General features: G+C 48.7%; 2 protein-coding genes across 2 annotated transcripts in view; one reads left to right on the forward strand and one right to left on the reverse strand.

Annotated features, from left to right (window-relative positions):
- The window catches only part of LOC144943270 (sprouty-related, EVH1 domain-containing protein 2-like), a 51,341-nt gene extending 50,259 nt beyond the window's left edge, over positions 1-1,082 (forward strand). The window contains exons 6-7 of the mRNA XM_078870610.1: positions 1-128; positions 654-1,082. The exon at positions 1-128 is cut by the window's left edge and continues 157 nt beyond it. Of these exons, the coding sequence (XP_078726736.1) occupies positions 1-128; positions 654-1,076 (551 nt within the window). The 3' untranslated portion in view covers positions 1,077-1,082. The remainder of the gene's footprint in view (positions 129-653) is intronic.
- A 14,559-nt stretch (positions 1,083-15,641) lies between these two features.
- Positions 15,642-44,162, reverse strand: LOC144943271 (sister chromatid cohesion protein PDS5 homolog B-like). The gene is made up of 31 exons (XM_078870611.1): positions 44,049-44,162; positions 42,915-43,136; positions 40,372-40,458; positions 39,490-39,587; positions 38,988-39,111; positions 38,308-38,388; positions 37,479-37,619; positions 36,923-37,038; positions 36,718-36,812; positions 35,873-36,021; positions 35,503-35,639; positions 35,039-35,152; positions 34,001-34,082; positions 33,575-33,623; positions 33,217-33,356; positions 32,627-32,742; positions 31,953-32,061; positions 31,601-31,761; positions 31,081-31,204; positions 30,312-30,473; positions 22,598-22,666; positions 21,916-22,046; positions 21,275-21,398; positions 19,788-20,010; positions 19,537-19,651; positions 18,983-19,115; positions 18,767-18,886; positions 17,219-17,281; positions 16,666-16,742; positions 16,198-16,288; positions 15,642-15,976 (listed from the first exon to the last, which is right to left on the reverse strand). Exons 1-31 carry the CDS (start codon positions 44,160-44,162, stop codon positions 15,749-15,751), a joined length of 3,795 nt encoding a protein of 1,264 aa, XP_078726737.1. The 3' UTR covers positions 15,642-15,748.
- Positions 44,163-72,089: the final 27,927 nt, after the last annotated feature.

The following is a 72,089-nucleotide window of genomic DNA, read 5'->3' on the forward strand; positions in this document are numbered from 1 at the left end:
CCGCCGCCGCCGGCACCGCCGACTCGTACGTGCACTTTGACGACAAGGCCGAGTCCGGCAGCAAGAAGCACGACTACAGCTACCCCTACCTGGAGGGCGGCCCCTACAGCACGGCCAAGGACGGCCTGGTACGCACTGCGAATGGGGCACGGTGTGGGGGCGGCCGTTAAGATAGCGAGGTCGGGAATGAAATCGCCAGCTGGATGATAATAACAGTGGTATTATGTGGAAAAGCCAATAGGCTGAGAGAGAAAAAAAATATTTCCACTTACATTTGTGTTCAACGATTTGGTATGAGTCTGGGATGATAGTGTTTTGTCTCCGTAGCGTCCCGTTACACGCGCTGTCGACGTAAGCGGCGGCCCTCTGAAAATGAGCCGGGTGGCTCGGCGCTAGAGCGAGCGGCGAATTAAAATCCTACTTGGGGGTTGACTCAACCCTCCGGGGTCGATAAAGTGAGCACCACTTTGTGGGGGAGGTTAATTGTGGTTGTCCGCTATGAATAGACTTGCTGTCACTTGAGGAACGTGGGAATTTCCAACAATGGCTTTGGGCTGTAAGCAGAAGATGAGAAGGAGTCCGGGTTGGCCGGCGTGTCGGTGGCCGGCGTGTCGTGGACTGACGTGTCGGTGCTGTGGGTGTGCGTCATGTAGTCGGTGGTGGTGACCCAGCCATCGCCGGGTTCCAAGAAGCGTGGCGGCGGTGGCGGCAAGCCACCGCCCGAGGACGTGGAGCGCCAGCGCTGCGTCTACTGCCGCGAGATGTTCGCCGCGCGCGACAACGGCCGCGGGCGCTGCCCCGACGCGCCAGACCCGGTGCGCGGCTGCATCCACCGCGCCAGCTGCCTGTGGTGCGCCGAGAGCGTGCTCTACCACTGCATGTCGGACCCCGAGGGCGACTACACCGACCCCTGCTCGTGCGACCCCACGGACGATTCCTTCTGCTTGCGCTGGCTCGCGCTCTCGGGCCTGTCGCTGCTGGCGCCCTGCATGTGCTGCTACCCGCCGCTCATGCTGTGCCACCGCTGCGGAGAGCGGTGCGGCTGCTGCGGGGGCAAGCACAAGGCCATCAGCTGATGAGGACGTGGGGGGGGTGGGGTGGCGGGGGGACGAACGCGAGTGGAAACCGGCCCCCGGCGGCGGGCAGAGGGGGTGCGGGCGGCGGCAGTCGTGGCTATGCAAGGTGCAGAGACGCACGCGGTGGCGGCGCTGGCGACGACGAGTCTGCGGACGGTGCCCAAGCCCGCGTGGCTCGCGATGCTCGTAAGACTGCTCGTCGTAGAGCCGTTGCATTTGGAAACGTGCGTACGCTACGTGCGAAAGTGCGCGCGCGTGTGCAGAACCTAGTAACGCAAACCTTGAAACGCCAGGTCCAGAGCGCGGACCTGCGGCTTGCTCTTGCACATCTACATTCCTGACACCGGATCTCTTTAGTTTTGCGCATCCTGGCTTTCAGGCCGATTGTGTCACCGTGATCTCCGTGTCTGTTCACACTCGCGTCGCGTGCCCCTGCACCGGCCTTGAGGTTCCCAGTGGCACACGGGGGGCGTGGAGGGATGAGCTGCCATCGCGTTGAGTTGCGCAGGGAGCGGCGAGGGGGGGGGGCGTTGACATGTAACGTGGTCGGTCTTATCAAACAAAAGTTCATCCTGTGTTCATTTTCCAAACCGCGTGCATTTGACCCCTAGATTAATTTGTGGTGCGAAGGGGACGCGAACAATGCTCCTTCACGCAGTCGGCTCCACCTCGGCGCGTCCATCCCGAGCTAAACCTGCTGCTCGGGTCCCACGCGCAGTTGCCAGTTGGTCACGGTTTCCAGACCCTGGGCGTGATGCTGCGAGCCGGGCGTCCCTAGAGCGGCGCTGGTGTACCACACTGATTTGGGCTCATCGCGAAAGCGCGAGATCGTCAGCAGGGCGCCGGGTTGCTGGTAGGGGGCGATACGACACATCGGCTTCGAGCTCCCGCCCCTCCCGTCCCATCCTCCCGCCACCCCCTTGGCGCTGTGCTAAGACCACGGGGGAAGCGCAAAGCCGCGGGACGCCCAAATAGAGCGTGAGCAACAGACGCGCAGAAATATCTTCCTGGCTTCCACGTGTGCCAGGGGTGGGGCGGGGGTGGGGAAAGTGGTGCCAATCTGTCAGCTGGCTGAAACTGGCGGGCAGATGCGAGAGAGTCCGCAGTGCATTGCGTGGCATCGCGAGCTCAAAGTTAGCGCCCCCAGAGGAGGGAAGCCGCGGCGAGTTACGTTGAAGGGTGAACGATCGCGCCTCGCGATTCCTTGTCGATTTCCAGCTGCATAAATTATCTGGCCGGATTTGCATCGTTAAGGCCCTACGACGCTGCCGCTCGGGTGGAAATGTCACCGCGGTTACGCGAGTGTTTCGGTTCACGCCGTGACGGCGAAGAACAATTCTCAGAACGAAATTTTAGGGTTTAGGTACGCGACGATTCGTATCGAAACTAAAGGTCGAGCGTCGTCAGGACGAGATCCAGGATATCGGGCCCACGGCGCTTGCACGCCTGCAGCCATTCTCTCCACCCTGGTAATCGGCCCGACAGGTAGCAGCACAACATCGGTGTTCTCCGAGCCCCATTGTTTAATCGCTTCCTCTCTTAACCGGGCGAGCACCCATTGAGATTCAGTCTTTTTTGTTGTTGCAAGGAGTGTGTGGGGTGGGGGCTCGCGTGACTGGCTGTGTAGGAACGTTACTTTTTCATTGTGATGAAGCCGAGATCAAGTTAACGTGCGCACCTTGGGGTACGACACCGTGGTAACTCGACGGACTCTTTTTGTGAACGGTGGGTGTTAATAGTCACGTCACAGGGTAAGCGTGAATGGAGACCCTCTGCGTATTTCTCATAGAAATATCACTTGGGCAGCTGCCGCAATTTTAATTGCCGGCTCCGTGCAAACTGGCTCGGCGGCGAGTGTTGCCACAGCGGTCAGCTGCAGTTTGTCGTCCAGCAGGAAGCGACTTGGAACTACGCCTTGCCTGCAGATGGGCAACCCGGAGACGGTGTCTTTGGTCCTCGACGCCACAGGCCTAACAATGGCTGATCCGGTATCATCCAGGGTGGCCGATGCTCACGATGAATTCCTTGCAGCGTTGTTACCTCCTAGATCACACTGATGTACGACAGCAAGCTCGCTCGTTGGTGTTTATGAGACGTGTGTCATTATTAGGGTACTGTGGTAAATTTGATAGCAAAGTATCATTTTGAAAAAAAAAATCAAATGCAATGTGAAACATCTTCGGAATATAACAATAAATAGAACGTGTTGTATATAGAGCAGTCGGTATTTACGTTAAGCTTTCTGCACACGGGCGTGGATACTGCCCACGGTTTGACGCTGGTAGCATTCGTTACCCTCAGTGGTACTGATCGCAACCCCCTTGGCTCATGGGCCGCATATTCTTCATTTAACTGGGGGGGGGGGGGGGGGTTGTTGGTGGTGGTGCAGCCTCCCCGGGGCCGTGGTTAATTCGCCGTGGCGTGTCTGAGCGGTTTGCGTGTCACCGTGCCACAGGGGCCGGCGCCGGGCTGCTCCTGGCACGAGGTGGGGGGCCCTCCCAGGTCCTCCCGGAAGCTCTGTGTTACAGAGCCTGTGCCCCATTTTTACGCAGCTTAAAAATGTGGGGCCGGTGGGCGCACGGCGGAGGCAACGGAGTGACCTCAGGAGCGTTTCTCACCGCCGCTTCCCCCGTGCTGCTCCACCTGCTGCACCGCTCGCTCCGCCCAAACAGAACCCTCCGTCGTCACGGCTCCCAAATTTAAACACGGGAGTTAAACGGTTTCTAAATTGCGACACTAACTGCAACTCTAACCGCGCTGGCGACGACGCGCCGGTACACTTGTTTAAACGAGCGCTACCACAATGCTGCTTTCGGAGCAAGTCGTAAGCCAAAATAAGCAACGGCATCGCTTTTCTGTTAAATCTTTTTTTTCTTTTTAAACATCAATTTCCCCAAGAGCGTGGAGCTGACGGGGATGTCCCTTGGCGCGCCGTCCGCTCGTCTCTTTAATCTCCAAGCGGAGGGCGCGGGCACGGCCACAGGGGAGGGGGGGGGGCGGCCACGCGAGCGCGGGCACCACGCTCCTGCAGCAGCTGCAGTTCCCGCTGGGTCCAAACTCCGGCGAGGTGCTGCCGTGTCCCCCTTCTCGGCCTCCATGACCGATACCCTTACGGCTCCTCCGCTACTGCCCCCTAACTCCCCGGACCCTTCTTTGGTCTCTGGCACGTTACCCCCCCCCTGTCCCTCCCTCCATGCCCCACGCACGCCCCTCTTCATTCTTCGCCTCCTCACCGTCGTGTCGCAAGTCCAGGCGATCGCCTTGGCTCGTCGTCTGCAAAGTGCAGAAGTAAAAAAAACAACCTCCGTACCAATTCCAGCCTAACTGCCAAGTACGTTCTCTTGTTTTTAATCAAACTTTCTCTGTGTGTGTGTCCCTCTCGCAGTCGCTGTCTCTCCGCGTCTTTTCTCTTCGTCTCACTTTGTATTTGACGCTCTCCTTCCTCCCTCCACCACCACCACCCCCCCCCCTCGCCCGCGTGCACCCTCCACCACCTTGGTGCCAAGCGTGACGCCGTGTGGTGGGGACTGGCGGGGGGCGTCCGTGGCGGGCTCACGAGGAGGAGAGGGCCGCTTCGTTTGATGAGGGGTACCGCGTGCGTGCGTGCGTGTAGAAGCTGCTGCTGCTGCACAGATGTGTACAGGGGACAACCTTTTTTGTTTTGTATTTTTCTACATTTCAGATTTTCTATTTTAGCAGTGCGGAGTCGCCGGCTCTCGTACGTTTTTAATGAATAAACTCTTTGAGATGAACGCGCAAAGGTTTGAGGTAAATATCGCTGCACGAATTGCAGTATTTTTAAAATAAAAATAAAAAATAAAAAAATAAAAACACCCACACTGGGGATACCCATATTAAAATATTATATATAAAGACGACATCTAAATTGAGTTAAACATTGAAATAGTATTATTATTAAATGTTTCGTCATATGATTCTATATTTTTGACGTAATACAGATTTTATGTTATTTAATCGTGTGATATTTAGCCCGTTGGTTGTTGTTGTTTGTGGGTGTTGACCCTGCTGTGTGTGGTACTCGGAGGAGGGGGCAGTGGTACGTTCATTCGCGTGCGTCGTCACCATGGCGACAGGGGGGGGGGCAGCCCCTCGTGACCTGGAACTAAACGGACAAGGTTTATAATTCATGCACAGCACCACCCATCCTCGCTTCCATTGACACCTAACGATCCACACTACAACCATTTACGGTACACTTAGTTAATTGCGCACCCTTTATGTGACCATATTTTACCGAGCGAGATGTACGTGTGTTGCAACCGTATGTAGCCGTCCGTGCTAATCGGTATAGAGGGGGAAGGTCATCAAACTAAACACAAAAAGTCGTTCTAAAGAAATGAGTTTTCAATTTAGATTGGAAAGTGCATTGCTCCAGTGGCTTCCTAATATCGGAAGGAAGAGCGTTCCAGACTGCCGCAGAAGCGCATTTGGAAGCGCGCGATGCAGTGACCGTCATTGTCCGATGGTTAGCCAGCAACAAAAAATGTATTCTTCATTGCAAGAGAGATTTCAGGGGAGCTGGTTTAGACTTTTTAATTGTGAGTAATTTCAAAAGTTTGGCTATGGCCATGACGCTGTGGTGCAGGCATAACGCAAGTGATGTCACAGGGTCTTTAAAGAAGTCCCCCCCGTCTCGCAACAGAACGTGGTGCCTAATGCGGCGGGAACCCCCCCCCGGCCAGTCCGCCAGGGTACCCAGCCGCCGTGATGCGCGTCGATGCACGGCGCTCGCCACTCACGACCGTTGGCCGTGGAATTCTGGACTGTACTGTGATAGGCTACTGCCGTTACGGTGGGGTGCGTGAGGGTGCACGGTGCATATGTAAGGCAGGGACGATGCAGTGCGTGCGTCGTTGGAGGCGCGGTGGGGAGGAGGGTGCCAGAATCACACCGTGGTGTTTCCTGTCGATAGGTCTCTTGTCGTGGAGTTGTGTACTTGTGCTCTTATCGGTGTACAGACGCTGAGTGGTGGAAAAAACGTGGAGTGTTCTTGTTTGGGCATTACGGTTGACTTGGGTTTAAATTGCCTTCGTTGAAATTGTTGAAAACTTAACATAATTTTCCCCTTCAGGGGAACAAAATATCCAGTTGTATAATGCGCCGCAGAATGATCATCAGGGGTTCAGCAAAACATCTTAAGGTTTAAAATGTGTTACAGCCGAGAGCCACACTGCTCTATACCGAAAGCGTTTCCACATGCAGTCGCGTGGACTGTGCCATTACCCTCCGTGAGATGGACTTGAGTCCACACATGTGAGCTGCCACTCAGCTCATTCCAACTCCCCTCACCAGCTCTGGGCACTCATGAGATGGGTATCGCCGCCACGCTCTTTCACTCCGACAAGAACAATCAATCTGGAGTGTCGTCAAGCCATTCGCCTCCTTAGCGCGACGATTCTGATTGGTCTCCACTTCCTTTTCGACGTCGTATATTGGTGGTGGTGGTGATAATGAGGGTTTTTTTCCCCCAGAATAAATGCGACTTTTTATTGTTGTTGTTGTCCTCGTCGTTGCCGGCCGTAGCCAGGAGGAGGCACGCATGATGACAGACTGAGTTGCAAATGCCCCACCATGCTGGCCTCTGCGGCACTGCACCGGAGTCCGTGAAAGTCTCACGTGCTCGTCAAGAACCGTGGCACTCCTGGCACGACCAATCGGTGATGCATCACGGCGCTTGAGCCATTGGCCAAACAAATTCTCTTATCGGTACCATCCCGGGTGACACATGCTGATGTTCATTTTCTTGAACCAATTGAATCCTCTTAGATCACAGTTATTTCTAGCGAGGTCACAATGGTAACTGTGAACGAGAAAGAGATGGTTAACAGAAGGTACCGCTGCATCCGTGTGTGTGACAGCGAAGATCGTTTTTGGGGAGGGACAATTTTTTTTTAATTAAACGTCTCGAGAATATAAACGTGTAGAAAACACGGAGTGTTCGCTCTGCCAATAGGTGTCTAAGGAGTAGCATTTGCCAGCCCAGGTGGTACCGGTTAGAGTTGCTATTGGCGCTATGGGCCGGTGTTATTATTTCCAGAGATTTACACGCGAGTGTGGCGGGGGCGGGCGGCGGGGGTGCGCTGTGCCGCGCGGTGGGCAGCAGAGGGACGTGCAGCAACGCGCGCTGCTGCCCGACAGAGCGGCGGATTCGCGCTGCAAAACTTCAGCTCCCCCCACCCCGCACTAAACCAACCAGCGTGGCGAAGTACGGTCGAAATAAATCCCCACGGCGCACAAGGTGTGAGGAGGCCCTCGTGTAGCAGTGGATTGACACAAAAAAAGGCTGTAGCATGCACAGAAGTTTAAAAGGCCAGCGAGGGCAGCCACCTGTGGCGAGACGGTATCGTTCGTGTGGTGCAGCAGCAGCAGGGCTTTCTCAAGCCCCCATAACCCACGTCCCCACCCTGTTTCTACTGGAATGAGCATTGAGGCAATGCGTATCTCCTGTTTACAGCCCCTGAGCCAACGATGGGAATTCCATATTCCCATGGCAGGGCTGAGTCTATTCAGAGAATAACTGATGTGTTTGTATGTTGAACTTCTTTCGCACCGTATGTAGCCAACTACGCTAATTGGAGGTGTGGGGGAAGGACAACAAACTAAACACAAAAAGCAGTTCTAAAGAAGGAGGGATGAAAGGCTGAGTCGATCCTAAGCCACAATCTAATTCGCAACTTTTCCAATTGCGAGCCTGCTGGCTGTCCCGCTGAGCCACCTACCAATCATCAGATATCTTGACCGTCTCATTGATGCGCATTCAAATTGGTGTGAACAGGTGTAAAAGTGGACACGTGGTGAGGCATGAGCACTGGGGCGGAGGGGGGGGCGCGCTTGGGAAGTCCTCATGAGGGGAACCCATGTGATCAGCGGTGCGTTAAAACAACTAGTTGTGCTGTTGCCTACATGGGATCGTGTGTTGGGCAACGTGCAGGGGAAATTAACACGCAGAAGTAACGACATCGGCTAACGGCGCTCGTGTCTGCCGCATTCTCGACCAAGCAGAGGATCTGTGCGCGAGGGAGATTGTAGCGAGCCGGGCATTCTGGTTGTACCCTGCACACCATACGTTTGCTGGTGGACATTTCTGGGCAGTTGTGAAGTGAGGTTATTGTATCACCCATTGTAACGTTTGGACACAATGGAAGTGACCTCTTGTTGGGAAATGCTGGTCATGTGATTCGAGCCGGGTGTAGTCCATGAGCCCAGACCAGACATCCCATTTGTCCATACCACCTGAGATGGAATCATCTTCGTGATTCCAGTTTTTTTATGTGGCCAATAACTATGGTTTCTGCCTGACCCAATCCAATGAATTGACATCTGCGTTCTGGTGGCAAGAATGGAATTTTATCCAAGATCTGGTGGCATCGTGTCAAATTTTATTACGAAATCCTGCAGTTTTCATAGACATGGGTTGACCGATGAGTACATCTGGGTTTGGTCTATGGAAAAAGTGGCGACGGTACCATTGACACTGAATCGAGTGATAACCGTTTGAAATCCGTGCGTTATCAAACAGTTCACTCTTGTTAGCCGTAGTGAATTAACCGGTCGGAAAGTTTTGTCTACCTTGAACAGGACCGGCCTCTGCTCTGGCCCATGGACGAGAGCGTTGTGCGGCCCCGGGCTGAATGGGCTCACAGCCGCAAGTGCTGGGCGAGGGGACTCACGCTTTTGTACAGAAATTCTGGAGACATGTCTTGGCTAGAACCCATTACACCCCCCACCCTCTCCCCCACCACCTGTGCAGATTTGTTCTGTGTGTAAAACCATCAGTAATTGTTGTGGACAACCGCTGCTTTCCGACTCGCGAGCCTCCGTTTTCAATGGCCATTTTGGTTTTTCTCCAGCCCCACACTGAAAGCGGTGCACATATGGAGGAGTTTAACCAGGTACGCGCTCACATTGGTACACCGACTACTTGGACGCGGGCCGCCGTCTCCGAACGTGAAACTTAAATGGCTGGGTTTTTTTAAACGCATTTTCACGAAAATAAACGCACTTTAGAAGGAAGTAAACGTTCAGTCCGACACACAGCTCAACCGGAACTGTAACGACGTGAAGCTGCGTTGAGTAGATGCTTTGGGTGAAATATTTGACGAGGATCGAGGCAAGTTTTTTGTTGTTGTTCCGTGTAATTGTACCGGGCAATGTTTTTTGAGAGTTGAGATCCGACGAAATGTGTGTCTTTTAAATGTTGGCGCGTTGGCGGCGGCGTCGTTCGCAAGCCCGTTCCCCCGGGGCTGCTCGCTCCTTGCGTTTAGGGGTTTTGACCTGTCAGGGGCTGTTTCTCGGGTCCCTTATAACTTGATGGTAAATGTCGGGACTTTTCTACGCGTTGTATATTTTCTACACTTTCAAGGACGAGGAAGAGCGTCTGATCCACACACCGTGCATGTAGCACCGGCAGTGGAGCTCGTGTCGACCGAAAGGACTCTTACCATATGCAAAAGTTAAATAATGTACTATTTGTATTCAGACACAGGTAGGGTGTCGTGTCTGCTGTTTACACCGAGGCTTCTCAAAAGCTTCCTGTGTGCTCGTGAAGCCGTGAGGACATTGGGACTCGTGGGAAGCCGATGGGAGCAAGATGTGAGATGTCACTTTACAGAGGGCCTTGCCTAAACTCCTTCAGGTCGTGATCGACTTAATGTGGCACCACCAAGTTTGTGCGGGAGGGAACTAGGCTGCAGGGTTTGCGGTGGCAGTGAGAAAAGCGCCCAAGTCTCTGTGCTCAGTTGCCATCACACCGAAGGTTGTCTTACGTGGTTGCCAGAATTTGGACAGGAAGGAGAGAAGATATTTTCTTGAAGCTTCAAGCAATGTCGGCGTTCTCTCCAGTGATTTGGTTGTGATGAAGAGTTAAAGGCAGAGCTGTACAAAGGGTCCTGGAGCCATTTTATATTGGTAAGATGTCATCTATGAAGAAGACTGGGCATTGCTAAATTGTTATAATTCGTGCACTTGACGATTTTACGATAAAAAAATGTTTTAGTGAAATACGTTACCTAATTGCAGGGTTGCTATTTGACACAGTCATATTTGGATACTACAAGAAATGTCCGTACCACGCAATGATTGCACCATACCGCACTTTAAACGTGGTAAAACTAATCAAAATTGCAAGTAATTCTAAATCTTATAAATAGCAAATTGCTCTGATGTCACAGCAAAATATCTTCACTGAATTATCATTGGTTGGACAAGGAACCTTTTCGAACACCGTAACAATGTGATTTCGGCCCTTGAGTCAATTTCCTTTTTGTGACTTCGTTTTGGGTAGAGCGAATGTGGCGACGCAAGTCAAATCGAAATGCCGTGAAGTGAGGAGTTTCATTTGTTCAGGCCACAGGTACCTGGCGCCCCCTGCAAAGTGACGTGGACTGTGATGTGCCGTTTGCACAAAGTGGGGATTTTGGTCGGAGTGACTTGTTTTTCTTGGGCAGCACCAATTGTGAGACTTGTGGATGGCCACACCAGGGTAGCAAACTCAATGTGTTTTATTATTGGTGCTGGCTTCTTGATAAGCACCCACAAAAGCTTTGCTTCTTGTAGAAGGGATGAGCAGACGCTCTCCTGGCAGCACTTACGTGTTTCGCTGTATGAAAGCTGGGGGTAAGGTTCTGGGCGTATTGGCTTAGGCTGGGGGTCGGCAACCTGCGGCTCCCGGGGGCCGCATGCGGCTCTTTAAGGACTGCTTCGTGACGTTATTCACATGCATTGTGGCCCTTGAAATATTGATGATTTTTTGCTTTTACCGAATTCTAAAAGAAATGCTCTTGTTATTTTGGTTGCCGCCCCCTCCTTGGTCGAGGCTGACCAATATTCGTGGGGCGTGGTGCCTCCGTGCCGCCAACAACATCGCTCGATTTATACTAAGGAGGCCGCGTTCTGCAACATGATCTCTGTTCGGCATTACCCTGCACTCCACCTCCACAGAAACATTCTCTCGCTGGTTCACGTCACCCCTGTCCGCTGGTTGCTGGCCAATACGCCACCCCCCCCCGCTCTGTCAGTGGGAGGAGCACTGCCGAGATGTTTTTAATCTGCCTTTGTGTTTTTTGAAAGACACGGGACGTGTGTAGCACCAGAGCGAACGGTACCTTTTGAAACTGATAACACTTTTTTTTTTTAAGAGCATTGTTGTTAATAGCCTTTAAATTGTCTATTTTAAAAATGTTAATTTAAAATATATAATAGAAAAATTTGCAGTTGCAATCAGTTGTTTGTGTGTCCTGCATTAACATGATATTAACTAAAGGCGACACACTGGGGGTAATGTACATGCCGTTTTCGCGGTGGTGGGAGGCTGTGTTGTGGAAATACTTCTTCCACAACACACTGAGCTGCGGTTCACGTGTTCATCGCTGAGTGCTCAACCTAACATTCCCTGGCGTATACAGGTTACTCTCCGTGTCGTGCGAGCGGGCAGCAAAGAGCATTTAATTATCCACGTTTGCAGCGTCAGGTATTTTGTGGGAATGTCACCTTGTTTGTATATTTACCCGCCTATTGTCTTACACTAAGCTTACTAAAAGGTATTTGAAAGAACTAAATATTGAGAAGCAGGGGACTGACTAACTTAAATACACCTTTTCGGACATTATCTCAAGCACCAGTCTTGTCAGTGTATCTGAAGAGCTTTCAGACTATGATTTATCATTGCTCATGCCCATGGCTATCGCCATGTTGTGGTGACAGTTTCATCAAACTCCACGCCGTTTGTTTTGCGAGCTCGGCGTCCGTTCGTGTGTCCCAATTATTTTCGTATTGTGAGTTGAATAGCTCAATTGCAACGTTACACGGGAATTTAAAGCATTATAACATGGAAACAAATTTGATGTGTCCGCAAGATATGTAACTGAACATTCTTAAGTGTTATGCAGCCGTATCATAAGTCTTTATATTTTAGTTGTGCCTCTGTATGAGGGACTTGCGTATACCCCCATTGAAACCATGACAGTGTAAAGTCGGTGCAATTAACGTGTTGGGACTGTGACTTTTATTTGGTCAAATTCAGTGGCGAGGACTGTTCCAAAAAATTTGGAACAAACTCTACGATGGTAAATCTTATGGGATAGCCTAAATATATATAACAGTGGGAGACAATTGTGCTCAATGAACGTGATTATTGGTCATGATATACATATGCTGTATAATTATTAGGAAGTGATAGAAAGGCCACTTTACGAAATGTTGCACTATCTCTGCAATTCTTGGCTAAAATTCCACAGACATGTCATGAATTATTGGCCGATAATTCTCACCAGATTTCCATCACTGGCGGATACACTGTGTAAATCGGGCAGTAAAACAGATTTGGTAACAAGTGGCTAAAAAGGTCTCCAATGCTCCGATTAGCACGGTTAACTCGTACGTTGCGAAATAAGTTCAACATACATACATGTTTGAAGCCCCGTCTGGGTACCTATAATAACAAAGCCAGCCCCTTGGCTTCAAAGTAAAATAGCTGCGAGATTTGAATTTCGTATTCATTGTCTCAAAACATTTTGAACATCTCTTAATGGTCTGTGAATCTGCCCAACTTACACCAGTTCACAGGCCAGGGATCGTGCCCGTCTACGTTTCTCTCACAGAGCTTGTGAACACGGTCGATGGTCATGACTCCAGGTGCCCTAAACAATCGCTGCCCCCTGACCTTCAACCACACCAACTCTTGCACAAGCTCTCCCGGTCGTGTCACTTAAGCATAATGGCAACAACGAAAAAGTAAACCGTGGCAGCGAATACGAAAACTGTCGATTCACTTGAAGGACGCAAAGGGACAGGCAGAGCATTGTTGTTAGGGGAGAGCACTTTCTCATAATGTGTGGTACGAGATTGCAACTAAACTATGTTTCCTGCTTTAAAATGCATTTGTAATGGCTTGAGATTCAGAAATTCAAATTGAAAGTGTCCCCTACATTTCCCGCACAAAGTCAAATTTGACGCTTGATTTGCAGTAACCCCCAGATTCCCTCATTTTCTTGCGTCCTACACATCTAACAAAAGTGCCTCGGTAATTAAACCATATGGAATATTTTCATTTAATCCAATATTTTTGCTTTAATCGCATAGCATTTTTGTATTTTGTGAAGCATTTGACTGCTGTGTACAGGTACTAAGTGTATGATGTATATTTTATTTTGTAACTTTCATAAATACTGTTATAACCACGTTATCGAGTGTATAATGTACTGTAAATACGCAGATAATACCAAACATTATTAATGTCAAATAAGTATAAAGATGTTTTTTGTTTAATCATACTTTCAACTTTAAGCATATCGGTTGACTATTAAATATAATAAAAATGTATACCTGCTAGATTATTGCGTTTGTCTTCTTTATGTATCACAATACTAATACTGGTAGGAACCTCCTGGTTACACCAGCCCACAGGGGATTATTGTGTCCGTCTGTCGTGCAGGGAGGGGCTGGGTGGGGAGGGAGGGGCTGGGTGGGGAGGAGAGGGTGGGGCTGGGTGGGGAGGGGCTGGGTGGGGAGGGGCTGGATGGGAAGGGTGGGGAGGGGCTGGATGGGGAGGGTGGGGCTGGGTGGGGCTGGGTGGGGAGGGGCTGGTCACCCCGTGGTGGCCTTATAAAATTCAACGTTTAACCTACTCACGCCGGCTTGTGCCCGCCCTCACAGTCGGGCATATTTGCGGAATACACCACGCCGCCGTTGACCCTGGCCATTGACCGAGCAACCTAACGTTTCTACCAGCTCCCTCCGCAGGAATGTGTTGTCGTCCAATTATGCTCCCTGGACTTTCACGTGGTTAAGCATAACGACTCTTTAAATGACATCTATAAACTTCTGGTTCTCTGCCATGCACTTCATTCTCAGCTTCACGCGTTATGAATTTTGAGCCATTACATGGCGTGTGGAACTGCTGAGAAATTTAAAAGGGGAATGTTTTCTCATGATTATGACTTCCATAGCTCAATGTTGTATGACACACTGCTTCTATCCCTCGCGTTCCTGCAATGCCACAGTCTATGCTGCTGTTGCGCATGAGCTGATCTCACTCCACGTCCATGGTGATCATCTTCTGCGCTCTCCTTTAGCTATCCTTTTACCAGTTTTGCCATACGACCGTCATCCTTTTCCTGTGATGTGTCCTGCTGAAGTTAACTTTTAACAGTCAATATTACGTCTGTTTTGTATGTTTTCTGATCCATATGCTTGTTTTCCTGTTTCGCAACTTAATTATGAACATGGGTCTCTCAATGCTTCTTTGCACAATCTTGATTTGAAGCTTTCGTGACTGCAGGAATCCCTACTCTTTGGTTCTTTCGGTAAAGTCACGTAGGTATCAAATAAAATAAATCACGACGTTTCGGGCACAACACAAGCGTCCGTCACTTTCCCACCTAATGACGTACACTTGTGTTGCGCCTGAAACGTCGTGATTTATTTATTTGCACACTTCAGATTTTGTAGTATGGCATTTTATTTGTCACTACCTACGTTTATGATCCTTGTCATAGACATGCACTTATTTGTGCATTTTTAACGAAGGTAACGATGGACACCGATCATTACAATGACGATGGGCAGTCTTCCCCTTACCAGGGTTGTAATGACTGTGGAGCTGATCGCTGTGAATACGAAGAGACCCTGTGATGATCGCTGCTTTAGCAACACACACACATCGATTCTCAACTCCTCACACTTTATTCCAGCACTGCATCCTGACGATGTTAATATTTACTTTCATCCATTTCTTTACCAACTCTAAATACCTACATTGAATTCAGAAGACTGATGGGTGGGAAACGTGTGTAGTATGGAGAAAAACACAGCAGGCAATTTGGAGGTTGGAAATAGAACGTGGTAGGAAGGTGTTGTAGATGTAACCATAAAGAGGGGGTAGTGATGGGTGGGGCACATGTGCAGGGTGAAGGACAGGTCACTGAGACAGGCATTGAAGTGGCACCCAGAGGTCGGCAACCAAGGCAAGCTCTAAAGCCGAAGTTTAATAATAATCAACAATTAAGTAAAGCCTCCCTCTTCTAAAATGCGCAACAGTGCAATTTACACACTTCAGTGGCAAGATGAAACACAAAATAATAACTGTTGACTGCCCTACAAAGAGAGGTGCCACTCATTTTATTGAGCACAACGAAGGGATGAGGATGATGACAATGATGATGGATTTGCTGAGGCTCCTGAATCATATTTTGGTGTTATTGCTGCTGATGCTATTGCTGCTGTGATGAAGATTTTCTGCTTTTGGTATTGCTGTTGATACTGATGGTGGTGGTGCTACTGCTACTACTGACGATGCTATTGCTACTGCTGCACCTAATGCTGTTGCTGAGGATACTGATGCTCATTTATTTTCTGCTGTTACTGATGCTGGTACTAATGATGATGTCGATGCTATATCTGCTACTGCAGGTGCTAATGATGATAAATATGGAGGTGATGCTACCAAAGATGTTCATGTTACTGCTGACACGGCTGAAGCTGATGGATTGAGCCAACCCACATACTTGCATTTGAACTCGCGACGTATGACTGAGTCAGCCCCTCTGATCGAGTCAGCTTTGTCCTTCCACCAAACTTTTAAAATGTCATCACCGTCATCATTACCAACATTGTCCTTTGCACCTTTAAAGGGGGCCACGAGCACAACTACATTATCACGGCCGTTTCCCCTTTCCCCGTGCCGTACGCTGCTTACGGCGTTGTGTCTGGCGACGTTGCTTTGCCTCCTCTTGTTCCTCCGCTTTGGTGGTTCCATTGGTTCGTGCTCGCCTTTTGGCCCCGACCTGGCGTTCTGATTTCTCCACTGCCTTTCCCGTGGCCCCGCTGGGCTCTGGTGTCTTGGACTGCCGCTTCCTCTTCAGCGTTTCACCAGATTCTGTGGACTGAGGACAGGGGAGTTTATTTTTTGAATAATTTCTGCCATTTTAACTCAAAATTTTATCCCGATTATAGTATTATCAGCATTATGTCTTGATAAAGTGAAAGATACACACTTGAGAAACCAGTTTAATCACGTTTGAGTGGCTGAAACCCAAATACGAACCCAGGAACTCATTGGTTCTGGCTCAGCATCTCTGATCTCTGGCCACCTCAGCTGCCATACCTTTTTGGATGATGATGTTCTTCCTGAATATTCCTTCTGGTTCCCATCATCCGGGGTCTCATCTTCTTGCACGCTGAGTAAGTCTGCCTTCCTATGGAGTAAAGCGACATGCAAAAGAGCGACGCTTAGTGAGCAGTCGGTAAACAATCATAAGTCTTAAGTCAATTGCTAACCTCTCTCATAAATATAGTGCTAATTGTGATTGGGTTTACATTGGTCCAAGAGCTTTCATCATCAACTGAAGGAAATTTATTTTTAAAAATCAATATTGTCCACATTTTGAAGACGGTGAAGGCAACATTGTGGTTAACTTAAGACTGGACTGTGATTCAGTGGACAGATTTGAGGACTTGAGTGATGTGATTTTATTTTTGAGATGTGAGGACTGGAGTGATGTGGCTCAGTAGGCCAGGGCAGGCCACACGTGAGACCTGCAGTAGAAACCATGGGGCAATGGCTAGGACTCACAGACTATGGGCAGCAGAGATTGTCAGAATCCTCTTTCCCATAATGTTGGGGCTCTGTGCGGCCAGACTCCTCACAGCCTGTACGCCCCACACACACACACCAAGGTTCATACATCGATTCATCCATACAATGCAATATAATACCAAGTGTTTTATTATATAGCATCTAACACAATTCAACGTGGATTTTTTTTATGTATAATGCAAGACAATGTGGATTTATCTTTAGCCCGTAGGATAACAGGCCGTAATTGAATATGCGAGTATTTTTTTTTGTTTACATTTAGCCAAGTTTTACAATGACACTGGCACACATTACCTGCTCCGATTTGAATAACATCACAAATTTGACATCCGGTGTGATGCAGGCTGCGCATGAAATATGGTTTAATACGCCTGTATTAACCAGTGCAGCCATTTGGTTCGAACCGCAAATCTCTACAAAAAGCAGCAACACGAATTACCACTCAGCCATGTCACTGCCCAGAGTTCTGCTTTCAGCCACATCATCATCATCAATAGAGTTATATGAAGTAGTACACTCAGTTTTGTACCTTAGTGCTGAACTGAGGTGGCTTGAAGCCTTCGGGAAGGTATCTCTTTGTGTTGGAAAAGCTCTGCAAAACAACATAGCAGTCTAATTGAGTGATGTTTCATTTTAGACTTATGTTAGTTAAGTCTAGGTCTGTAGATTACATTTTTTCATTCTCATAATACAGTCGACTGAAGCACTCAAAATGTAATCCACTCTAACAATTCAATATTGCTTTGTTGCATTGAACAGAGCCCCATAGTTTAGATGCAGTACTCTTGCCAATAACGTTTGGTAACAAAGCAGCCTTGCCATAACATACCTGACCACTGGTGAAACCCAGGTCAAAACCAGTCCAGAGGTTGCTTGTTGAACAAATGGTGCTTGGTTAATATTAAGTCTGGAAAGCCAATAGGCTAATGGACTAAAACATTAATTTCTATATATGTGGAGATGCCAAACGGAGGTCTGCTGATACATGCTTTTGACAGAGCAATGAGATCAGTTCTTGTGCAAGTGTGCAGTCATTGGTGACCAGGCTGAGACCATAAAGTCAATACACTTGAGAATCTGGTTTAATCACAGACGGCTGAAACGCGGATTCGAACCCAGAACTTCAGTGGTGCCAGCTCAGCACTTTGACCTCTGAGCCACCCGGATAGCACGGGTTGTGATTGATGATGAAAGGATCACATTTATTGATGATGAGGACGATATATATTATTTATGGCTAATAGAGAACTCTTTACTCTGCAATGGAATCGAAGGGATACCTGTGTTTTTCATATTCTCACAATCCTGTACCTGGCGCACTAACAGAAATACGCATTTTTATGTAAAAGTATACCAATATGCATTGCGTTTTTTTATATTCTCTAGGTAATAACGAATATTTTGGTAGGGAATTACATTAATAGGACAAATTGAAAGGTTAGAGCAATTTTAAATGAGTCGTGTCAGTCTTCTATATTCGTTACTCCCACCTCTTTGGTGTCGCAATCTATTAAATGTCTTACAAACGTTTTCGCTGTTTTGGTGGCAACGGCCCACAGCCACTAACAATAGATTATCATTGGGGTTGGGAAGAGCCCAGCGAGTAGCCACTCAGGAAACTCGAGGCATAGAATTTTTTTTTTATAGTAGTATGATGAAGAGGATGATGACAATGATGGAGACAGGTGATAATTGTTTTTTTACCCTTTTATCTGGCAACAAAACTGACAACTTTTTTACAAGGAGTCATGTTTGCATTGACCACAATACGCCTTTTGGCATCATCTGGTCCAACACCATGTGAGACTTGGCTCTAAAGAAAGCTGTCTCGGGTGTGGACCAATCAATTTCAAGGACAGTGCATACATTATTAGAGTTATGTTTTTTGTTTGTATTCCGACTGCGGGTATTGTGGTCAATGCAAACATGACTCCTTGTAAAAGAGGTGTCAGTTTTGTTGCCAGATAAAAGTGTAAAAAACAATTATCATATTTCGTTACTGGAAAATGAGGTTCCAATGATGGAGACAGGTGTTAATTTATGACAATGATGATGATGATGATAGTTGCACACCCACCTTGTCGGGTGCTGTGAAGAGTCCGGCTGGCAGCAGTGGTTTGAATGTGGGTTCCAACTTGTACGTGGTGCTCCTAGCTTCAATATACTCCAGTACAATATCACATATGCTGTACAGCTTCTACATACAACACACATAACAAACCCACCACCCATGTGAGTCTATGCATTTCCATGTGAGCCTGTTGATCTTTATGTATCGGTGTCGACGAGTCACCTGGTTGAGCTTGACACTGTTTGGGTGGTGGAGGTCATGAGTCTGCTTGATTAACGCCAACATCCTCCACATGTATGCGTGACTATGGTTCTCATCCGAGTCCAGTAGCACATCCAGTACCAGATGCACACTCCTGGAATAAAGAGACAGAGGCTGAGACAACTAGAAGAGATGATGGCTGGCGGTCGAGAATAATGACGGAGTGGCAGAGAAAGAAGGATTTGATAACTGAGTGTATCCACCGAGAAAATTTACTGATTAAATTGTTCAGGGCCATTGTTCTAAATATTTCCTTTTAGTTATAATAACAGTTATTTTGGGTTATATCGCATATGTGTTGTTAGCCCACAACCACCCGACACAGCCAATTAGTAAGGTTTATTACGTAAACAAAACAAACCAATGAGTTACTACTTCAGCACACCAGTCGTGAAGCGTATGTGTTAAATTTCATTTTAGGGCAGTGCTATCAGAGTCAGTAGAACTGACACGACAAGCAGTGAGAAAGTGGGGCCTTCTCTCTATCCTCTTCCACCTGTGCCGCCCATTCTCACTCGTGGATATCGAGCAGCTGGTTGACACTGTCAGGGTCTCTAAAGTCAGGGTCGTGAGCCAGGAGGTGCACGGTGAAGGGAAGCATGTTCTCTGGCAACAGGGTACGATCCACATCTGTGGGGACATGAAGCAATGCGAGAGAGGGGAGAGGCAGATACAATGGTCACAGAATGCTGTTAAGTTTTGATTTCCAGTTCTAGATCTGTGGAGATGGAGTACATTTTTGAGATGAACACAGCCATGCACATACCCGTGAGTGTGGTGCTACTAGTAGCACTAACGCGCTGGTGCCACAGCTGGCGGCGCACTGCGACGTTGTGCAGAAGGCAGTGGTGCGCGTGGAGACGGCGTTCAGGCATAGGGTCGCGTGCGCATAGCGCAAACGCCGACACAAACTTCAGCGGCAGCCACAGCCGAGTCAGCAATTTATGCAGCTTCACTGCAAAACGCTCGCGCACTTGGAAACACTGGTCCTGCATGAGGAGAGGATATGGGGAAATAAAAAGAGGGGGAAAGAGAGAGAGCAAAAAGAGAGGAGAAATAATGAGGGGAGAGAGTGAGGGGAAAGAGACGGGAGAGTACAAGCAGCTCACAACAGATATCTAGGCCAATGGTTTTCAAACCTTTGCTTGTTATGGACTGCTACAAGCCTGTCTATGTACACTTAAATCTTGATTTGAAGCTTTCGTAACTGCAGGAATCCATACTCTTTGGTTCTTTCGGTAAAGTCACGTAGGTAGAAAAATAAAATAAAAAAATAATATATCACGACGTTTCGATCGCAACACAAGCGGTTGTCCTCAGGCGGAAAAAAATAATCCAGCAGTGGAACTGCTGAACCAGGAAGAACACGGCGAGAGAGCTGTTACAACAAGAGGTTATATATGTGGCGAAGGGCAAACAGGCGGGGTCCGAGCTGGAAAGGAATTCCATCCCCGCACGCAAGCACGTCAGTTGTGTTAATGGGGGAGATTAGGGAGAGAGAGATTAGGGAGAGATTAGCATGAAATGAGCTTCTGTCGCCGTATCGTCTTCGCATATGCGCACAGAGCAGTGTTAATGGGAGATTAGCACTATGTTGATGGGAGAGAGGCAGAGAGATTAGGGAGATTAGCAAGTTAATGTCTTGTCTATGTGTAACACAAGCTGTGGCACTGCCAACTGTGCTGTGAGAGGCAAGCGCGTCAACGCAAGAGAACCACCAACGGTGGTCGCACCAGTGAGACACATAGACCATCACACAGCCAGAACCATCGATACATCGAGGCTAAGGGAGCAGAGGTGGCCATGTTAATGAGACCCCAGCCCTTTAATGCAGAGGCACCCAACAGGGCAATGCAACTCAGAGAGTCGGAGATAACAGCCAAACGGCAGGAAGGATGGAAGCACCACAGCAAGTTACGACTTTGCTTGGTTAATAACGTCCTTCCAATGATTGTTATACCCATCTTATCGGTGTAAATTGTCTCTTGTGTTTATATATCTGGATAGCTTCATGGACACATCTCTGCCGTGGCTGATCATTGTTATAATGCAGTGGGCTCGCACGATATAGTTTTTTTCCGAGACCAAGGTACTCTGCAAACCTTCGTGAGTATAGTACCCTTGAAGTGAATGTTATTGTAAAGTTGGAGAGATTGAAAGGTGGTGGGTGCTGTGGTGTTGGTGATGGGTGGTGTGATGAAGGTGATGCCTGATAGTGTATAGGTTAGGGGTGGGCTGTGTGTCGGTCCTCACATTGATGACGAGCACGCAAAGCTGGAAGTGGCGGTGGGAGAAGACATCTCGGTAGCTGGGCTCCTGAGCCAGCTTCAGCATTGCTACCGCGGCTGCCAAACGCAGGTGAGATTTACTCGCCTCACTGAGGGAACAACACCATTGTCAATTTTGTAAAAAAATAAATGGTGCCCAAAATATTTTTTATCAAAGCGCCAGCGACATATTCCAAAGAGCAGTAGCACATCATCCACTTGTTCGAATCCAGTAAACTGCCCTGGTTAATACTGCGGGTGTATTAAGTGTTAAATGTGCACCGTCTGCTTCATAGTGGATGTTAAAAGTGCCATGATGTCATTTGCAAAGTAGGCCATTGACGTGGTCCAAATTCGCTAGATTTGAAAATGTAATTACAAATTACCTCATTGGGAAACATAGCAACCATCACCTTCTACTGCGAAGCCTTGACAGGACCACCTGAAAAAGGGTCTTGATATTCAGTGAGACTTTCCCGGGTAGTAAAACGTTAACAAAGAGGAGTCAACGACTATGAGTGGATGAAAACTATCAAGTATAACGATGTTTATGACTACCCACTAAATATCAAAGCATGACTGAGTTTCAATTAACGAATCTGAAAGAAGATTCAGATTGAGATCCACCTGATGCTGCCATGCCCCGATAGGTCTCCTTCTGCAACCAGGATTCTGCAGAGCAGGTTCAAGGTAGAGGGGACGAGAGAGGAATCCCTCACTCCCAGCAGCCACCTCACCAGTAGTTTCATGCCCTGCATCTGAGACAATGGGGTTGAGCGTGACAAACCTACGTGTCAATTAAATCGCTACAAATCTTAAGATGATCCAAAATGCTGCTGTCAGACTCCTAACCTACACCCATAAATGACACCACATCACCCCAATACTCCAATCCTTCCACTGGCTCCCAATCGAATCCCAGATCAATTAAAATAATTTTATTAAATATCTTATAAAGTTCCTCCATGGACTTGCCTCTGACTACCTCTCCATTTCATCTCACTCAACTCCTCTCTAAACACTCGCCTACCTATCTCCTCTCATCTCCACTTTCCTTATCTTTCCTGTCCACGACTCCAGTCAACATTTACTCAGTGAGACATCACTCATTCTCCTCTACTGCTCCCATAGTCTGGAATGCCTTTCTCCCAGCCATCCATGCTTCCTCTCCACCCATCAATTGCATTTGGTCTGTTTTATCTTACAACTACAATTGTAGCCTGCCGGACTTATAAGAAATCTTAAGAGCATTTTCTGTACTCCGGCCCCAGGACTCAGGAAGTAAAGAAGGGATGGTATTTCTTCATACCTTAGCAGTTGTTTCAGGAGACACTTCCTCCTTGTCAATCCACAATGCTGGTGTTCTAATTTCTGGAAACTGACACCAAAGACAAAGAGTTATTGTATGGCCTACACAGGCTGCTACAATAATTGTTGTTAGCGATCTATTTTGGCCAGAATGACACGACGGAATCGTGTGGTCAGCACCATTCCTGGTCGTCTTTGTCTTCCCATTGTTAATGTTTATGTAATGTTGTAACTTGGCGGGAGACGACTTTACGGGTAGCACACTCTTTATTAACACCAACTTATTTTACACGGGTGGCTAACTGCAGCCTAACCCACGGGGTTCCCCTGGCTACACCCACACGGGCTCTTCGCCCCGTAGCTTCTCGGAACCCACCCGGCTGGGGTGTCAGTCTCGACTCTGGGTCCCACAGCCTCGTCCCACATAGACGTCAGACCACGGGTCCCATAGTCTCGCCTCTGAGCCGCACAGGGTCCCGGCCCTTACAAGGACAGCAGGACTAGGGGTCTCAGGGCCCTACCTCTTCAACTCCGTCTTCGATCTTCAACTGGTTATTAACTCCTCGAGTGCTCCCGCGCGTCCCCCTTTATAGTCCTCCATGCGGACGTCGCTGAGAGCACCCACCCCAGTTGACCAATCACTGCGCGCTGCCCACGATCCTATTTCCCACATTGTGTCAGCGCGCACAACCACGCACCCCGCGCCGCCCCGTGATACATCACTGTCGGCGTGCGTCAACACCACCACACTCGATGTAGCCACACCCGGCGCGCTCACACACACGCCCCCCCCTGTCAGCGCGTACCGCCACTACATCACCCCCTACCACAGAGCTCGCAGCCGACCCGGCTGCTATAAAAATGTATTCCCCCCCCCCCCCCCCGTGTGTGCCCCGTAACACAAGCAACAATCACAACAACACAACACAATAAGAACTCCGCCATCCGTAAGAATCAGAACATGCCACCGCAACAACAAGAACAATATGTACAAACCGGCGAGCGACAACAATAAATGTGTATACAAAAAATGACTCGTGCAGCGTCCCTTCATTTCCGACCGCCCCTTGAACGGGACATTATACCGGGCAGAAGGGGAACGCGGCGACGAGCTGCAATCTCGGGCCCTCCCTTTTTTTTTTTAATGAAAAGTGTCGTGTCTTAGCACGAGTCCGCCTGGCCGGTCCGTCGTACGGCACCAGACGCGGTTGACCGTCCGGTGGCGCCGGCAGTCCAGGAAGGCACGGGGCAGGCATCGGAGATCCGCGCGTGCCTCGGGGTTCCGGTTCTCGACGGTCAGCAGTCGTCAGGTCCGAGACACCTGGGAGTGGGTCAGGCGGAGACACGTGAGGATCAGACTGCGACACATCCCTCCCCGAGTCGACGGCCACATCACACGCTCGGTCGTTACGGCACAAAGGGAGGCCATGTGGTGCCGCGAAGGGTTTCAGCTGGGAGGGGTGTACGTACCAACGGCGTTTTTCCCATTTAATCTGGATACTCTGGGGTCGCGCAATACGCACGATTTCCACAGGTCCCCTCCATGGTCTCAACAATTTAGGGGACGTAGCCAACGGTGCATGTGGGTAGTGCAGCCAGGCCTTATCGCCTGGTTTCCAATCGTGCGTATACACCTTTCGTGCATGCAATCTTTCGTTAGCGATCTGGCGAGACCTTGAATTCAACCTCGCAGCCTTCCCGCGCTTCAGCCAGTTTGGCGATATTAAATTTGATGTGGTCGGCCAATTTAGACTTCGCACGTGGCTGGGAAATCCCCAGTTGGACATCCATGGGCGGATCGGCCTCCCGCCCATACATGAGAAAAAATGGGGAAAACCCCGTCGCCGCATGGGGGGCCATTCGATAGGCCGCGAGTACCCCAGGTACCTGTAAGTCCCAATCAACCTGATCGTTGCAGACCTGTTGGCACAACATAGAAGTAATCGTCCTGTTTAGACGTTCAACCATTCCATCAGTCTGCGGGTGGTACGGGGAGGTACGCACTTTCTTCGTACCCAACAGGTCGCACACCTCGCGCAACAAAACGCTCGAAAAATTCTTTCCCTGGTCCGTCAGCAAGCGTTCAGGGGCGCCTTTGTCCAAAACATAGCCCTGGACAAAGGCGTCCGCCACTGCCGCAGCCGACTGGTTGGCGAGTGGCCACGCCATGGGCCATCGGGTGAAGTATTCTACGCCAACCAGCAGGTACTTGTTACCCCTAGGTGTAGCGGGAAAGGGCCCCAAGATGTCGAGCGCAACCAGTTCGTTCGTGCGCGAAACCTGGATGGATTGTAGCGGTGGATTAGCCGCTATTGGTGGCGGTTTTCTTTGAGCGCACCCCACACACCCCTTGAGGATGTTTGCCACGTCGCTCCCCATACCCGGCCAATAATAGTCCCGTTGGAGTAGGGCGAGCGTTTTATGAAATCCCAAATGCATGAGTCGTTCGTGAGCAGCCAGAACGACTCTACCCCGCATAGCAGATGGCACAACGAGCGTATGACGCCGGGACATATTGTCCCACTTCATCAGGAGGCCCTGTCTGACCACCCAGGAACCGACCCACGTCTCCCCACCCCCGGGAGCCTCTGCCTTCCGACGCAACGTGAGTAGGGAGCTGTCGGCCATTTGGAGACGGCCCCACTCAATAAGAGGCAACGCGAGTAACGAGTCCCCGCCCGTGGGAGCGGCGGGCGCGTCGACCCGCGGAGCGTCAGTGGCGGCGAGCAAAACTTCCGCGGGGACGGCGACAGGGGGTTTACACCGCGCCGATCCCAGAAGACATGCGCATTCCGAGCGAGGCGACAACCGCGACAAGGCATCCGTATTCGAGTGCCGCAATCCCTTACGGTAAATCGTCGTGAATTGGTAATCTTGGAGGACCTCCAGCCATCGGGACAACTGACCGGAGGGTTGCGCCACCCGCATTGCGTATTGGAGAGCCGCGTGGTCCGTACGAACAGTAAAATGACGGCCGTAGAGATACGACGTGTCACACAGTAGCGTTGTTCCGCAGGTGACAAAACTCTGCTACCGTAGGCGACCACCCGTTCGACCCCCCCGACCACCTGTGAGAGCACTCCCCCGATACCCGTGTTACTGGCATCCGTGTCAAGCAGGAACGGTTGCGTGAAATCGGGGTAACACAAGGGAGGAGCCCGCACTAAGGCGTCCCGAAGGGAGCAGAACGCAGCCTCCTCCTCCGGCCCCCAGTGAAACCTTACCCCTTTAGCCGTCAAAGCGTGTAGGGGCCTGGCTATGGTGGCAAAATTTTCGGCAAAACGGCGGTAGTAGGAGGCGAATCCTATGAAGCTGCGGACCTCAGTGACTGAGGTTGGCGTTGGCCATGAGCTGACGCAGTGCGTCTTAGCAGGGTCTGTAGAGATCCCTGAACGGCCAACGATATGCCCCAAGTACCTGACCGATTCCCGAAGCAGGTGACATTTAGCCGGTTTAAATTTTAATTTAGCGGAACGCATCCTGAGGAACACCCCTCTCAAGCGCTGGAGGTGCTCCTCGAAAGTCCGGCTGAAAACGATGATATCATCGAGGTAAATCAAGCAGGTGTCCCATTGGAGTCCTGACAAAACCAATTCCATGAGCCTCTGGAACGTGGCGGGAGCGGAATGTAGCCCCATGGGCAATCGATTGAATTGAAATAGGCCTCCTGGTGTCCGGAAAGTGGTCTTTGGTTTCGATTCCTCATCGAGGGGCAATTGCCAAAATCCCGAAAGCAGGTCAAGTGTCGAAAAAAACTGTGCTCCCGCCAAGGCATCCAGCGACTCATCCATCCTGGGGAGTGGGTACGCGTCGGCCATCGAGATTTTATTTAGGCGGCGGAAATCCACACAAAACCGCAAGGACCCGTCCTGTTTTTTAACAAGGACGATGGGAGCACCCCACGGACTGGAAGAGGGCGAAATGATGTCGGCAGCCAACATGTCATTAACAGCCGACTGCACATGCTCCTTCTCGGCTGGGCTGAGCCGGAAGGGATTCTGCCGAATTGGGGCCGCGTCACCCGTCGCTATGTGGTGGCGCAACAGGTCCGTGCAGCCAATATCGTACTTGTGTCTGCTAAACACGTCAGCGAATTCGAGTAGCAGGCCCCTCAACGCTCCCAACTGCACACTAGACAAGTTACTAGACCCAGCACACAACGAGTCCAACCATTCTGTCTCCTCCTCCAATGGAGGATGCGTATCGAGGCTAGAATCCGCATGTGCAACGAGCTGTTCATCCACGGGTAGCAGCGCCGCGTGAGCCAGCACCGTGCCCTGTGTGATAACAGCTGGCCGCGACCCCGTATTCAGAACCATAACGAATGGATCCCTGTCCGCCCGCACCATGGTCTGAGCTACCGCTAAGTCGAGGCCCCCAACAGCTCTGTTTGATGGCCCCAACAGAACACCTTGTTCCGCCGCATCCACCCCGAGGGGTTTTCGCAATCGAAGGGGTACCAACATTTGCGATCCCGGGGGCACCCGCACAGTCTGAGTTGCCAGCGCCTGAACCGTTGCACAAACCGTGCGTATTTTGGTAGGACTTGTCAAAAATGCAACACGCCGACCCGATGGAAGCTCAATACAGGCCTGATCGACGAGAATTTTAATGGGCATTTTAGCCAGAAAGTCCGTACCCAGTAAACAAGGAACTGCCAGGGATGATGACACAAAAATAGGACCCGCCAATTTTATATCGCCAATACAAATAGTCGCCCGAATCTGTCCGATAATTCCCAAAGAGCCCCCGTTCGCCGCGTAAAATGGTACGTCCACCGGAAGGGGTCGACATTGGACGGGGAGGATGTTATAAATAAGGTCCGAAATGATAGTGGCCGACGCACCCGTGTCCACCAGCACCCGGACCTCAACCCCGTCAATAAATCCCGTTACTACGGACGACCCGGCCAACGCAGCCACTATCCTGTGGGCCAACTCGGACCATTTGACTGCTCCCGGGCCGTGTACGAACCCCCCTCGCCGAACCGAATCCCCGGCCCCCATACGCGGTCCCCCCACCGCGAAGCGGCGACCCGAGTGTGCCGTGTATGTGGACCGAGCGTGTGGGGTGCCGTGACTTGCCGGGGTTAGCTGGGACGACTTGGGGCCTTGGTCGTCGTCCAGACGTGGTCCCGTGGCGCGCTGACGCGGAGCCCGGCACCCGGACGCGACGTGACCCCGAAGGCTGCAGTTGTAACACATGACGAGGGACGTCGTAGGTTTCGGTTGCTCCAGCTTGCGGGACGATCGTATGGGCGAACGACCTCCCGATCTCCACTCCCCCGGTCTCGACACGGTGAAGGCCTCCTCCCGAGCCGTAGCAGTCGGAGGCTCGGCGAGCGTCGCGGCAGGTGTCGAGATCCCCGCCGATGCACAGACGACCGTCCGCTTGCGCTTGAGGACCTCGTGTGCGTGGATACTTGTAGCAACCCCCAAGGAGCAGATGTCCATTTCGTCCGCCGTATTGATGGGGACTCCCAGGTCGTGAGCCAACGCCAGCAGCTGCTCTGTCACCATGGCGTCCTTCCCCTCCTTGTCCATGCGGGGAAAGGCGGCGTCCGCCAGGGCGAGCAGCGACGTGCGATAGGCGAGCGTAGTTTCTCCCTCCATCTTACGCCGTTCGTAAAACTGGTGGCGACAGGTCGAGGGCGGTCCGAACACCTTAGCCATGAGGTGTAGCGCGGCCTGGAGCGTTGAGCGGGATGACCTCGGGGCGGATGTGAAGGCCGCGAGTGCGTCGTCGTCGAGCGTCGCCGGCAGCGCGCGTAAGGCAGTGGTGTCGGACCACCCCGACATCTCTTGATGTGCGAGGAACCTTCGTTGGAAGGCCCCCCAGTCGCCCCCGTCCGCCTTGAACGCCGTCAGCGCGGGAAGTCTTTGTTGGAAGACCTGGTCGTCGTCCTCCGATGAATGCTTTTCCCGCGCGCCGCTGTGGTTGACGAAAATGGCGGATCCGTCGGCAGGCGCATGGTGGAGAGTTTTGGTGCGCGCCGATGACGCGGGCTGTGTAGAGTGGAGGTCCCCGACCACGTGGTGTCCACGCTTCCCGCCAATCGATGGTGGACCCTCAAAGTTGGCGCCAATTTCAAAACTTTCGGCGTGGAGCGCGTTTTGGTGGGATCCCTCGGGCCGCGCTCCCTCCTCCAACCTCGTTGTCGTCCTCCCGCCTCCAGAAGCGGTGATTTCTGCCAAAATTGAAGCGGCGGCGAGCAGCAACTCCGCCAGGCGGGAGTGTGCATCCTGGAGGCCGGTGTCGGAGGCGAGCGGAGCGTCGGCCATCGCCGCGAAGTGCTGCAGCGGCGGCATCTCTTCGTCCTCGCCTCCCGAAGCTTGCGGTTCCGGTACGCCGTCGTCTTCCCGATCTCGCTCGTGGGTACGGGTAGTCTTCCTAGTATCCATCTGTTTGAAGACAGGTTTACTTCTGACGCCAGTTGTAATGTTGTAACTTGGCGGGAGACGACTTTACGGGTAGCACACTCTTTATTAACACCAACTTATATTACACGGGTGGCTAACTGCAGCCTAACCCACGGGGTTCCCCTGGCTACACCCACACGGGCTCTTACGCCCCGTAGCTTCTCGGAACCCACCCGGCTGGGGTGTCAGTCTCGACTCTGGGTCCCACAGCCTCGTCCCACATGGACGTCAGACCACGGGTCCCATAGTCTCGCCTCTGAGCCGCACAGGGTCCCGGCCCTTACAAGGACAGCAGGACTAGGGGTCTCAGGGCCTTACCTCTTCAACTGCGTCTTCGATCTTCAACTGGTTATTAACTCCTCGAGTGCTCCCGCGCGTCCCCCTTTATAGTCCTCCATGCGGACGTCGCTGAGAGCACCCACCCCAGTTGACCAATCACTGCGCGCTGCCCACGATCCTATTTCCCACAATGTGTCAGCGCGCACAACCACGCACCCCGCGCCGCCCCGTGATCCATCACTGTCGGCGCGCGTCAACACCACCACACTCGATGTAGCCACACCCGGCGCGCTCACACACACGCCCCCCCCTTGTCAGCGCGTACCGCCACTACATTTACACACCACACCAATAAGCAGCGTTGCCAACTCCTTAAAGAGGAAAGTCGCCCAATGTACCTCAATAACCAGCTGGATAGACCTTCTAAAGTGAAAAAAAATGGCAATGGACAATGTTTAAATGGTAAAACAAAGGAAAGATGCAGACCTGAAAAATCTTGCTTATGCCACTCCTGGAGGAAGGGCATTAACGAGAAGTAGCTCTAGAGAGCTCCGCTATGGTGTATGTTTGGCTACTCTTCTACACTGCTCAGATGCTATGAAAACCCCAAAAGTTACTAGATCTAGCGACAATATAATTAAGTTGGCATCTAGAGCTGGGCTACCTTATTATGTCAGTAATCGATTACCTATTACTAATTGTTTTACTCATCTCAGTAGTTTATATTAAAATAGTTAGGGGAAAATAAAAGTCTCACTTCTTTTCCCACATGTGCTGCTGAATGGGAGGTTATGGATGAGGCTTTGGTGATGCCATGGACATTATCAGCAGCAAAGTCACCCTGGGTCTGGCTTATAGGGGGTTTCACGCCTTCGGGAAGCAGGATGTGGGGTGGCTTCTGTCTATAAAGAGGCCCAAGTAATCCACCACGCTTAACATTTTTAGCCGATTAATCGACTTAGCTAACTCATCGTCCCAGCTCCATTGTTGATGCTGTTAATGAGATATGAACCTCACCCTGCTTCCCATCAGCAGCTCTGCAACAATGAAGTCATCCACCAGGGGGGTGACAGAGTTGGAGAATTCTTCTGGCGCCAGCAGGACCACAACACTGACGCAGGCCAGCGGCCCCAGAAGCTTTTCTGGAGCAGTGTCAGCTACCAGCTTACTGCTTGCATGCTGGAGAGAGAGACAATTTGGGGGCTTGTTCAGGATGTAGTTCAAGTGCAATCATTAATTACATTTAACCAAGGTTACTTCACTTGAAAGCACTCCAGAGGTAGCTCTTGTGATATCTGCTTCTACGGTTCGATCTCCAAAACAGGGGTTGCTCTGCTCTGAGAGTTCGAAATGGATTATTCATTGAATTACATTACACCAATGGTGCAATCGGAATAACACTGTGGAAAGAGATAAAAAAAGGAACAAGAGAAAAAGTGCTTGAAAAGACAGTCAGACATACTCATGTGGCTTTTGGCCTATCTCCAATGGAAAGGAGGAAGAAGAATGAAAAGGATATAGCCTCATCAGTGGTTTTTAATGTTCTCCAGAAGGTAATGGTGATGCGACTTGGTTTGAGCATGTGTTTAAAACAAACAGGGTAGAAAGAGAGAGAGAGCCTAAGGGAGAAGTGGAAAGATGTAGTAAAATGAGAAATGAAGACAGTGGATCTGACTAGAGATGAGGAACAAAATGTTGAAGCGCATGGAGAAAAAATATCTAAGCAGCCATCCCCAATGCAAGTGTTTTTTTTTGCTTCAAAGAAAAAAAAAGTTAAACAGGTCACCTGGAACACGTGAGCAAAGTGGCGCTGCCAATCAGGGATGGCACCATGCAGGCAGTGCAGGGCGTGCTTGACTAGGCCGGGTGCACCGTGGCGACACACAAACAGCAGCATGGGTACTAGCTCCCTGCCACACACAACAGTCAATTTGGAACCGCTCTCGAGTTTTCTTGTGTTGAACCGATGCTGGTATAAAAGTTCAATCCCAAAAGGCTGTGTAGCCATTGGGATGTGTAAAAATATTCTTAAATTTTTCATGTGGAGAGAGCGATATGAGAATGATGTGTACAAATTAGCTTTTTGAATGTTATTAATTCCAAGACTCATGCCAAACTGACATTGTATATTCTTAGCATTCATTGATAATGTCTGAGATTCAGAGAGCCAGACTAAGACATATTTAGCGATGCAGCATAACAATCCTAAAGTTCAAGGCTCATAGAGCCAGACTAATAAATGTTTATGATTGTTAGGGTTGCTTGTTGTCTAGGGCTCATAAAGCCATATTAAGGCTGCGTCTTACTTTGGTGTCTCCACACGTTGTGCGAGCATTCCCGGGGCTGTGTTGCGCAGAATGTGCAGAGCGGATGAACAGATCTCCGCGTACTTCACTCTCACACACAGCAGCACAGGCTCCAGCACACGGGGAGAGAGGAATGCATCGGTGTGCACGAAGGACAGCACCTGCCCCACAGCATCACACACACATGCACGGAGAGGCTCGTGTCACGTTCCGAAGTTTTTTCCATACTTTCAAGGACAAAAACAGATTGGAAAGTGTTACAGCATTGACGTGTATTTGCAAGACTTTTCTTCCTTGTTTAAATATTGTATGTGTTAAGGTATTGGATTGATAGCAGTCCGATCTCGCTCACTCTGAGTAGCTCAAATGCTGGTCTAGCATCCTGCAAGATGGGTGCCAGCAAGAGACCCTCTTCTTCCTCCATCGCAGCACTCAGAGGCTCCACACTCCTCACCAGCACCCTGTGACAGTAGGTGGTGGGGGGGGGGGAAGTTATAGTCCAATAACCTCCTCACCAGAGTAATACACATGCATGTGCATGTATAACGCTTTTGTCAATCTACTGCAGACTTAGGACATCTCCATACCTTGCGGGTTGTGGAAGATTATTGGACCAAACTTCATCAAGCTGCTCAGTGTGAGTTGTAAAGGCAAAGAGCATAGACGTAGGGGAAGAGAAATACAGTACAACAAATGATTTTGCTGTACTGCCCCCTGAACAACCTGCACCATGAAGTACGGTCAAATAACTTCTATGACCATCATGACATAGTGAGGCCCTCATCCACCACTGGATTGCACAAAAAGGCTATACATGTATATTAATACTTTATATAGCTCAAGCGATGATGGCCGGTTGGTTCGAGTAATGATGGAGTGGCCACCAAAGGCAGGAACACTGCGGAAATTGAGCGATGTCATCGCCTCATTGTTGCATCGCGAGATAGAGAGATGGTGATGATGTTGCGAGGCCCTCATCCAGCAGTGAATTGACATGTACTGTGTTGAAAGCCGTGTTTTTCTCACTCCACGGCCTCTGCATCGATGATCAGTGGAGCCATACGTCCCAGCAGTTTCATCACAGAACCAACCATGGGCTTGGTCACTGCTCTCACCATCTCCAGCCTCTGTTGTGCTTCCCTCTGTGAACATCCAATATTGTATTCACCATAAGATGCTCCAGAAAATAAGATGCACTCAAAATCTGTGCCCATTGAAGTTACAAAGCTGGTCACACACCTACCAGATTATAAGATGCACTCTATTGCACTGCCCTGTGGCAGTATAATCAACGAGACACCCTCCCCAGTGACAGCTGTCCACGTGTAGCACAAGGTGAACACATCACCAGCCTCAGAGCTTCTTAAATCACTCTCCCTCTGTTCATACAGCAGCAATGTAGTAGATCAGTAGATCATGTGTGATGAGGTGAAGCATGGGTACTCCCACTTTTTCTTAGACATTTGGCCAGCATGTAGAATTAGGCAAAATATCCACTAGTATGGATTCTCTCGTGCTTCCTCTAGTGTAGGGCCTTTTTCCAGTAATTGCGTAAGCAAGCAATTGTCGGGCTGCACCGTTACCTATTTACATCAGATATAAACACCATGGCTCACCAGGCAATGTGCTGCTGTTTTACAGCAGCACTCTGGGTCCACAATGACTGCCACCAGCTTCCGCATCTCCGTGTCAGAGCGCAGCAGTTTGGTAAATCCTCGCAAAGATTTCTCTGGGGTCCCGTGGTCTGGGAGGCAAACTAGCCACGTACATGAGTGAAACAATGAATCGATGTATGTTGAACTTCTTTCGCACCATACGTAGACAACCGTGATAATTATCGGAGGTGCGGGGGAAAGACAACAAACTAAACACAAAAATTAGTTTTAAATCTATAATTCCATGCATAATCATGATCAGTTATGATTATTCCACGATGAAGATGTGGAGGGGAAAATGATAGATGAGTAAACACACCTGCAATGGCCGTTTCTGCTTCCAAGATCTCCTTGTCCAAAGTGCTTGTCTAAGACAACAGCAGTAGCCATTAGTGTTGAGCTGTGAACAGCCACTGTTAACCTGACCTCCAGTGTATACTGTCCTGTGATATAGGTGCTATAGGGTAAGGTAAAGAGTAAGGTATAGTGTTGACCTGTCATCTGTACTGCACTCCAGTCTGTACTGTGTACTAAATATTCATATTTAATTATCTCAAGTCTGTAGTACCCTGCAGTCTATTATGTTGCCAGTCAGAAAACCCATCATCTCTGTACTGTGCTCCAGTCTGTAATGTGTTCCCGGCTGTACTGTGTTCCAGTCCATTTGAATCTCTCGTCATCCCTGCCCCACAGTCCAACCCTGGTTTGTGAACTGAAACTTAAGTCAGCAAGAAGCTTCACTCACCCTGGACTTGATAATGAGCTTCAACAGAGCCCGGAGCTGAGCTCTCAGTGAGCTCTGACTCTTCCACATCTCATTTACAGCCCTGGGGCACACAGAGGGGCCTTAAAATTGGATAATTAGCATACAGCGTACAATTCACGTGCAATTAGCATACCATTTACAATTCTTACATTCAGTAATTGGCAGAAATTGGCAAATAATACAAGTTAGTATTTTATTTGTAATTAACATCCAAAATTAAATTCGTGTACAACATGTAAATAGCCTATACGTAGCATAAAATGTCCCAGTAGTATACAGTATACAATTCTATCTTCCGTTGAAGAGTGGGTGGGAAAGTACTGCCCTCTACTGTGTGGATCAGAGGTCACTTGATGTGATCTCAGAAGTCACTTGAAGTGATCTCAGAGGTTACTTGAAGTGATCTGCTTCTGTCAGCTGTTCTCTAGCACGAGGGGTTACACTGCTCTTCGAGAGTTCCAAATGCTTTCTTCATCTCATGACACAATGCAAATAGCACAATCAGGATAAAATTCGGGTAAAGTAACCAAATTGGGGTGTTATTTAATCTGGACATGAAGCACTGTGGAGTGGACATGGAGATGATGGCCCAGGAGAGGAAATAGGTGAGAAAGAAGAGTAGAAGGTTCACATTAATGGGGGAAATACCAGGAAGAAGACATTTAATTTGGGAAATGTTTTGCTCGGAGGACAAAATTACCGTTTCTTGATTGACATGCAAAAAACACCCTCAGCAGGAAATATACAGACACATATATAGAGATGCCTATATTGTTGACATTAAGAGAAAGGATACGGCCAAACACAGAGCCCTGAGGAATTCCCTTAGGAATGCGGGTCCCATCAGATGATGTGTTATTGACAATTTGAAATCAGATAAGTAGTTGCAAATCCACTTGATTTCATTATCTGAAAAAAAATTGGCATTTTAGCCTTTGCAATAGTATAGGATTAAGACGAATATTGGGAACCAATACCTAACAGGTATCGTGTTTCACACATTAGGGCCCATCTCACTTGCAGGCGCTGGGTGGGAGAGAGGAGTACAGGTGCAGGAGCTGGTTCATTCTCTCTTCTGCCTCCAGACAGTATGGAACCAGATACTGTGTGAACATTCGCTCTACCAAGAGCCTGGGAATAAATATCAAGATCAATATTTAATCATGGCCAAAGTTACATCATGCTCAAATAGGTTTCTCGACAAATATAGTAAAGACTGCTTTAAAGACGAGGAAACAAATATTTCAAAGTACTTCATAAGCAAGTGAATGTACGCAAGAATAAAAACACATTACTGTATGTGAAACGGTTAGATTTGTGAAAATCTATAGAACATGACAGTTAAACCATGCATAAATACTGCAGAGGGTGGACATGGGATATAGTGTAATTTAATCTATTAACCGTTGAAGCGCCTGTGGTTGCCCCATGATCAGAAGAGCAGTACGGATCGGTAAATATATTCCTTTGTTGCTGTTCACCTGTCCTCTAGACGGTTGCGGTAGTAGAAATGTAGCAGCACCGAAGGGATCCAGGAGACCGCGTCCGTGTCCTCGCGCTGGCACTGGTGGTAGTACAGGCTGGCGAGGCCACGTATAGCTTCATTACGAACACTCACCTGCACAACCACGTGGCAACACCACTATCATCACCAACAAAAACACCACCATCGGCACACCCATAATTATTGTCAAGACCGCCACCATCATAAATCATCATCAACGCACCACCAACAAAATCACCACCACCATAGCCAACACTTTCAACAGCAGCATTTCCATCTCAACCAGGGATTCATTTCAGCCAGGTCTATCTGGGTAGGTTGCCGTCGTGGTACGATGGTTAACACACGCGTTTGTCAGCCGTAGCAGAGCGAAGTATTCGGGGAAGTGCATCCCAGTGCAGCAGGGATGGCTCCAGCTTCAAGGCGGAGGACACGCAGCAGACCAGCTGAAAGTGCACCGCCTCCTCAGGGTCACGGGATCGGCCCTCCAGCGCGTCTGTCCTCATAAACATTGCACACACATATATACAAGTACATACACATGTATACAAAGACAAACATCGCCCATATGAGCTTTTAGTAGGCTGGCGGGGCAAATGCTGTTAGTGAACACCTACGAAGGATGGGACGGCACACGAGGAGGTGTGTGGCCAACACCACGCCTGGCCACCCTTTGTCCCTCCAGTGCTAATGTTTACACACCACACCAGGTTTTTATTTTAAGAATAGGTTGACTTAGGGAAGGTAAATTACTGGTTCAAATATTCGCCGTTGTTATTAGTCATGAGCACGACACTACTGTTCCTCGGGCAAAGACAAAAACAAAGATCCCTCGTATAGCCTTAACAGACTCTTGGGGCAAGTGCTGATAGCGAGCGCCTATGAATATGTGAGCTCCTCGGGCTCACATATACACACACGTATACATATATATATACACAAACATATTCACCCACTAGGGATATGCTCCCAATATTAGGATGTTTTGAAAATAAAGCCTAGATATAAGATTTCAGACAATCTGAAAAATAATAATTCTGAATCCATCTGGAAACCAGAAGTGATGTCTCTTCCTAATTTTTCTCGCCAAAAAATGGTGTTACATGACATCAGGTGACATCACTACTGTAAACACAAAGACATTTACCCCAGTACGTATCGTAAATATTCCATCTAAATAGCAGCAACTGACCGCACAGGTCCTTGGCAAGCCCTGGGTTGTTCTTAAGGCAGCGAGCAGCAAACTTCACACACCGCAGCCTCACGGGTGCACTCACATCCTTGAAGCTGTCCAGACACAAACACACGCAGAATTCTACAGTGATCACACTTTTACACCAGGGTTAAAATTATATGGGGGTCAAAATACGATTTCCTCACAATGATGGTGCTCTCACCGTCTCACGAAACAGCGCCAAAGCCTTGAGTTTTTTAAAGCCAGCTCCGATCCAGCAGCGCCAAACATTTTGGCTAGGAGGGAGACGGTAGCGAGACGCACAGAGGCATCTTCACTCTGTGGAAAAGGACAGATGGGAGACAAAGACACAAGACACAGAGACACAGCCAGCAAAGAAGATACAGACAGAACTGGAAACAAGAAATTTGCAGTCTCCTGAGATAAGAACACTTAGACAAGAACCTCTAAGACAAGGAACTCGTAGACATGGATGCTTAAATAAGAAGACCTTGAGACCGATAAACTCAATAGGAGAGTTTACGGGTCTATGTTAGTCTAACTGGCTTCATGTAGGTCTATGGATCTCTATGTAAGTGTACTCGTCTTCGTAGACCTATGGATTATTATGCAAATATGGGTCTATATGCATATCTCCGTCATAAAGAACCATAGATTCTCACGGAGTAGAGTTTCATATATCTCAATCATTGTAATGGCGAGGGAACAATAGAAAATGTAACAGCTGAAAGCCGGTGTGGTGTAGTATGGGCGGCGACCGTAAGCTTCCCCTCGAGCTGAGGCAGGGTGGAGAGCAGCAGTGAGGCGTCGATGGCGTAGAGTTCCAGGAGAAGCTCCCCCATATGCGTGGAGAGGTCACTCACCTCCTCCCTACCCAGGATAACCACCTGATTGAAGAGCTGAGAGACAGAGAGAAATATAGAGAAACGTAGAAATACAGAGTGAAATAGACATGGAACTTATTTTTGTGTTAAGTTTGTTGTCCCTCTCCCGCACCTCTGATCAGCACAGTTGGCTCCATACGGTGCAAAAGAAGTTAAACATACATACATACATAGTAGCATGATGGTGATAGTAGCAAAGAACACAGCAATGATGAGACGGCAATAGCAGACAAAGATAACAGACTGAATTACCATCTGTTGTAATGATTGTGATAGTAGTAAGAGAGACACGGAGGAGACAAATCGATGATGAGAGTGTCTAGTACTGAACTCATGTCTATAGTATCGTTCGTGACAAAGATACACCATATAGCCTAAACAGACTGTTGAAGCAAGTGCTGTTAGCGAAGGCTAGCATGCCACACGATGACGTTATAAATAGTAGCAGCAACAGAGACAAGAAAGCAAAACAATGACAATATAGTGTCTGTAACAATGACCATGCTAGTCGAACAGAGACGTGAAGGAGACAAGAGTTAAGATCAGGGTCTGTAGTTACGATAAAGTGTCTGGAGTTTCATCTGTCATGGCAGCAGTAACCCAGATGAGGAGGCAACAGAAGAACGACATTCAAATTCCTGTCATAATGATGACTACAGTAGCAAAGCGACAGTAGAGTGTCTGTCGGTAAATGTAGACATACGTTTGTGATGGATGGCTCTATGACCTCGGTTGTCTTCTTCAGAAGATCCTTGGCCAGGCTATAGGATCGCTCATCAAAATCCTAAACACAAAAGCCCCATCGCCACCATGGCGGTATTACAATGTGCTGTGCTGCAGATTAACTCATTTTTCACCATAGGAATGTGGAATATCTGCCATTGCCTCAGGGTGGAACAATGAAGGTGAGAAATGTGATCCTGATCATCGTCATTGATTAATGATCAGGATAATTATTGTTTATGATTATGATTAATGGTTATAATGTTGTTTATGTGAATTATAATTATGATAATCACGATGAGCATAATTATGATTATGACAATGATTGTGAAGAATATGACCATCATTATGAGTGTGATGCTGATGAGCCTGATGACCATGATTATGATTACGATGATCATAATAATGGTGATTATGATGATAACCATCATGATCATGAAAATTAGAATATTGTAATGATGACGATGTTGATGATGATATGCATGACCATAATAATATTGATAACACTGGTGATCCTGATGACCGTAACGATTCTGATGATAATGATGATTATGTTGTTACGCACTTCGTAGTGATTGTTTTGGTGTGCACTTTGTTTTAGTTACTATACACTATGAGTGTCTTTGTGGAGATCTGTAAGTACTGCTGTGAGTGGGACACCTCGCTTCTGATTAGGTTGTAAAGGATAGAGTCAAGGACTGCGGTGCTGGCGCCCTTGGCCTCCATTATGATGGTGCTCATGAGTGTCACACTGTGCCGGTGCACATTCTCCACGCTCTCCCGCCTGAAACACCGCAGCACCGGCAACACCGGAATCATCAGCAGCACTAGCAGCAGCACCAATGGCATCATCAACATCATCAGCAGCATTAGCAGCATTTTCATTGCTTTTAGCAAGACTTAGCCACCCTGCTAAATGATTTTAGTTGACATGTTTGTACAAAAAATATCACAATTAAGCAATGGGTGTACCAGCCTTTCCTCATACACAGGAGGTAAGAATTAGATTAGAATGCAAGTGAGATAAAAGAAAATTGCATAGTTAGCATTAACATTTGTTTAGTGTGCCAAATAGTGTGTATTAATACCCCCCACCAAGGTTTTATATGCCGTCCCCCCGACCCTTAAATAAGGTGAATCTACAGGTCTGTCTAAGCCGCACCTAACGACAGAGAATAGAGTCCTGAAGAGATGAGTGAACACCTCGTTGCTGTCTTCCAGCTGCAGGCAGAGCACGTATGACTCTACGAGGGTGACGCTCTGCACACACACACATGTACAGATACTCGCTCACTCACCATAGTTGCTTAGTTACTCACCTGCTCACTCACTCACACGCTAGCCTCACTCGTCTCTCATGGGCTCACCAATCACTCATACAATCACCTCATTCTCTCACTCACCTTTCGTTAATTCACTTGCTAATGCCCTCATTCACTCATCTTTTCTCTCATTCACCCAATTACTAATACTCTGCCCACTTGCTCATCCTCTCACTCACCCACTCCCTTGCCCTCTTAATCGTTTACCTTCTAACTTGCTAACTTCACTCATTCACTCTACCACTCTTCTGAGATCCCCTCTGAAATCCCTTCAAGCGACCTGTGGTCCACACAGTAGAGGGCAGCACTTTCTTACCCACTCTGCCACATGAGAGTAATGTGCGGCACATACTTGGTCAAACCAGTATGTTTATTCTCGTTGCTGAAATTTATCCAAATTGATTGCTTTTTATTGCTGAACGGGCTGGTACACTTGAAAACCCGTTTAAATGGCAAGTAAGTTTGTGTAAGTTTATGAGTCTCTATGTGATTCTATGGGTCTCTATACAAGGCTGTGGGTCTCTATTAGAGTCTATGGGTCTCTATATAAGATAATGGTGACTGGGCTGAGCGTATCAACTCACTACAATTAAGAACCCAGTTTAATCCCAGACAGTTGAATCTCAGATTTGAACCCAGCATCTCAGCAGTGTTGGCTCAGCACTCTGAACTCTGAGTCACCTGACCACCTCCTCTCGTTTTTTTTCCCTACTCATCATCACCTCCAGCAGGTAGTAGCACTGTCTGTACTCATATCCAGTTGGGTCAGCCAGGCCTTGTAGCTGCTCTGTGAAGAACATGAAGATTTCCTAGGAGTAAACAGACAGGGGTGGGGAGGAAAGAAGATGGGGAGAGGAATTAAGGATATGGATACATTTGGTCCTTAAATGCTCCAGAATCTCAAAGCACCATATATTACATATCGTGTCAACCATCAATGCCTAGCTGTAGTTTTTGTTTTTGCCGAGAGAACTGCCATTAACAGCTGTCTCTGTGTAGCACAAGGTCTATGCAGCACTGGCAATCAACAAAGATTCGTTCATGAAGCCATCTATATATACAGACATAGACGACAATTTCAACCGAGAAGATGGGTACAAACTCAGCAATCACTCGAAGGACGTTATCAACCATTTCAAGTCATAACTGGCTGTAATGTTTCCATTTTAGACCTGGCAGCCCTTTAATTGGTGGAAGCCCACCACCAGTACCATCATTACCCACTACTACCATCACCACTAGCAGCAACCTCCACTGTCAACAGTGCGATTGTGTAAAGCGAGGTGCAATGATTACCTGGCAGCCCTTTAATTGGTGGAAACCCACCACCAGCACTGCCGTTACCCACTACTACCATCACTTACATTAACATTAGCTGCTCCTCCCATGCTGCTGACACTTGGGATACGCCCATTTTAAACCTTTATAAACAGTTTGCCTTGAGAGGCTAACCCCCCTTTTCCTGATGACGACCGCTTGTGTTACGATCAAAACGTCGTGGTTTTATTTTATAGATTTTTTTTATTCACTTTATTTGTATGATTATTTTTCTCTCTACGTGACTTTACCGAAAGAACCAAAGAATAAGTCTACATTATAGACTGCCAGTATGCTCACTCAGGTTAAGAACCAGGCTACCCATATGAGACTAGGCTCTAAGGAAAGCTGTCTCGGGTGTGGATCAATCAACTTTAAGGACAGTGCACATTATCAGAGTTATGTTATTTTTTTTGTATTATGACTGCAGGTATTGCGGTCTATGCAAACATGACTCCTTGTAAAAAGGTGTCAGTTTTGTTGCCAGATAGAAGGGTAAAGAACCAATTATCATATTTTTTACTGGCAAATGAGGTTCCCATAGTAAACCAGGCTACAGTCTACATTATAGAGTGCCAGTACACTCACTCAGTTTAATAACCATTTCTACAGTCTACATTATAGACTGCCAATACGCTCACCAAGCTTAAAAACCAGGCTACAGTCTACATTATAGACTGCCAGTACGCTGACCGAGGTTAAGAACCAGGCTACAGTCTACATTATAGACTGCCAGTACGCTCACCGAGGTTAAGAACCAGGCTACAGTCTACATTATAGACTGCCAGTACACTCACCCAGCTTAATAACCATTGCTATAGTCTACATTATAGACTGCCAGTACACTTACCAAACCTAATAACCAGGCTACAGTCTACATTATAGACTGCCAGTACACTCAGATTAAGAACCAGGCTACAGTCTACATTAGTGGTTTTTGTTTTTTTTATAATTTACATTTTATTTGTATTATTTATATTTTTATTAACTTTATTTTTATTATTCTTTTTATATCTACGTGACTTTACCGAAAGAACAAAAGAATATTAATTCCTGCAGTCACGAAAGTATTAAGTCGAAATCCACAGCATCAACCAGAGTCGTCAGCAGCTTGAATTGTAAACCTCTGCAACAAGTAGCAAACGCGCTATCTCATGGCCATGTAACAAACAGGTTGCCTCATGGGAGGGCGACCAGAGCGCAAAACTGAGGGGTGCCAATAATGTACAAAGCGAAGCGCATTGATAGTTTGCATACAAGGCATTGCTAAATGTAGATATTTGTAATTACAGACACAGAGAAAAACACTGAGAGTAACAGGTAGACACACAACCAGAGCCATTAACAGACACAGAGGAAGATACATTTAGACACACTGAAACATAGACCCAGAGAGGGACAAAAATACATGAAGAAAGTTTGTTGAGGTAAAGAGAGTTTCATTGAGTCGTATTGTGTTCACTTATTCTCAGCGAGTCTAAGTGAGTGTCGGTGAGTTATATTTCCTCACCCTGCAGTAAGTGTGAGGAGGAGGAATGAGTTATTGGTGAATCTCTGTAGTCTGACCCACCCTGGTCTGAGTGGGTGAAGAGGCGTATGGGTGGAGGGGGAGTTTCACCCTAATATGAGCATGCGATGAATAAGGGTTTAAGATAAATATGGTTGGTGGGGAGCGAGTATGTGTGCGGAGTCTGCTGATGAGCGGTGTTTGACAGTGCGTCCGTCTCAGTGAGAGTTAAGTCAAGTAGTAATGCTGTGAGATTGTCGGTGAGTATGTGGCACCCCAAATTGATGTGAGCATGTCACACTGAGGAAGATGCCTATGATAAGCATGGGTGGTGTAGAGTATGTTGGTGAGCGATGAGTCTCAGTGCGTGTCAGTGAGTCTCAGTAAGTCTTGATGTGTGTGAGTGTGAGGATGTGAAATGTGGGTGGTTACGTGTCTCACCTTGATGTGAGCGTGCGCTGATGATGGCGAGTATGAGGAGTATGGGTGATGTGGAGCGAGGATGCGGAGCATGCTGGCGAGGCAGCAGGCCGTGAGGCGGCGCACTGCGCTCTCGGCGTGGCGCAGGAATGGCGCTGTGGCCAGGAGCCGTGCAAGCGGTGCCAGCCACTTCCTCTCTCCCGACGAGTTCTGCTCCAGGTCCATCAGTCTGCGTGCCAGCAGCTACACAAACATAACATCCACAAGCTACACAACATCCACCAGCCAAGCGTGCTCGGCAGCTACACAACCACAATATCTCAAGATAAACTATAAATTACTTTTATTTGACCTAATAAGCCCCAATGAGCTTTACAACTCTTTTTCAGAAGTGACCTCGCCACAACTGATAGTTCAACTTAGTGGCTTATCATGTGTAAATTTATATCGGACAAATACTATAAAAGCATGTTTCTAAATGTTGGGAGAAACATTTTTCCAGCTCTCAAACACAACATCCACCAGATTGACAAAAACATTTATCAACTACACAACCATAACGTCCATCAGCTAGACAACCACAACATCCACGAGATACACAACCACAATATCCACCAGTTCCACAACCACAACATACATCAGCTAGACAACCACAATACCCACCAGCTTCACAACCACACCAACATCCAACCACCACTTGCTACATCATAACCACCAGCCATCGCCAGCAGCTACACAACAATAAGAACCATAACATCATTAGCATTTAGATAGCAACAACACAACAACCACACCATCCGTATCAGTCATCATGCCAACATCTACACAACCGCAAAAACACAACCAAAACAACCGCACACAAAATGATATCCACGAGCCAGAACAGCAGCAGGTTGACAACAGTAACAACAATAATAACATGGGGAGTAGAGGACGTAGGATGAGATGAGATGGCAGAGATAGAACACGGGGATATGAGCTATGTGTGGTTGTTAATATGTGTGGAGAAGTAAATGATTTTGGGAGGTGAGAGATGTGGGTAGGTGAGGGATTTGGTAGAGAGGAGGTCCCTGACACAAGGGATGTGGGGAGATGCAGCAGTCGTCGAGAATGGGATGTGATGAGGACATCGATGAAGATCTTGACAGCAGATACCTTGAGTCTTTTGTTGAGTTCTATACTCGAGAGATGCTCAGATATCTCCTTCAGCCCCTCCGGGTACACAATGGTGTCATCGGCATCACTGAAATCCGAGCTGAGGTCAGGCATGGCTGCTGATCCTGTGGGGGAGCGGTGGCACAGTGGTTAGCGCACGACACCACCAACACGGCGATACTTTTGCCATACACTGCGAGTGCTTCAACCCCGGCGTGGGGGTCGTGGACGGTCAGAATCGGAGTCTTTATTCATCCTGGAGAAATCCGATGATCTGAGAAGCTCTTTTGCACGTATGTCCAAGTCGTGGGCGGTGTTCGGTCATACTTCACCACGCTGTTAGGTTATTTCGGTAAAGTCACGTAAGAAAATAAATACAATAATAATAAAAATACCTAAATTAAATCACGACGTTTCGGAAGCAACACAAGCCTCCGTCATCAGGTGTAAAATTACTGGAGCAGTCTACACCTGATGACGGAGGCTTGTGTTGCTTCCGAAACGTCGTGATTTAATTTAGTTATCTTCATTTATTATTATTTTATTTAACTATTATTTTACCTACGTGACTTTACCGAAAAAACCTAAGAGTATGAATCCTTGCAGTCAGGAAAGCTTCAAATCTAGAATTTCACCACGCTCTAAAGTGCGGGTTGGTGGATGTGGGGGACTGTGGCGTTAAGTTCACACATTTAGAAAATCAATGCGAGATAAATTTTAATTGTGAGTTTTAAACCCAGGTTCCGATAAAAATGTATGTGTTTACGATATGTTTAAGTTACAATATCTGAGGGTGAGTTTAGTTAAATGTTAAGGGGGGTGATTTGTACGCGAATGAAATGCAACGCGGACACGGAGGCCATCCACTGAGGAGATGGAGCGATGAAATCTGCTCGTCTGCACGTGTGAAGGTGGATTATTATCATTATCATCATTATCATTATTATCATCATTATTATCATCATCATTATTATCATATCATCATTATTACATCGCAGTGGATGATGATGGTGACGTTACAGATAAAGAGAGCAACTGCTGGTGGAAAGACCCTCCCTCTTACGAGTCCAGGGGGGGGGTACATTGGTCTACTCTTCCACACCTGCCATTAGCACGGTTGTCTACGTACAGTGCGCGAAAGGAGCTTCAAGAAGAAACTTGGAACAATGTTTCAGCTGCCGCGCCCGGAGATCAACACGACGACACTCTGGATTGCAAAACTTGCGAATTTTAGTGTCAATTAGGTACTCGACACGCTTATGAAGTGAGTGAAATGAATCATAAACGCGACGATGTTACTGTAATACATTAATAGCAGCTGCCGTGCGCCACAAGTGTAATTAGTGCTACAGAAACACTCCCGGATGAGACGCTACTCGTGTTACCTAAAAATAACCCCCCACCCCTACCGCGTGATTTTAACAAATCCAAAGCAAGTTGTGAATGCTATAAACGGCGCTTGTGTTTATACATGTAATGAGTGGTAATAATTAAAACACATTAACGAACAGCCAATGCACCTGAGGCGAGTGGAAGCTTTAACACTGGTGACGTCACCTCCAGGTGACTCCTCCCCCCCACCAACGGTCGCTTTCCCGCCAAAAGTTAACGTGACGTCATCGCACTCACTCACGTGCTGGCAGAGGTCGCAAACGGGTTTTGATTCCTTACCCGTACCCGGCCGCACCAGGGTCGCAAACGGGTACCCGTACCCTACCCGATACCCGGCTACCCGTACCCGGCCGGATGCGGGTACGGGTACCCGATTGCGACCTCTGGGATGAAGCCATGTTGCAGGCGCGGGTGGGTTGATTCTAGGAACTTGAATTGTGAGAAGAGACAAGACGTTGGGAAATAAGTGACAAACGGTTACTCACCAGTGACTCACGGCCTACCCGTACCCGCCGTACCCGGCCGCACCAGGGGCGCAAACGGGTACCCGTACCCATACCCGGCCGGGTACGGGTAGCCGGATATCGAGTAGGGTACGGGTATCGGGTACCCGATTGCGACCTCTGGTGCTGGGGCCACGGGCTACAAAACGTCCAGCAACAAGCAGCACCATAAGCAGGGTTTGATCAGAATTAACTAAGACATTCCTCGAATAGAGCAGGTTTATTTGATGCTTGGAGGAGGGGGGGAACTAACCTATTTTTAAATCCTTTATAAGTTCGCTTGCTTACGACCGTGCAAATCTTTCGGTCGTTTTTTAACCCACTTCCCGTGATCCAATCGAGCTGACATTTTCCACACAGACTCGTTGTGCGTGACAATGTTCGTGAAAAAAAATTCAAAAATGTTACACTTTTTAGGACTAAAATATTATATTTAATTACCAATTGCTTAATGGTGCAATGCAATCATCTGACCCATGTGGCAGCCATCTCAAGCCAGAGGACGAGAGGACTCTAGCCGCCACGCATATAAAGGATTTATAGTGAAAAACTTAGTTTTTACGGGTTATACTTGTTATTTTACTAGGTAAGACTCACTGAGCTATACTATTTTTCAGAAGCTACCTGGCCACAAATGACAGCTCAACTAAGTGGCTTATCATCATTGTGTGTAGATTTGTTGGAGTAGCCAAATGCTCTAAAGGCAAGATGTTGATTCTAAATGTGGAGGGAGGAAAAAGGAGGAAGCTGGAGAAAAATCCACGCAACCACGGGGAGAGAGAGACGCGCAAACTCCAAATATAAAAGTTCGAATTTTTATTTATTGTTTTATATTATTTTATTTCCCTTCTACGTGACTTTACCGAAAGAACCAAGAATATAAGTTCAAGTTCATTTATTAGGTATAGCCCTGTGAGCCATTCGGCTCTTGAATCGGGTGCAACCGCAACAAACAAACATGAACAAGAAAACATCTTAAAGTGACTTTGTGCAAACAGAAAATCCAAGAAAAGACAGCAAAATATTGCAGAAAAAGCACCGTACACCAACACTGTGCTAAAATCCCAGTGGGATGCAAGTCAGCAGGCGTCAGGGTCGGTGTTCGACCCATGCCCTCCTGTGTACCAGGCGAGGTCGTTGACATCTTCAAGACACCGCGGTGGTGATGGGCAGGGAATTCCAGCAAGGCCCTCGCCATGGAGTCAACATTGGGGGGACCAGATCTTCCTGGGGGTCCCAACCCAGAAAAAAATCTAAATTTGAAAACTGCCATTTCCTACCTAAAATATGAAAAAATTCACCAACACATGGGATGGACTTTGATACAATAATGTCTCAGTGCATTGTATTACATTGCTGTTTTTACTTTTTTGTACCATTTCTTGCTTCATTGTATGTAATGTTTGAGATTAGGGATGAAAAACGTATAACCACAATCATATAAACAGAAATCTATGCATTGATTTATATGAAGACAAGTCCAGATATTGTGGCCAAGGTTTAGCAAATTGTTGTTTTTATTTACACAGCATAGCAATTATTTTTATAGCAATACTAGCAGAAGTACCCGGCGTTGCCCTAGTGAAAAATATATTTCTTAATAACCTTACATATATACACAGATGGGCTGCTACCCCTGCCCCCCCCGCCCCCCAGCCACGATCTCCTCGGCCGCTGTGCAGTAATATGTACGGCCTATAGTGTGGTGGGGTGTCGAGGCCTAGTACCGTGCAGAGCCTCCGGCCTCGCCTAGATTGCCCACTCGGCTGAGGCTGGGTACTGGGGCCGTTACCCCCCCCCGCTACAATAATACTGTGTAATCGCTATAATTTTATTATCTACCGACCCTATAATAGTAATTGCACACATTGGGGTGGGGGGGGGGGAGTGAAGAGGACGTGAAACTTTGATGAATTTACCTCAGAGTCGCGTGTTAATGCGTGCGCATATTTTTAACGGGAATTAAAAATGGCGTCCACCCCGCAGCAAATGCGTCGCTACCCGTTGCCAGGGGCAACCGCCGTGGAAAACCAAACGGACCAATCGTGTCTCGCAAATCCCTCACATTTCGTCCAATGAAACTGCGTATGGTCCGGCGACACACAGACAGACAGACACACACACAGACAGATAGACAGACAGATTTGCGATTTTATATATATATATAGATTGGGGGGGGGACATTTTGAGCATATTTGAATATTGGAGAGGATGTGTCCCCCCCAAAATATATTATATTTACGGCCTTCAGTTTCATTTAGTTTCAACAAACAAAAACATGAACAAGAAACATCTTAAAGTGACTACGTGCAAACAGAAAAATCCAGGATAAAACAGAAACGTCTTCCAGAAAACGCACCGTATATCAGTGCCAGGGAATAAGCAGAAAGAAAGAGTCCGTATCTGGTGGAGCAAGTCCTCAACATGGGTGATGTTCACGGGAACGGTAAACATGGTAGTAGCGATAGAAGTGTGATGAGGAGGCGACTGACCCGAGTGACTGCCTCAAAGTGCACCTAGAATGGCACTAGCGCCGTAGTGACGTCAGCGCCACTTGGTGGTGAACGGGGGTTTGTAATGCTTGGGGTAAATTAGTGCTATTGTATCAATAAATAAACTTCTGATTCAATCGCCAAGACTGGTTAACAGTTGCATTCTATTGATTGCAATGAGATAGTAAAGTGTCGAAGTGCCTTGTTCATGCAAATTCATCGATTTCTTAACACACACGGGGGTGCATTGCATGGACAAAAGTTCTCAGCCTTGTGCAGATCACCAGGTCAAAAGAACTACATTTGTGCCAAGTTTGTTGTATTACACCACCACCGTTTGAGGACCTGAAAACATCACGTCAGTGTGACTCAAGGCTATACAAAGTATTGTATTATTCACACAAAAACTAATTGTACCATTTTATGAACATCGATTTTAAAATGTTTTCATGTAATTGTCAGTTTGAAAATTGGGATGTGATCAACGTTTTTGGTTTTAGATCGCGTTATTTATAAATGTGTCGTAACCCTCCACCACCCGACACGGCCAATCAGTAAAAAAGTGTCACGTTGACAAAAGACAAATTAGTTCACTGCTTTAGCCCACCGGTGTGTTGAAGCGCGAAACCACAACATTTACAATTTGAGTACGACGTTTCGCTGGTAATTGCGATTTAAGGTTTTCATTTCCTTTCAATCAAGAGCAGGCCTCTGCCTTGTACAGCCAAAATAACAGCAAAAGACCGGAAAAACCACATGAACGTAACGGGAACAGGGGATCCTTTTTACAGCCGATGCACCGAGTACGCCGCGATCGAGTTCCCCTCTTTCACACCCTTTACTCAGAAAAAACAAGAAGTCACCGTAGCAACGGAGGAAGGGGGGGGGTACGTTCATCCACCCATTCTCGTCGAAGGGGGGGGGGGGGTCGTTTCGAATTCAGCCTATCCCGCACTTGGGTGGCGGCCATCGCCACTTCGCGTTTGTGGCTGCTCTGCCCGTTGTCGCCCGCTCCACCTCCACCACCCTCTCTAACAGCCCCCTGGCTAGTCGGTATACCTCGGGAGGCGACATATAGACGCCCTTAATCAGCTTCTGGCGCGCCGTCCACAGGGCCTCTTTTACGGCACCTATGACGGCCCATGCCTGAGCCCAGACCCCACCCGCCCTCTGCCTGAACATCCCCCAAATCATATTAGGCGCTGTGGCCTTTACGGGGCAAAAATGGGACAGCAGGGGTCGACTTAACTCCCACACCTCCTGGGCAAATGGGCACTGTACGAGGGCATGAGCAGCGCTCTCTCCCAGGTCGCAGCCTCTCGGGCAATCAGGAGAGCGGGCCAATCTGCGGGAACACATAAATAGCCTGCACTCCAGCCTGTCCCATGCGGCCAGCCAGGATAAGTCCCGCTGCCTTTTCGTCAGGGCTGCCGATGCTACATTTTCCCAAATTTGTCGGGCCCGGGTACCGAGCACCTGGCACCTCTGTGCAGACCTCCTTTTTCGACATTTCCGCCAGGACTTCCCTGGGAACCCATGACCCCCGTGTCCGGTCCGGCTCGTACTTCGTGATGTATTCATTTACCGCGGTGCACAACCACCCCTGAGGCCAAGCCAGGGGGGTGCCGCGCGGCAACGACGCCATGCTTAGCCGCCTCAGGAGCCACGCCAGTCTGTACAGAACATAATACGAGGCTTTCACCTGGAGCCCATTGGAGAAATATAGTCGCAGCGTATTACAGACAAAAATCGTGTCGAGGATGCACGCGACATTCGGGGCCCCCCTCCCACCGTTCTCGGCACGTTTGTACATTGTTTCTCTCTTCACTCGGTCCATCCCTCCCCCCCAGATGAACTTGAAGAACAGGCGCTCCAACCTTTTTGCCATTTGCGCCCCCGGCGGGAACACGTAGGCCAGGTAGATAAGTACCGGGAGGATTTCCACCCTCAAGACCAACATTCTACCTTCCATTGAAAGGCACCTGTCTGCCCAACCAGCCAGCCTGCCTCTCACCATGCACTCTTTTCCCCGCCAATTCTTAGCCGCAGAATCCTCCCTATAGAACGTGACTCCTAAGATTTTTATCCCCTCCACCAGGACCGTTATACCTGGCGGGCGGCCCTCAAATAACCTGGGGTCACCAAATATCAGCAACTCACTTTTGCTTACATTCACCTTTAATCCCAAGGCCAAAAATAATCTATCCGCAAGTCCTAGGGCCTCCCATACCGAAGCAACATTCCCACAGAAAATGACAACATCGTCCATATACGTTGCAATTTTTGCTGGTTACGCACACCCTGGCATGCTCACCCCTCTAATCAGCTGGCTTCCCCTGACAGCCTGGGCAAAAGGCTCCATGCACATTATGAATAACACCGGCGACATCGGGCACCCCTGCCGCACACCGGACCCAATTGGAAACCCTTCCGAGAGGACTCCATTTATTAGCAGGCTACCTGTGAGCTTATGATATAGTTTCCTTATCCAGTCAATAAGCTGTTTCCCCACCCCCATTCGCCTCAAAACCGCGAACAAATAATCGTGCGAGATGCTATCAAATGCCTTCTCCTGATCCAAACTGAGTAGTCCCAATGAATTACCCCTCTCCACAGTGGTTTCCACCACCTCCCTCAACAGAATGAGGTTATCGGATATCCGCCTGCCCGGAACCGCACACTTCTGGTCAGACCCCACCACCTCCCCCACCACCTTCCCCAGTCGTGCCGCGATAACTTTGGCCAGGATTTTATAATCGGTGTTCAGCAGGGTGATCGGGCGCCAGCTCCCGAGGTCACTGCGCTGCCCCTTCCCCTTGTATACAAGGGTTATGACCCCTCTTGTCATTGAATCTGGCACAGGGCCTTCCTCCGTAATTTCCTTATACATCTGCCACATGTCGTCTCTGACGGTATCCCAAAATGTAACATAGAATTCAGCCGGTATCCCATCTACCCCTGGTGCTCTGTGCCGACGTAATCCCCCCACCACCTCATCCAATTCTGCCCTCTGGATATGCTTGTTCATCTCCTCTGGAGTCCCAATAACCCTATCTACCCCCCCTAGCAGTGTGCTCCGCGCCCCTTCGTCTGACGGCCTACTCCTGTACAATTCCTTGAAGTAACCCCTGGCAGCCTCCGTTATCTCCTCTGTGTGCTTGAGTCTACCTAACCTGGGACATACCAATTCTCGGATTGTGTTGTCCGCTTTCCTGCATTTCTTAAAGAAAAAACGCGTGCAACGCTCACCCTCCTCGACCGCCTTCACCCGAGCCCTGAAAGCAAGTTGCGCGGCCTGCTTCTCCAACACCGCAGAGATCCTATCTTTTAGTTGCTTTATTTCTCCCATGACGGGGAATCCCAGTTCCATTAGTTTATACGCTCCCTCCAATCTCTCATTCAATCCCCGCAACGCAACCCCTACACTCCTCCTTCTGCTCTGGGACTGGAAAAAGGTCTTAATTCGCCCCTTCACCATTCCCCACCATTCAGCTATCGTGCCAAAGCAGCACCGCAGGCTCCTCCATTCCTCGTACTGCCTGACAAATTCCTCCACCACCTTTTTGTCCTCCAGCAGTCCCGAGTTCATGCGCCAGATTCCCCTTCCCAACCTCAGCTCATCTGGGATTTTGAGCCCCCCAGCTATCATCGTATGGTTGGAAAAAGAAAAAGGTTCGTTTTCCACCCTCTCCACCTTAACCTTGGCAGAGACAAAGAGGAAATCAATCCTCGAGTGTGAGGTTCCCAAACAACTCGACCACGTGAACCCTGGTCGCTTTGGGTGTAATGACCGGTAAGAGTCAATCAAATCAAAATCTTCAACCAAAGCCCCCAGCCTCCAAGAGGAGGGGTCCAACTTTCGACATCCGGTGACTGGCAGCGTGTCCGCCAGGGTTAGCGGGCAATTAAAATCACCCCCCATGACGATGTGCCTTCGTGTTAGCAGCAAGGCTGCCACGTTCTCTAGCAACTCCACACGTTCCGGAGAGCCTGTGGGGGCACACCCATTGATCAGCCGGACCGCCGCCCCACTATATGCAACATCGACATAGTGGAGTCGTCCCGGGACCACTTCTCGGGCCTCCTGCACCTCTATGTTCTTTCTACCTAGGAGGATAACCACTCCTGAGCACCTATTAACATTGCTTCCAGACCAGAAGCAGTGTCCCTCCCAGTCCCTAGCCAGATCCTCTCGACCAAGGAAGTATGGCAAGTGGCACTCCTGTAAAAAGTAAACGTCCTTTTTCAGGGACCGTAGGTAATGTAGAATGGCCCCCCTCCTAGCCCTGCCCCACATTCCCCTCACGTTTACTGATGCTACCGTGAGGTCCATACCCAGAATTGCCTCTCCCTACCCAGGCTCATCGTCCAATAGTTCGTACAGGTTTGTGTCAGCCAATCCCTGCAACTGTTCCGCTCTCCTAGGCTCCTTGGGCAGCCCTCTTCCCTGGTTGGTCTTAGCCGCCACGGCACCATCTTCCGACGACCTCGCGTCCATCGAGGAGTCTGTTGCCTCCAGGTCCCGTTTGCGGGTCGTCCTCGCTGGGCCACGCAGCGCTTTCCGCTTCCTTTTCACCACCTTCTTGAATTTCTCCCTCCTGGTGCTCTCCCTCTGCTGCTCCTCTCCGTCCTCCCCCGCCTCCACCGCCTCCGCCCAGTCAACCACCGTTGGGTCGGGGGGTTTTCCCACGGGCTCCTCGTCCTTGTCCCCAGGGTGCTCCACCTGCCGGCCCGTGGGATCCGCGTCTTCCTCCGACGTCATCTCCCCCTCCTCCCTCCCGTCCTGCAGTGGCGTACCCTGCCTGCCCACCTCTCCACCCCCGTCCTCCATCTTCCCACCGGGCTGCGTTGGCTTCAGCCCGTCCTCGGCCACCTCCCATTCTCCATCCGCCACCCTGCTCCTATGTGCGCGGACCTTGTTTGCGTACGACAGCAGGCAGTCCCTGTACAGGTGGTCTTTATTCCCGCATAGGTTGCACAATGCCGGGGCGCAGCATTCTGTCACAACGTGGTCCCGTGCCTTGCATCGGAAACATATCCGTGCCTCGCACGCTGCAGCCAGATGGCCGCTTCCCCCACATCGCCTGCAGAGCTTCGGCTGCCCCGCGTACACCACGTAGCCCCTATTGCCACCAATGTTCAGGGCGCTCGGGATGTGTTGCAGAGCCCCTTCTGCCGTTCTCAACCTCACTCGCCATTGTCTGGCGCCCGTCCAGATCCCTAAAGAGTCTTGGACCCGTTTACTGTCCGAAAGCACCAGGCAGTGCTGCCTCAGCCACACCTCGACGTCGTGGTCTGGCAGAGTCTCATTATACAAAAACACGGTGACAATTTTTGTGTCTAGCTCGGAGAGCAGTTGGAGCTTAAGCAGTGACAGTGGCCTCTCCCCCGCCTTCTCCTCGAACAAAGTCATAAAGCGTTGCAGCAAGTTACTAGTCTTGAAGCTCACGTCAAAAGCCCGGCCACCCGGCAGGGCAATCAAACAAAACAGATCCTCAGAATCCACTCGCAGAGTTTCTATCATCACAGACCACACGAACCTCGGTCTGTCGATAGTGACTTCCTCTGGCACGTCCTCTTTGAAGGACATCCGTACACAATTGTGCCGCTTGGCGTGTATCGGGGTGAAGTTCCCCCCCGATCCTCCGCGCCACCGCCCTGCGCGCTCCTGGGGCCGCCCTGCCCCCACAGGTCCAGGACTTGCCTGGACAGCGTCGCTTTGGGCACCTTGCGCCTGCAGGCCCGCCGAGCTCGGTGCTTCCTCCGCCTCCTCTCCTGGGCTGGCAGACACCATTCCACTCCTCGTCGGCTCTTCTCCCTTCCTCGCCCGCTGCCACCAGGCGTCCTCCTCCGCTCGCCTCGAGGTAGATGCTCGCGCCTCGTCCCTCTCCTCTGCGGGTCTCCCTCCTCCAGGCAGTCCCACCTCACCATCCTCCGCCTCTGCAGCAGCCAACCCGGCCCGCTCACCTTGGCTCACCACCCCAGAGCGCTTGGTCGCCATGCCCCCGAGGGCCTGCGAGGCTGCCACTGGCCAGGCAGCCAGGGAGCCGAGACTTGGCACGACACCAGCAGAGATACAGAGGCACCGCGATTTAAGGTTTTTATTTCCTTTCAAGCGGGAGCAGGCCTCTGCTTTGTACAGCCAAAAGGACCGGAAAAACCACACAAACGTAACGGGAACAGGGGATCCCCTTCACTGCCGACGCACCGAGCTACGCCGCGATCAAGTTCCTCTCTTTCACACCCTTCACTCAGAAAAAAACAAAAATTCACCGTCGCAAAAAAAAGGGGGGGGGGTGCGCTCATCCACTCATTCTCGAAAGGGGGGGGTCGTTTCGAATTAGCCCATCCCGCACTTGGGCAGCGGCCACCGCCACTTCGCGCCCGTGGCTGCTCCGCCCGCTGTCGCCCGCTCCACCTCCACCACCCTCTCCAACAGCCCCCTGGCCAGTCGGCACACCTCGGGCGGCGACATATAGGCGCCCTTAATCAGTTTCTGGCGCGCCATCCACAGGGCCTCTTTTACGGCACCTATGACGGCCCATGCCTGAGCCCAGACCCCACCCGCTCTCTGCCTGAACATCCCCCAAATCATATTAGGCGCTGTGGCCTTTACGGGGCAAAAATGGGACAGCAGGGGTCGGCTTAACTCCCACACCTCCTGGGCAAATGGGCACTGTACGAGGGCATGAGCAGCGCTCTCTCCCAGGCCGCAGCCTCTCGGGCAATCAGGTGAGCGGGCCAATCTGCGGGAGCACATAAATAGTCTGCACTCCAGCCTGTCCCATGCAGCCAGCCAGGATAAGTCCCGCTGCCTTTTTGTCAGGGCTGCCGATGCTACGTTTTCCCAAATTTGTCGTGCCCGGGTACCCCGAGCACCTGGCACCTCTGTGCAGACCTCCTTTTTCGACATTTCCGCCAGGACTTCCCTGGGAACCCACGACCCCCGCGTCCGGTCCGGCTCATACTTCGTGATGTATTCATTTACCGCGGTGCACAACCACCCCTGAGGCCAAGCCAGGGGGGTGCTGCGCGGCAACGAGGCCATGCTTAGCCGTCTCAGGAGCCACGCCAGTCTATACCGAACATAATATGAGGCTTTCACCTGGAGCCCATTGGAGAAATATAGTCGCAGCGTATTACAAACAAAAATCGTGTTAAGGATACACACGACATTCGGGGCTCCCCTCCCACCGTTCTCAGCACGTTTGTACATTGTTTCTCTCTTCACTCGGTCCATCCCTCCCCCCCAGATGAACTTGAAAAACAGGCGCTCCAACCTTTTTGCCATTTGCGCCCCTGGCGGGAACACGTAAGCCAGGTAGATGAGTACCGGGAGGATTTCCACCCTCAAAACTAACATTCTACCTTCCATTGAAAGGCGCCTGTCTGCCAAACCAGCCAGCCTCCCTCTCACCATGCACTCTTTTCCCCGCCAATTCTTAGTCGCCGAGTCCTCCCTATAGAACGTGACTCCTAAGATTTTGATACCCTCACCCTGGACCGTTATACCTGGCGGGCGGCCCTCAAATAACCTGGGGTCACCGAATATCAGCAGCTCACTTTTGCTTACATTCACCTTTAATCCTGAGGCCAAAAATAATCTATCCGCAAGTCTTAGGGCCTCCCATACTGAAGCAACATTCCCACAGAAAATGACAACATCGTCCATATACGTTGCAATTTTTGCTGGTTCCGCACACCCTGGCATGCTCACCCCTCTAATCAGCCGACTTCCCCTGACAGCCTGGGAAAAAGGCTCCACGCACATTATGAATAACACCGGCGACATCGGGCACCCCTGCCGCACACCGGACCCAATTGGAAACCCTTCCGAGAGGACTCCATTTATTAGCAGGCTACCTGTGAGCTTATGATATAGCTTCCCTATCCAGTCTATAAGCTGTTTCCCCACCCCCATTTGCCTCAAAACCGCGAACAAATAATCGTGCGAGATGCTATCAAATGCCTTCTCCTGATCCAAACTGAGTAGACCCAATGAATTACCCCTCTCCACAGTGGTTTCCACCACCTCCCTCAACAGAACGAGGGTATCGGATATCCGCCTGCCCGGAACCGCACACTTCTGGTCCGACCCCACCACCTCCCCCACCACCTTCCCCAGACGCGCCGCGATAACTTTGGCCAGGATTTTATAATCGGTGTTCAGCAGGGTGATCGGGCGCCAGCTCCCGAGGTCGCTGCGCTCCCCCTTCCCCTTGTATATAAGGGTTATGACCCCTCTTGTCATTGAATCTGGCACAGGGCCTTCCTCCGTAATTTCCTTATACATCTGCCACATGTCGTCCCTGAGGGTACTCCAAAACGTAACATAGAATTCAGCCGGTATCCCATCTAAACCTGGTGCACTGTGCCGACGTAATCCCCCCACCACCTCATCCAATTCTGCCCTCTGGATATGCTTGTTTATCTCCTCTGGAGCCTCAATAACCCTATCTACCCCCCCTAGCAGTGTGCTCCGCGCCCCCTCGTCTGACGGCCTGCTCCTGTACAATTCCTTGTAGTAACCCCTGGCGGCCTCCGTTATCCCCTCTGTGTTCTTGAGTCTACCTAACCTGGGACATACCAATTCTCGGATTGTGTTGTCCGCTTTCCTGCACTTCTTAAAGAAAAAACGCGTGCAACGCTCACCCTCCTCGACCGCCTTCACCCGAGCCCTGAATGCAAGTTGCGCGGCCTGCTTCTCCCACACCGCAGAGATCCTATCTTTTAGTTGCTTTATTTCTCCCATGACGGGGAATCCCAGTTCCATCAGTTTATATGCTCCCTCCAATCTCTCATTCAATCCCCGCAACACAACCCCTACGCTCCTCCTTCTACTCTGGGACTGGAAAAAGGACTTAATTCGCCCCTTCACCATTCCCCACCATTCAGCTATCGTGCCAAAGCAGCACCGCAGGCTCCTCCATTCCTCGTACTGCCTGACAAATTCCTCCACCACCTTTTTGTCCTCCAGCAGTCCCGAGTTCATGCGCCAGATTCCCCTTCCCAACCTCAGCCCATCTGGGATTCTGAGCCCCCCCGCTATCATCTTATGGTCAGAAAAAGAGAAAGGTTCGTTTTCCACTCTCTCCACTTTAACCTTGGCAGAGACAAAGAGGAAATCAATCCTCGAGTGTGCGGTTCCCAAACAACTCGACCACGTGAACCCTGGTCGCTTTGGGTGTAACGACCGGTAAGCGTCAATCAAATCAAAATCTCCAACCAAAGCCCCCAGCCTCCTAGAGGAGGGGTCCAACTTTCGACATCCGGCGACTGGCCGCGTGTCCGCCAGGGTTAGAGGGCAATTAAAATCACCCCCCATGACGATGTGTCTTCGTGTTAGCAGCAAGGCTGCCACGTTCTCTAGCAACTCCACACGTTCCGGAGAGCCTGTGGGGGCGTACACATTGATCAGCCGGACCGCCGCCCCACCATATGCAACATCGACATAGTGGAGTCGTCCCGGGACCACTTCTCGGGCCTCCTGCACCTCTATGTTCTTTCTACCTAGGAGGATAACCACTCCTGAGCACCTATTAACATTGCTTCCGGACCAGAAGCAGTGTCCCTCCCAGTCCCTAGCCAGATCCTCTCGACCAAGGGAGTATGGCAAGTGGCACTCCTGTAAAAAGTAAACGTCCTTTTTCAGGGACCGTAGATAATGTAGAATGGCCCCCCTCCTAGCCCTGCCCCACATTCCCCTCACGTTTACTGATGCTACGGTACGGTCCATACCCAGAATTGTCTCTCCCTACCCAGACCCGTCGTCCAATAGTTCATACAGGTTTGTGTCAGCCAATCCCTGCAATTGTTCCCCTCTCCTAGGCTCCTTGGGCAGCCCTCTTCCCTGGTTGGTCTTAGCCGCCACAGCACCATCTTCCGACGACCTCGCGTCTATCGAGGAGTCTGTTGCCTCCAGGTCCCGTTTGCGGGTCGACCTCGCTGGGCCACGCGGCGCTTTCTGCTTCCTTTTCACCACCCTCTTGAATTTCTCCCTCCTGGTGCTCTCCCTCTGCTGCTCCTCTCCGTCTTCCCCCGCCTCCACCGCCTCCGCCCAGTCAACCACCGTTGGGTCGGGGGGTTTTCCCACGGGCTCCTCGTCCTTGTCCCCAGGGTGCTCCACCTGCCGCCCCGTGGGATCCGCGTCTTCCTCCGATGTCATCTCCCCCTCCTCCCTCTCGTCCTGCAGTGGCGTACCCTGCCTGCCCACCTCTCCACCCCCGTCCTCCATCTTCCCGCCGGGCTGCGTTGGCTTCAGCCCGTCCTCGGCCACCTCCCCTTCTCCATCCGACACCCTGCTCCTATGTGCGCGGACCTTATTTGCGTATGACAGCGGGCAGTCCCTGTACAGGTGGTCCTTATTCCCACATAGGTTGCACAATGCCGGGGCGCAGCATTCTGCCACAACGTGGTCCCGTGCCTTGCATCGGTAACATATCCGTGCCTCGCACGCTGCAGCCAGATGGCCACTCCCCCCACATCGCCTGCAGAGCTTCGGCTGCCCCGCATACACCACGTAGCCCCTATTGCCACCAATGTTCAGGGCGCTCGGGATGTGTTGCAGAGCCCCTTCTGCCGTTCCCAACCTCACTCGCCATTGCCTGGCGCCCGTCCAGATCCCTAACGAGTCTTGGACCCGCTTACTGTCCGAAAGCACCAGGCAGTGCTGCCTCAGCCACACCTCGACGTCGTGGTCTGGCAGAGCTTCGTTGTACAAAAATATGGTGACCACTTTAGTATCGAGCTCAGAGAGCAGTTGGAGCTTCAGCAGTGACAGTGGCCGTTCCCCCGCCTTCTCCTCGAACAAAGTGATAAAACGCTGCAGTAAGTTGCTTGTCTTAAAGCTCACGTCAAAAGCCCTGCCACCTGGCAAGGCTATCAAGCAAAACAGATCTGCCGGATCTACCTTCAGAGTTTCGACCATCACTGACCGCACGAACCTCGGTCTGTCGATCGTGACCTCCTCTGGCACGTCCTCCTTAAAGGACACCCGCACGCAGTTATGCCTCTTAGCGTGTAGCGGGGTGAAGTTCCCTGCCGAACCTCCGCGCCACCGCCCTGCGCGCTCCTGGGGTCGCCCTGCCCCCACCGGTCCAGGACTTGCCTGGACAGCGTCGCTTTGGGCACCTTGCGCCTGCAGGCCCGCCGAGCTCGGTGCTTCCTCCGCCTCCTCTCCTGGGCTGGCCGACACCATCCCACTCCTCGTCGGCTCCTCTCCCTTCCTCGCCCGCTGCCACCAGGCGTCCTCCTCCGCTCGCCTCGAGGTCGACGCTCGCGCCTCGTCCCTCTCCTCTGCGGGTCTCCCTCCTCCAGGCCGTCTCATCGCACCATCCTCCGCCTCTTGGCTCACCACCCCAGATCGCTTGGTCGCCATGGCCCCGCGGGCCTGCGAGGCTGCCACTGGCCAGGCAGCCAGGGAGCCGAGACTAGACACAACACCAGCAGAGACACAGTAGATACAAACCAGCCGCGGTCGGGGCCCTCATCGGGCAATTCGCCAGAATGGTGAGGCTCTGCTGTGTCTCCCGTTCTTATATAGAGCAGCAGCAGGGTGACGTCATCATTAACTCATCAGGTGCAAAGATTTGAGGGGGGAGTTATTGTAATTATATACTAGATTAGTAATCAGGCTATTGTTACGATGCGAGTTGTAGATTAGTAATCATTTGGAATGTGTTTTATTGTGATTATGCTACGCGATCTAAACCCAAAAACGTTGATTATGAATAATATTGGTTGCGAAAGCCTACGTGTTAAATTGGGATGTGGTAAGATAAAAAAAACTACATAGCCTGCTGCTGAAATTGGTTGGGTTGTAGGAAACTGACCATTAAAAGTACAGCAGTAAAACAGTTGTCACTTTGCTTTATTGCCATAAAATACACATTCTTATGAACTTATATTTAGGCTTTTCCATATATTGTCACATCCATACCAACAAACCTGGATATAATTTTGCCCCACACGTCATTTCACAAGGTCTGTTCTATTCACATTAGCGTACTGAGTCATGCTCTCTTATCAAAACCAACGGGGGAGGAGACGTTAAGTGTAGTTAAAATAACTTGACAGTGCCTTTAATGGTTAACAGCTGTAGTTACACGCTTGCAGCGCCTATCAAAAATATCAACAATTCGGCTAAACAATCAGACGGCAGCGAGCCCTTTGCCATGTAACGTATGGCTAATTCAACCTATGCACATATATATACGTGAGAAATATATCCAGTGAAATATTGTGGAATTTTGATATGTGCAAAGTGAAGATAATAGTTAGGTAGGTCGTCATTTGTAGAATGCTAATTAATTTGTTGGTGACCAGCAAGAGAATAACTCTACCTCTTGTGGACCATATAAAAAATACTTCTGTATCAGTGATTCAAGAGTTATGCAATGCTTATCAAATTTAAAAACTAAAGACGATGTGTTGGCATTAACATATAAGTGTAGTCAAAGACAAAAAGGCCCTTCTATAGTAGCTTGACTTTATCTATCTTCCATGTACGATAACAGACAACACTCGGATATCAAAAACACCTACATTTAGAAAATAACAAACGGTACCCTGATAATACTCTACATCTGTTTTTTTTCACACTCCTGAAGCTCAAAAATGTAAGAGGATTGTTCACTGGATAGCTCGCATGTGATTTTCTATGGGGCAATGGTGTTTTTAAAATTGATTTTGTCGTATATTTGATGTTTTGTAATATAAAACAATCTATTACAATTATAGGGTGTAAATGGCCTAAATCTTGTCTTCATGTAAATAACGGATTGCTTGAGAAAAATAAATTTACCTGGGCAATCCACCCCAGAGTTAGCCCGTTATTTTGAAGGCACACTACATTATGTATAATCGCTACCTAATAAAGTAATCTGTTACTTCTACATGTGGCCCTTTCTCATTACACCAGTTATACACAAGCACCTTTTCCTTATCCCTGGCTATAAACCTAGATATTTTTATATATTTAAAAGGCTCCTGTGGTGTGCTGGTCTCATGGTACAAACATTTCAAAATTAAAAAACTATGCTCAACAAATAGTTTGTAAAAAAGATAATTCCTCTTGGGTACTTCACGTTCTTGGAAAATAAATGTGACATTATAAATAAAGGATTTGATTTGCGTTACCATACAAGGGTGCTTCCTTGTCTCTCTTGGCTATATATTATTTTTTTAACAATTGCATGCAATAACTTGAGACCTGTAGGATATTTTAAGAATTGTCTATGCCTATGAAAACAAGTCACATCGTAGATGCACTAAAAAATAGCATCGCAGCCGAGAACGAGCGAGGCGTTGAGGAGGACGTCCCAGTGACGAGAAAGGCAAGAATGGTGAACACGCACATCTCCGGAGGTCCATCCCTCCTGGAGCTCCCTGCGTGAACAGAACACAACGTCAGCTCATGCCTCGCCTGCATTGTAAACATTTAAAGTAATCTATACATTAAAATTAATTGGCTAGTAGGTTCAAATTTGTTTTGCTTAATCAGGTGAGAACTCAGGAGACCAGCATAATCTCATTTGCGAGAGTGACCTGGGCCACAAATATGACGAAACAAAGCAAAGTATAGCAATGAAGCAAACAGGAATTAGAACACAACTGTCTCATGAGAAATACAAATATTGCACTGATCATAATACAATTACATTATAGAAAAACATTAAACAGACAAAGGGTGAATCTTGATTTGAAGCTTTCGGGACTGCAGGAATTCATACTCTTTGGTTCTTTCGGTAAAGTCACGTAGATAGAAAAAATAACTAATAAATCACGATGTTTCGATAGCAACACAAGCCATCGTCTTTACCGAAAGAACCAAAGAGTATGAATTCCTGCAGTCACAAAAGCTTCAAATCAAGATTAAACCACCTCTACGGGGAGGATTTCCACACAACTCAGATATGACTTCAACCGAGAAGATGGATGCAAAATTTAGCAATCTTTGGAAGGACGTTAATCAACCAGGTTTCGTATTAACTGTTGTGTTGGCCGACTCTCTGAGTTGCATTATATTTCTAAGTTTGCTATTTTATTCTCTCTATAACCTTTTTCCCTCTGAAATTTCACCCCCACCCTCTCGCCCATTGCAGCAGCCCCCCCTCCCCGGATTAGCCGAAGTCACCCACCCCTACCCTCTCTGCGATTACATTTACTTGCAAATTCCATCCCTAGCCCAGCCCACTTATCCTCGGGTTGTACCCACCACAAACGTATATAACCTTTGGTTGCAGTAGCTCTCTCGCTACATTTTCTCCTCAGCAGTCCGCCTGCTGTATTGTTTCACCTGAAGACGATGGCTTGTGTTGCTATCGAAACGTCGTGATTTATCAGTTATTTTTCTATCTACATGACTTTACCGAAATAACCAAAGAGTAAGATAAAGGGTGATTTGTACAAATATGTAAATTGACAAGGATATCCGAGTCAAATACGATTTCAAGTGACGCTATCAAAAATAAGCAACAGCTGAGCATCAAATTGTGCTTTAGATGGAAGAGAAATCAAGGACATGTTTAAAGTGATGGCATTCCAGGTGTTTGAGGCATTGACAGAGACTGAATGAGAACCATGTGAGTTTTTTTGTCTTCGGTACTGTGCACTTAGTGTTGTGTAGTGTCAAAGATTGAGGGTTTTGGTCCTGAAAAACACTGCGGATAGATAAGGGATTGAGTTACGTGTGTATTATGTATTAGAGATTAGAGATTAACTTGGCCCAATGCATCTCCCTCCGAGTTGAAGGGGAGGTGATAACCATGTCTTGAAGTAAACATCACAGTGATGAGTAGAGTAGTTTGTACGATCAAGCAGAATAAAAGTGATTTGTACAAATATGTAAATTGACAAGGATATCCGAGTCAAATACGATTTCAAGTGACGCTATCAAAATAAGCAACAGCTGAGCATCAAATTGTGCTTTAGATGGAAGAGAAATCAAGGACATGTTTAAAGTGATGGCATTCCAAGTGTTTGAGGCATTGACAGAGACTGAATGAGAACCATGTGAGTTTTTTTGTCTTCGGTACTGTGCACTTAGTGTTTTGTAGTGTCAAAGATTGAGGGTTTTGGTCCTGAAAAAACACTGCGGATAGATAAGGGATTTAATTACGTGTGTATTATGTATTAGAGATTAACTTGGCCCAATGCATCTCCCTCCGAGTTGAAGGGGAGGTAATAACCATGTCTTGAAGTAAACATCACAGTGATGAGTAGAGTAGTTTGTACGATCAAGCAGAATAAAAGTTGGCACTTCGCAAATTAATAGGTGCTTGTTATGCTAGTGGTTCTCAAAGTGTGGTCCCTGGACCACCAGTGGTCTGCGACGGTCCTCCAGGTGGTCCGCGGGGCTGATGCAAATGCATAGGTTGATCTGGAAATAATGACAATTTTATACCTTTTGTTTCAGACAAATTCATATTTTACTTATATTTAATTTGAAATGAAGTTAGGTGAACTACCCTCATTAAACTACCATAACCCTAAGATCTAAAAAAAACCTTATAGCTGCATAAAAAATTGTACGTTCCAGTAATACGATTTTGTGTATCTGGTATTTAAAGAGAAGTGAATGTGTTTTGAACCAAGAACACGGATTGGCGGGCTGGGTGGTCCGCGGAAATGTTTGCATCGGCTGAGTGTTCCACGGGCCAAAAAAGTTTGAGAAACACTGGTCTATGCTGGCTAAATGGGTTTTTTTGTCTTTGCGTGTACAATATGTGATGATGTGCGTGCAGAATGCGACTACAAATGTCAAATAACGTGCATAAAACGGTTTGCTACATTTTCCCGAAGATTATTTAACGTGAAAAATGGAGAAAATGTTTTCCCCACATGCTTGTTGTTACCTGTTGAATTGAAACGTTACCTTTTGGCGGTCTCATCGTCGCCCTTGTGGCAATCGTTCGAGATGCTTGCTGGCCTTGTTCGCCGTGTGGTGCTTGCACTCTCCTTCCACCACAAAGGGCGGGAAGCGTCCCGTACCTCTGCGCACAGGGGCCATGTCCTCCTCTCCCTTCGCTTTATTTACCTCGCACGCACTCGTGGCACCGTCTCGAGGGTGCGCGCTGCTAGCTTTGCTCTTGGCTGCGGTGCTAGAGGTGGCCGCCACTTCGTGGGTAGCATTGCTGGAGGTGACCGTGTCGTGTGGGGAGGCAGGACTTACGCTGCTCATAGTCTTATTCACTGCAGTGCTCATGGTGATGTTGGTGGTGACATTTGTCTTCGCACCCATAATGAAGTCTCCCTTGCTGGCACTATTGTCGACCGGCATCATGGTGCTGAAGGTGGCAGCAGCAATTTGTGTTTTTCCGGTGGGGTTGCCACCACGAACTTGTGTTGTGTGGGTGCTCTTCTTCACGATCGTGATTGCATTTGCGCCGATGGTAACACGAGTGCTCCTTGTGTCGGCCCCGTGACTGCCGTGTGTTGTCTTGGCCTTTTCATCATGAGGGCGAGTACTACAAATACCCTTGTCCTGTGGTTGAACAGCCGCCATGCAGGGTGGAACTTTGGTTACAGATTCTTCCTCTTTTTTCTCCATTCCACCCTCTATGGTGACGGCAGTCTCCATTGTAGTCATTCCCCTCTCTTTACTCTGCTCCTCCAAACCCTGTGATGAACTAACCAGCACCGCAGTTGCTTTACCGTTACTCGGTGTACCGTCAGCGCAAGGTACTCTTGGACTTTTGACTGAAATAATATGGGGAGGTGTTTGAATAGCCTGGATGTAACTGTTGGGTCTCGAGTACTGGCATGAATGTTGTGGTTGGGCTGGCGCATCAGCTTTGTCGACCGACGATGTTTGCAGGGCAGGTTGATCCACAGTTTGAGGTGCGGCCACGCTCAGGCCATGATCACTCTTTTCCCTACTTTGTTGTTCCACCTGTTTTGCACTTTGGTTATAACCACGTATATTATTTTGCAACACTTGCTTTGCTACAGTTTTCAGTGTCGTGACCTCTGCTGCGTCAGTCATAGATACCTTTTTAAGGGAAATTGGGATTTGGCTGTTGGCTGGATTTTTTGGTGAAACAGTATAGACTCTGGCCGCAGAATTCTTGCTGGCAGAACTGTCGAGCTTTTTGTAATATATCGCCATCGAAACTACTGCAGAATGTGCCTCAGCAATAGGCTTTGGTGGCAAGAGTTTGGCTGCCCGTTTATGCACACTCACCTGATGCTGTTTATTCCTCCTGTTTTGTTTGCCAGGCTTTTTTACTAACGGATGGCTTATATTTCTGTGCCAATGCCTGTTAGCTGTGGCTGAAGGTAGCCGATTCGTGGGCTTTGGAACTGCAGCTTTGGCAGGGTCACATGTAGACTCTTGAACAAGAGGGCTTTCTTGTTTATTTTTATCAAGTCTGACCACTGGTTCCAAGTGAGATGTGACATCCTGCTGTGTCTCTGCCAACCCACCGACATCACTTGGTTCTGTCCCACCTGGCAGTTGAGTGGCCTCCGCAGACTGAATGCCGCTTGTCGGTGATATTGGCCTGCATTTTGTTAAAGGTGAAGGTTGGTTGGGTGGTGTGGTTTTTTCTCGGGCATCTCCCCTTGTGGTAGATGTATCCGCTGTGCCTTTACAGTGGGTAGAGATGGCGTCGCCTAAATTACTACTTCGGTTCACAAAGTCTGCCTTGATATCCAGCGAGGAAATAATAGCTGTGGCAGGGACAAGGGTTTCTGTCGGCGAGTGACTGGTGATTGAACTGTCTCGGCACTGACCAGGATTACAGTCAGGGTCACGGTCAGCACACGGGTGATTGTCTGACACAGCAATGAGGTCTTGGTCAGCCTTCGTGTTTCCTGGTAGAATCGAGTTCAAGATACCCATGGTGAGGGTCAACCTGGGGGTTTAATGAAAGAAAACACATCAGTGGATTTGCATACACGTACACATTTTACCAACACAGCCGAATCTACATATAAGCACACCTTTAATAAGCACAGTTGTGGTATAAGCAATGCATTATACTGGTAGGAACGAAGTGAACCAGTCTACAATAGATTATATCGTCCGTCCGTCCGTGTAGCAACATCGCCCCCTACTGCAAACACTTGGCAGGACCCTACAAAAACCTTTAGACTCAGTGAGGCTTTCCTGGCTAAACAAGTGTAACATTCCCTTATAATTCCCTGAGATAGCTTTTAATTAAAACATTTAAATTAAAAATTAACTCACAGCGGCCTAATTCCCTGAGATAGCTTTTAATTAAAACATTGAAATTACAAATTAACTCACAGCGGCCTAAAGCCTACAGCTAGGCCTAAAGCCTAGAACTAGGCCTCAAACTCTCCCTTCGTATCGTACCCCCGCGTGTGTGAAAGGGAGTTAATGTTTAACAATGTTACATTCCCTGATGTTTTTAAATAGAAACATTTAAATTTAAAGCTTTTACATAAATAATTTAAACATTTAAATTAAAAATTAACTCACAGCGGCCTAAAGCCTACAGCTAGGCCTAAAGCCTAGAACTAGGCCTCAAACTCTCCCTTCGTATCGTACCCCCGCGTGTGTGAAAGGGAGTTAATGTTTAACAATGTTACATTCCCTGATGTTTTTAAATAGAAACATTTAAATTTAAAGCTTTTACATTAATAATTAAAACATTTAAATTAAAAATTAACTCACAGCGGCCTAAAGCCTACAGCTAGGCCTAAAGCCTAGAACTAGGCCTCAAACTCTCCCTTCGTATCATACCCCCGCGTGTGTGAAAGGGAGTTAATATTTTACAATTTTACATTCCCTGATGTTTTTAAATAGAAACATTTACATTTAAAGCTTTTACATAAATAATTAAAACATTTAAATTAAAAATTAACTCACAGCGGCCTAAAGCCTACAGCTAGGCCTAAAGCCTAGAACTAGGCCTCAAACTCTCCCTTCGTATCATACCCCCGCGTGTGTGAAAGGGAGTTAATATTTTACAATTTTACATTCCCTGATGTTTTTAAATAGAAACATTTACATTTAAAGCTTTTACATAAATAATTAAAACATTTAAATTAAAAATTAACTCACAGCGGCCTAAAGCCTAGAACTAGCCCTCAAACTCTCCCTTCGTATCGTCCGATTAGGTGTAGCAACATCGCCCCCTACTGCAAACACTTGGCAGGACCCTACAAAAACCCTTAGACTCAGTGGGGCTTTCCTGGCTAAACAAGTGTAATAATACATTATGTTTATATTCTTTGGTTATTCGTTCCTACCAGCCCACCCCGCAGGGTCCTGTTTCCACACTGGTGGTTGGGAGGGGAAATGAAATGGGAAACTTTTGATCCAAGCATGCTGCTGGGGATAAAACCATAGCTGGCCTTGCTCCCAATTGGTGTGCTTATATCATCATATAGTGCAGCTTCTGCTGTGCAGTGCCAGGTGGCATATTGCCGTCGTTATTAGGCAACAAACCGCCATGAAGTGGAGGTGACGTCACCACGGCGCTTGTGCCAGGCTAGGTGCACTTCGAGACCACGAGCTCCGCTGCATCTCTCGCCTTTAATTTTATTTTACGAGGCGCAACTACTTTTTCATAATGGATTAGCGAACGCTCGGTACGGTACAGTGTTAGCTCACATTGATGTTGTAAATACACGAGTCTATATGTTACTTATTTTAAAACTGTAAATACGGTGCAATTTAATCACGAGTCCGTGTACGACGCTTCACAGATGCTAATACAATCTTACTTACATTTTCCCATAGAAATTACCGCATTGTAAATGTAACTGAGGACGTTTTAAATGAGGCGCTACACAAAACTTTCCTCGCACCGCTCGACTTCGGAATTCGTTCGACTCAATGTTTGCTCTTGCAGTACGACTCATTAGTGCTGTGCGTTGCTGGCCGCTTGGCACTTGAAGGTAGCAAAGCCATTGACTACGATTTACAGGATATGTTCGTGTACAACTCGGGAGATTCGTCATACGGTACATGCCTTATAGCAAGCAACTCTTTATTCACGCGTGCAGTCATCGAGTATCGATTTTGCTGGTAATACTGCACGCGTGAGAATCAATTGGTTTATGCCAATCATAAATCAATCGTCGATACTTTCATCGACGTTGACTCGTGATAATGGGACATGAACATAAGCGGGGAAATTCCGCCTCCTTCCCGTATCTGACCCAGGGCATTGAATAAAAACTAAAGTATGTTTCTACACCCATCAGCCGCACGGTCCTTCTGGTGGAGATTGCACAGCGGCATTGACTCAAACTCTGGGCCGGTTTCGACGTTGGGTGCCTCATCAGCAGCGGTGAGACTTGAAACCACCGCTGGCGACGACTACCAAGATGTATGATCTCGTAATAAGGAACCCTTTGCGGACATGGAAGACAGTTTCCATACCTGTTTAACACGTAGTAGGCTTTAGCGACCAATGTTATCATCTATAATATACGTTCTTTGGGGGGGTTAGATCGCGTAAGTATAAATGTGTCGTTAAACCCGCCACCACCCGACGCAAATCTGGCTGTTCGCCTGATGATGCTAGATGTAATTACTGGCGAAACGTCGGACTCGGAATGTAAATGTGGATTTGCTCTCCAATACACACCATGTGTGCTGTACCAGTAACGAATTGGCACGTTCTGTTTATGTGACAACCCTTACTAGTTGGCTGTGTCGGGTGGTGGCGGGTTTAACGACACATTTATATATTTACGCGATCTAACCCCCCCAAAAAAACCTTGCGTTATGGAGTTCCATACTTGTCAACTCGGAAGGTTTACTCCGTAGTCTTGTACAGGGAACTTTAGTTTTCAGGTTCATAAGGCGTACAGCTGTTTCAATACGGGAAACAAAATAAATGTGTCTGTGATGAATGTTGATATTTATAGGGGCACGGTGTGACCAATAAGGTCTGAATTGGTCTGCAATAAGCTAGGGCACTGATAAAGGGTTGATAGGTATGCTGTTCACAACTATAGACTGAATCACGACATGCACAAGTTACAGTATTCAGAAACAAACATGCGCTCGCCAACAGCGCTGCCCCTCGACAGGCATAATGTGTTCATTCTGGAGGAATCCGACGAGCTATAAAGCTCTTTTTTTACACAGATGTCCCGTAGTCTTGTTGATGCTATACTCTGTATTAAACATGCCGGTGTGTGTGTGAGGCAGTATGCATGCTGGTGTACAGGTCAACGAGATTTAGGAATCCGTTGTCGCGGTTGAATGTTTCGTTTGAATTTCCGTCGTGTAGCGCGTGCGGGTCGTCACATGTACACTTAAAGCCCTTACCAAGTGGCACAATGTATACACACAAACACACACCGTGTCAACCCATAGAGTTTACCCCGCATTCTTGTACAGGGAAACTTGGGCTTGCAGGTCCACACCGCGTACAGCCGTTTCAATAGGGCACGACAAAAACACGTTAAGTCAAATCTAGATTTCGTCGACGTGTTTGTGTTTCTCGCTTGTGATGGGACTTTGTGGGATGAAGCTTGAGATTGATCAGCGGCACGGGGTGACGGCCGACGAGGTCTGAATTGTTCTGTGATAAGGTCGGGGACACTGCTAATGTGTTAACAGCTATGCACACACTTCACAAAGAGCCGACTCGCAACACAACCGCGATCCCCGCAGACTGAATCCGTCGTGTGAAGGGAGGTGGAGGCGGTCCATGTTCTCGACGGCAGTCGATTCGCTTCACCGTCGAGGGCCCGATGCGTTGCGTGTAGCGGCGAGCGGCGAGGCCAGCGACTTGCCTCTGGAGTGCGACGCTCCGTGGCCGCCGCGGGCAACGCGGAGCTCCCCGGTCTTGGGGGGAGCAAGTGGGAGGCCACGTGGGGGCCGCGTGGGGAGGTCACGTGGGGGGCCACGTGGGGGCCGCGTGGGGCCACGTGGGGGGGGGGCACGTGGGGGACCACGTGGGAGGGGGGGCACGTGGGGGGCCACGTGGGGGGGGGCACGCGGGGACACGCGTGGGGAGGCCACGTGGGGGGCCACGCGGGGGGGGCACGTGGGGGGGGGCACGTGGGGGGGGGGGGCACGTGGGGGGGGGGGGGCGCGGGGGGGGGGGCCACGCGGGGGGGACACGTGGGGCCGCTTCCACGAGCACCCCCCCTCTCTCTGTTATCCCCCCCAACTCCACTAGTTCGATTCAACCCAGGGGCCGGCGGCAACCTGCGGGGGCTCCGGAACCGCGTGCGTCTCTTTAAAAGGTCTCAGCTTCGTGAGTTATTTTTTTTATTCAGGACCCGCCGTCTCGTATTCACCGCACGCAATACTAAGTTTGTTGCTAAATCCGAAAAAAACATGTGATTTCCTTGTTATTTTGGAAGCCGACCCCTGCAATAATAACTCATTCCCTTCATCAGCAGCAGCCTTGCTCTGAACCCAGGGGTCGGCAACAAAAATAACAAGAGACATTTTTGTGTTCGAATTTGGTATTAAAACAAACTATATTTAAAGAGACGCAATGCAAGTGGAAAAAAATGTGTTACATAATGCATGTGGAAAAAGTAATATTTAAAATATTTTTTTTAAACACGCTTTAATGAAATGTACCGTACTAGTAATGGCAACACTCCACGACTCTAGGAAGTGGCCCCGAAGCTTGCCATAACGTAAGGGACCGTGGTGATGTACAGCCAACGTCAGTTGAGCGTAGACAATTAGACCTAAGGCGAAACATAACATAAAAAATTATGTTTAAAAATATATTTTTTATTTTAATGATAGAATATAGTATTGTCATCAGTATGACATAAGTATACCAAGTTTGCAGTCGATACCATATTAGGAAGTGGGTTAAAATTGAGTTACAATATTTGAGGATAAGACAACAAAAGTGAGTTAATAGAAAGCGTGTAAAAATATTATTTAAAAAAAATCATGACAGAATATAGTATTGTCATCAGTAAGACATAAGTATACGACGTTTGCAGTCGATACCACATTGGGAAGTGGGTTAAAATTGAGTTAGAAGATTTGAGGATACAACAACAACAGAGTGAGTTAAATAAAATCGTGTAATAATAAAAGTATGTTTTACACAGCCCATCGAACAAACGGCCTTGTGGGAGCGCATCATTCAGGAGACCGGTTTTGTGTCGGGTTGCATCTTTTAACAAGGTTACATCTTTGTCGAGGACAGGGTTCGGAAATCAAAATAACAAGGAGACATTTTTTTCGAATTCAGTATTTCAACAAAAAAACTATTTCAAGAGCCACAATGCGTGTTAATTCGGTTCGGTGGTCCTAAATAAATAACCGTCACGAAGCAGTCCTTAAAGAGCCGCATGACCCCTGAGTTTGAACCCCATTATCATCAGCCTTGCTCTAACATCAGCCACGGACTCGGAATTGCCCTCCCACTGTGGTGCCACTCCGCCGTGATTTGTTTTGCTCCACCGGCCACCGTCCCGTGCCCTCGCCCAATCAGTCCCCCTGTTTGATTTTTATTTGAAGCTTTCTTGACTGCAGGAATCCATACTCTTTGGTTGTCTCGGTAAAGTCACGTAGGTATAAATTAAATCACGACGTTTCGGGCGCAACACAAGCGTCCATCATCCCATCATCCCACCTAATGATGGACGCTTGTGTTGCACCCGAAACGTCGTGATTTATTTGATCCCCCTGTTTGCTCTCTCGCCAATGCGGTTTCCGCTCTCTGCATCTCCGTGTAACCTCTTCA

Source organism: Lampetra fluviatilis, chromosome 30 (genome assembly GCF_964198595.1).
Source record: "Lampetra fluviatilis chromosome 30, kcLamFluv1.1, whole genome shotgun sequence".
In the NCBI taxonomy this organism is placed as follows: Eukaryota; Metazoa; Chordata; class Hyperoartia; order Petromyzontiformes; family Petromyzontidae; genus Lampetra; species Lampetra fluviatilis.

Bases quoted from the DNA above. Each gene is read 5' to 3' on its own strand.
- LOC144943271 (XM_078870611.1), bottom strand. From the start codon at position 44,162: ATGCCTGACCTCAGCTCGGATTTCAGTGATGCCGATGACACCATTGTG. The intron at 31,205-31,600 runs GTAAGACGCAGC...TGTGTGTGGCAG, and splicing joins CAACGTGTGGAGACACCAAA to GGAGCTAGTACCCATGCTGC. The intron at 22,667-30,311 runs GTGAGGTTCATA...CTTTGGTGTCAG, and splicing joins AGCTGCTGATGGGAAGCAGG to TTTCCAGAAATTAGAACACC.